This window comes from Carya illinoinensis, chromosome 13, assembly GCF_018687715.1.
Source record: "Carya illinoinensis cultivar Pawnee chromosome 13, C.illinoinensisPawnee_v1, whole genome shotgun sequence".
Lineage (NCBI taxonomy): Eukaryota > Viridiplantae > Streptophyta > Magnoliopsida > Fagales > Juglandaceae > Carya > Carya illinoinensis.
The window spans coordinates 22895141-22967229 of record NC_056764.1 but is presented as its reverse complement, the minus strand read 5'-3'; the positions used below and the strand labels follow the sequence as shown (position 1 = coordinate 22967229).

At 35.3% G+C, this 72089-nt stretch overlaps 2 protein-coding genes across 4 annotated transcripts; both read right to left on the bottom strand.

The window, feature by feature from the left end:
• Positions 1 to 37399: 37399 nt before the first annotated feature.
• Positions 37400 to 39985, bottom strand: LOC122291489 (2-oxoglutarate-dependent dioxygenase DAO-like). Of its 3 annotated transcripts, none has more exons than XM_043099220.1 (4): positions 39836 to 39985; positions 38541 to 38921; positions 38043 to 38358; positions 37400 to 37925 (listed from the first exon to the last, which is right to left on the bottom strand). In XM_043099220.1, exons 1-4 carry the CDS (start codon positions 39922 to 39924, stop codon positions 37677 to 37679), a joined length of 1035 nt encoding a protein of 344 aa, XP_042955154.1. In that variant the 5' UTR covers positions 39925 to 39985; the 3' UTR covers positions 37400 to 37676. The 3 variants fall into 3 exon arrangements, with proteins under 3 accessions (XP_042955154.1, XP_042955153.1, XP_042955155.1); XM_043099219.1 differs by having other exon boundaries at positions 38541 to 38924; positions 39836 to 39979; XM_043099221.1 differs by having other exon boundaries at positions 39829 to 39847.
• Positions 39986 to 70461: 30476 nt separating this feature from the next.
• Positions 70462 to 71947, bottom strand: LOC122293029 (2-oxoglutarate-dependent dioxygenase DAO-like). Its single transcript, XM_043101640.1, has 3 exons — positions 71458 to 71947; positions 71035 to 71350; positions 70462 to 70931 (listed from the first exon to the last, which is right to left on the bottom strand). The coding sequence occupies exons 1-3, from the start codon at positions 71805 to 71807 to the stop codon at positions 70683 to 70685; spliced, it is 915 nt and encodes a 304-aa protein (XP_042957574.1). The 5' UTR covers positions 71808 to 71947; the 3' UTR covers positions 70462 to 70682.
• Between the last annotated feature and the right edge of the window lie 142 nt (positions 71948 to 72089).

Here is a 72089-nt window from a genome sequence, read left to right as displayed (position 1 = left end):
CTGTAACGATATGTACCCCCACTCACCCTCTAGCCTGGCAAGAGGAACCGTCAATGAAAACTTGTCACGGCTTCACAGGCAATACATATCCTCCTTTGTCGAGGAAGTCGAAGAATTCCAGGATGAAGTCGGCCAAGACTTGCCCCTTTAAGGAGGTGCGGGAGGCATACTCGATGTTGAATTTGCTTAGTTCCAGTGCCAAGTTCATGAGGTGACTTGAACCATCCTGCTGTTGTAAGGCCTTTTGTAAGGGGGCTTCTGTGATAACCTTGATCAAGTGCACCTAGGAATATGGTCGAAGCTTGCGAGTGGTTGTTATCAGCGTGAAGGCGAGTTGTGCAAGCCTGGTGTACCTGACTTCCACTCCTTTGTATGCCTGGCTCACATAGTAGATTGGTCTCAGGACCTCATTGTCCTCCTGCACCAAGGCCAAGGAGACTGACAAGTACAGAGCCAGTGTTTCTCCACACTGGGGCTGGCTAAGCAATAGAGGGTTGTTTAGGTATTGCTTAAGTGTGGTGAATGTCGCATCACATTGCTCATTCCAATCGTGGTCTTTCTGCAATACTCTAAGGCAAGCATTTATCATTGACCATGATATGAACTGATCGAGGGCTATTAACCTACCGGCAAGCTTTTGCATGTCATTAATACTTCGGGGAGGAGGCATATCTAAGACGGCATTCACCTTTTTAGGATTGGTCCTGATTCCTCTCTCTGACACTACGAATGCTAGGAACTTTTCCGACCCCATCCCAAATGCACATATGGCGGGGTTCAACTTCATCTTGTACCGCTGTAGTACGGCAAAGGCTTCCTGAAGGTCCTTTAGGTGCTATGCTGGGGTCTTGATTTTGACTAACAAGTCGTCCACATACACCTCTATATTCCTCCTGATCTAGGCTTTGAACATTTGATTGACTAACCATTGGTAGGTAGTCCCCGCATTTTTCAGGCCGAACGACAATGCAATATAACAGTACAACCCTCTATCGGTGATGAAAGACGTCTTTTCCTCATCACTTGGGTATGCGGATCTAATTATACCCCGAGTAAGCATCCATAAAACTTAGCATGCGGTGGCCAGCCGTCGAGTCTACAATGAGGTCAGTGTGAGGGGGTAGGAAGCTGTCATTAGGGCATGCTTTGTTCTAATCCTTGAAGTCCACACACATTCTCCACTTACCATTATACTTTTTGACAAGCACCATGTTGGATAGCCAATCCAGATGGTGCACCTCTTGTATAAATCCTGCCGCTAGTAGGCGTTCCACCTCAAGTGCAATGGCAGCATTCTTCTCCAAGCTGAAGCTCCTGCGCTTCTGCCTCACTCCTCTGGCCCTAGGGTCCACACTTAGATGACGTTGTATGATGGCTGGATCAATCCCCAGCATGTCTTCGTGAGTCCACGCAAAGATGTCCGGATGCTTGATAAGCAATCATTGTAGCGCTTCCTTTACTTCGACAGTGATCCCTATTTTGACCCTGACGGTTGCATCCGTTTGGTTCTGATCAAGTAGAATTAATTCTAAGGGCTCATTCACCTCAACCTTTTTCAATTTAGATTCATCTCTCACATCACCCTTAGCGGGAGCATACTTTGCAGTCGGTGGTGGGGTCGAGGGTGCCTCTTTGCTTGGCAAAGCTGCTCAGACTCCACCTCCAGCACCTCCTAGCTGGCCGCCCATCTCACTCTGCAAGGTCGCCATCGCTACCCCTAATTGACTTTTTCCCAAGAACATTCTTGGTTGTCACCTCTCTTCAATATCCAGTCACACCTCCGGGGCTCCTGTAGGTGTGTGAAGCAGACGTTCGACTTCGGGATTTTTTGAATACCATAGATGGCGCCAACTGTTAACATCATGTTTCATACCCTTTGGGCCAAGCTCCTCAAGGGCATGGGCCTTCCTTGTTACCTTCACATGCAAAGTCAATTCAAGGTCCAGTGGCAGGATGGCAACTAGATGGAGCCTCTAATGCCTAAGTCAATATGAGAAAAAAGAGGTGAGACTCTAAAACTAATTCCTGTATTTTCAATTACCTTTGTTCGGCGTTCAGGGGGCGGCCTTTATCCCCTCTCCTTGGATTGGAGACTAATGCCCTACCCCTCTGGTGCAGGCATGCCTCCTGCCAGAACCCATTTAATGTGGCATGGCCTCTAGGAGGGGGCGCCAAGTCATGTGGTCTCATCAAGTTGGCATGTTGCTCCTTCCAAGTTAAAAGGGGACTGGGTGCTCTTTGAGCCATGGCCCACCTGGCCCGTCGGCTTGAACCGCATTCTCTCGGGGCTAGGAATCCCTCAAATATGCTATCTTAAGTCTCAACTTGGCTTTGGGCCAGACGCCGCATCCACTTAGGTTGGGCTGATACTTTTGGAAAAATCCCCCCAACATGTAGAATAGTAGAATATAATAAAATTAAATAATTTTAAAACTTTTAAAAATAAATAAATATTATTTTATTACTATATTAAGAGTATATGAATAATCCAATGTGGAAATTGGAAGTGAATGGAATAGGCAAAGGTAAATTCATGTCATATTAGCTAAAACTTGAGTTTGAATTTGACTATTCCAATTTGAGTGATCTTCTAATTCAACTTTGTCTCTTTCATGCATAACTTTTTCCAATTTCAAGTCATTCAAAGCCCATCTACTTACCCATACGATAACCAACAACCTGCTACTCTTATTCTCAGTAGAAGTCTAGCTATTGGCATTTGGCAGCACATCAATCACACAATTAGCCTCAACAATTCCCCCACATCTCCAATTTCTTCACTGAGATTAAATCAAATTTAAATTTAAGTAAGAAAAATAAATATTTTAAAATTACTAAAAATATTAAAATTAACATTACATAATTATGATAATGCTTTATTTAAATTAGTAAAATTATGCACAAGTAGGCCATTATCACACCTACGCTTCCAAATCCTAGACAATAACTCTAGCCCCATTTTGTTTCTTGTACTAGTCTCTGGAGGATCCCAATTAACCTTGATAGTTTTGCTGATTTTTTTAGAAACTTGTATGCCATGAGATTGAGCACTAGTGGAATTGATAAGTTGTGGTTGACACCTACTAGAAAATGTGCTTTCTCTGCCCACTTCTTTTATAGAACCCTCACCAATCCACAGCATAATAGCTTTCCATGGAGAAGTATTTGGAGAAACAAGATGCCTCTTAAGGTGAACTTTTTCATTTGGACAGTTTCACTGGGCAAGATTTTGACTATGGATAATCTATGAAAACGTCGGGTGATATTGTGGACTGGTGTTGTATGTGTAAAAAGAATGGTGAGATAGTGGATTATCTTCTATTGCATTGTGAGGTTACTAGATCACTATGGGATGATGTCTTTAGAAGATTGGAGTTAGCCTAGATTATGCCTGCTATGGTGGTTGAGCTTGTGGTCAGTTGGAAGAATTTGGACAGAATACCATAAATCTTAGCCATGTGGAAGATGATTCCTTTATGTACTCTTTGGTGTCTATGGATGGAAAGAAATCGTCGGACTTTTGAAGATAAGGAGCAAACATTGGAGAAGATTAGACAATTCTTTGTTAAAACTTTGATCCTATGGGAGAGTGTTGTAGATTGTAATGGCTTAAATTTTCATGATATTCTTGCTTCTATATCTTTCTCTTAGATAGGTGTAAACTCTTGTATAACCCCCTTGTATACTTGGGCTATGTCTATTCTTATTAATGCAAATATCAACAAAACAATGTCAAAGCCACTCCAGTAGGAACCTAGTAACCTGGGCCAGATTGTTGGAAATGAATCAGTCACATACTTCTCCTTGTTTGAATTTCTATTAATAGTTGTACTTTCCACGTTCTTTGTACTATGATGGTGGAAACCACAATTAAAGACTATCTATGATCTAGAGAGTGGGCACTATATTGTCACTCGTGTCCTTAGGTAATTATCCACCCAATTGTTTTCTATACTCTGTTCATTTGGAAGGAATCTCTGTAAATTCATTAGAAAAATTATGAGAGCACTATAGCACCAAAGAGTTTTATTGCTTGAAAAGACCACAATGTCCACAGTATACAAGGATAACTGCAAGGCACTCATTCCCCTATTATTTTGTAATGATAGTCATGCATTATTGCGGAAATTCAAGTGATTTGCTCTTTAGTTTGGTCAAGGATGTCACATATGATTATATACATTGCTTGATGATATTTACGAAGTTGTGATGCTGCAATTCTGTGTTTCTTTGTAACAATAGATAAAAAGGCACCCTGGTGTTAAACGAGAGTTTTGGGAAGGCAAGAGAATGTTAGCACTTTTGGCATTTTGAGTCGAGTTGGAAGGTTAGCTATTAAAATCATATGCTTTGTTGCTGTAGTCAAAGACTTTCGGTTTTAGTCCCTTGCCTAGGTTTTGCGTTCCAATTTTCAATGGAAAATGATATTTGGCGCGACACTTCCACAGCCATTTGACCAAGTTGATTTAAATTTCTTTTTTTTTTTTTCAATTTGCTTCAAGCTTTTGCGTTTGTTTAGTTAAAGATGATTTTATAAATGAATTTTCATTCAAACGAATTCCAAAACAATGCAAAAATAGAGAAATTTATAAAATTAAAAAAAAAAAACTACTAATTTGACCAAACGATTTTCAAAGTGTGGTTCTAAGCAACAGGACCCATTTTCAATTGCGAACCCTGTGTCATGGCATTCATGCTCCGCCTTTGTTTATATGCTTATGTGTTTTAGAATGGGGAAGTTAGAAAAATTCTATTTATCAATCTTATATCACACATAATATTTAATTTTTATTTTTATGTTATCTTTCACTTTTATTAAATGTATGGTATATGGATGATAAGTAGAAGAAGTCAGAAAGTTATTATAGTGCTTTGTGGGTTGAGCCACCCACCGAGGGTTGGCCCCTTTTTTCTTGCTCATTTTAACACTTCTTCTGTACGGTTAAGGATGGCACGGGCAAGGCACATGCACAGTGTCCTAAAATCTAATTAGTGATGAAACTATTTGGTATTACAAAACCTATTGCCACCTTTTTATAGACGTATTTCCTTTTCCTTTCCATGTTAGCCACCTACAGATTCTGTACAGAAGGCTACCTAGAAAAATGTTCCCCCATCAGCCATGCCTTCAACTATTGCTTCTAAAGGGTTAGTAGCCAGAGTCCCATACCCAGTATAGACATCTTGTCCATAAATTCAACCTACCGGCATTGCCTCATCCCTTTGATCAGCTTAAAATTTTATCTTCCAAGCGTAAAAGTTGTCAAAGTAATATAAGGATGAGTCCAGGATCATATTTCACAGAGACAAAGAGTTATTAAAGCATTTGTGAGATTTCCTTTGTGTAAAGAAAATGTATCGATTATGAAAGATGAAAATAAATGTGAATCTATGTTTCTAAAATTACCAAAATTAAGAAGTTTAGAGAAAATGTGTAGCAAATGAATTAAACTTGTAAGAAACAATAAAACAAACACTTGGGATATAATTTTCATCCACTGATTTGGAGATGGATTTACTTCTCTTTTCAAAGTCTCTCAACCATGATCATATTCCTAGAAATCATGGTCGGATAATATAGCAATGAACAACAATTCTTGGCCTAATAAAACTACTTGACAGATTATATAACAATTGTAAAAAAGTGAAAGAAAACCATCAAAGTCTTGTTACTTGTTCAAGTATTAATTGTGTCTTTACGTCTACAATTAATCTAAACCAAGAACAAAGAACTTCAATCATTTTTATATGTAAATTGAAATATCATCCATCAATTTAATCATTGAAATCACATAACATTAAAGAAAATCCACTCTAAAACAGTCATAGGTTACTCATTGAATCCCAAGTCTAAAAATCTAGCATATCATATCTAAATTAGTAAAATGCTCTAAAATGATAAATCTTAACATTTCAAGTTATTGTAAGAAAATAAATGTGGAAAAATAAAATCTAAACCAGCCGAGAACCACTTGGAAACGTAAACGTAAAAACTACAGAAAGAAAATAATACTAAAACCGAGAGAGTCCCCAAACTAACAACCGAAAACACTAAACTAAAAAAATATAAAACTCCAGACAATGCGAGAGAGAGAGCCTCCCTGTAAACGTAAAACGATCCTCTGAAAATAAACTACCGTCTGAACCAAAAAAAAAAAAAAAAAAAAAAAGGAAATAAACTAAACCTCTCCTCTGCTGCTTCTCCGTCTAAACAAAAGCAAGAAATAATGTCTGAAAAATAAAAACCAGCTTCTAGTGTCTAAAACGAAAAGAAAAGAAGAATAAAACCAAAAACTGTCACCTGCTACTAAATGAAAAAGAAAGAAAAATAAAAGCTATTCTGTTGTGCCGAATAAAATGAAAACAAAAAAGAATGAATAACTGCTCTGCTGCCTCCGTCTAAAACGAAAAAAGAAAGAATGAATAACTGCTCTGCCGCCTCTGTCTAAAATGAAAAAGGAAAGAATGAATATCCAAAACCAGCCGCCCTGCGTCTCAATGAAAAGAAAAGAAAATGTACTCAAAGCTACTCTACTGCTGCGCCGATTTAAAACCTAAAGAAAGCTATGAAAATCTACTGTTGTGTCTAGCTAAACGAAAAAGAAAGAAAATAAAGCTGTGTCCGGAACAAAAAAATGAAAATAAAACTCCAACTCTACTCTGCTGTAGCCGAACGAAAACCAAAAGAAAGGTATGAAAATCTGCTGCTGTGTCCAGCTAAACGAAAAAGAAAGAAAATAAAGCTGTGTCTGGAACAAGAAAATGAAAATAAAACTCCAACTCTACTCTGCTGTAGCCGAACGAAAACCAAAAGAAAACAGCGAAAAAAATAAATAAAAGCTTATGCTCAGCATCTTCAACGAAAGAAATAAATAAAAACTAAAAACCCTCTGTTGCTACCAGGTCTGGAATGAAAAACAAAGTAAAGCTGAATAATGTGTGAAAGACCAACCACCAGCTGCCTGCCTCTTAAACGAGCAGAAAAAGAAATAAAATTCCAGCTACTCTACCCTAGTGCTAGGTCTGGAACCAAAAAGTAATTCACATGCCAAAAGTTGAAATCGAATAATCCTCTGCCGCCTCCCATCTAAACGAAAAAGAAAGAATATAAATAACTAATCTGCTGCAACGTGCTGCGTCCAGCATGATATATTCGGCGTGCTCCTGCTTTCCAACGAATCCAGCATGATGCATGAGCTGCATTGCTCTGCTGTCCGAGTGCCCCTTGTGTTCCCTTCATTTATTTCTTTCACTTGCTTTTTGAATTAAATCATTCTCAGCTTGGACGTGGGCTTCAGTAGTTTGGAAATGCTTAGATTCACTAAGGATGCTTGCCTCTATCTTATATCTTCATAGATTTTTTTTTCAACTATGTAGGCAATGGCTTTACTCGTGGACACCGATCAAGATTCAAATATAAGTTTTACGTAAGCATTAGTTGGCCCCATATCAAAATGCATGCATCTATGTTTAATTAGGGGTAATATCTTATTTCGCATGTCAAATAAAGTTAAGTCACATTATCTAATTAATACTCTTATTTTAACTCATAAAGCACTTTTAACTCAAGATATTTAAGAGTATTAATACCACATAAGTGACCATTTATCACCCTTGCATTTGTCAACGAAAGTAGGGTCCAAGAGTGAGTCCAAGTCTAGGGCGCCTTACTTTTTACTATAACTTTTGCTAGCTAGTTGACCTCTAAAATGGCAGGTGGTTGATGGGTTTCCCTCCTACCTCCAAAGTTAATGTAAATGTTATTTATGTTTGGCTAAGATTAGATGAGTCTGTATTTAAATTTGAATCATGGATGAATGTGAGTTTTAATAGGACGCTAGGATTGCATTCGATAAGAATGAGTTTTGAATAAAAGGGTATCGGATAAGTACTCGGGTTGCAACTCTTATCAAACCTTGTTTAAATTATAAGATAAGAGTTTATAAGATTCCTATGTTGGTTCAAGTCTAAAAGTCAGTTGATGAGATAAAGATGCAAGCTTTATTGAAGAAACTAAAGCAGATTTGAATTCAATGCGATTCAGAAGAAGTGATCCAGTCCAAGATGTTCACAAATTGTTAGCAACGTATCTAACTGAGATTCTGGATAAACCTGTTAGCAGAGTCATTCTCCAAATCAATCACCGCATTGTTTATTTATAGAGGAGTCGGTTGAGGGTTTGGGCGAATAATACTTGAACAGCACATATTCACAAGCATTGAGATCTTGAAGATCTGGGTAGAACTTCAAGAGATTGTGTAAGAGAAAATTCTTGAGGGAAGGATTTTCCAAAAAGCTCAATCCGTGAGTTTGAGTGAGAGCATACTCCAAGGGAGAGTTGCAATGTTCGAGTTTAACCATTGAAGGTTCCAGTAGAAAATATGAAGATTGAAAAGTGTCAGAGGTTCTAACTACCTACTGCGGTAGAAGACAAGCGGGTTGCATGTCTTGGGTAAACGTGTCTGATTACAAAGGTTTTGTAAATGTTTTACTTATAATCTTTTCAATCAATAAAATTGACTTTCTTGGATTTGGTTGCCCCGTAGGGTTTTACCTTTGAGGGAGTTCTCCAAAGGGTTTCCTTCATAACCAAATAGTGTGTTAAAGTTATTAATATATATTGGTTACTAATAGTTTGTGTTGAGTGTTAGTGTGCATAATCAGGGGTACTTTGGAAATTTTAATTAGCATCAAAGCGTGGTTCACTCAATCTGAGTGTGATCCGTTCTCCTGGAAGATCATGGCAACATTATCATCACCACCACAATTCAATGGTGATAACTATGCCTACTGGAAGGTAAGGATGAGAGTATTTTTAAAATCACTTGATGAGAAAGTAAGGTTAACCGTGAAATCAGGATGGGCGAGGCCCACATCACTTGTAGAAAAATAGAGCAAAGAACAATCTAGCAATTGCAATTGGAACAACAAAGATCTAAATGCCATTTTCATAACAGTTTCTCCTAATGAATTCAAGAGAATCTCCATGTGTGAGAATGCCAAGGATGCTTGGGATATTTTGGAAACCACACATGAAGGGACTAGAATGGTGAAAAATTCCAAATTGCAGATGTTGACCTCAAAGTTTGAGGAGATAAAAATGCTGGATGATGAGAGTTTTAATGAGTTTTATGCTAAACTAAATTACATTGTAAACTCCAGGTACAATCTCGGTGGGAAGGTAGAGGAGGCATGAGTTGTGAGGAAAATTCTGAAATCCTTGCTGGAAAGGTTATGACCAAAAGTGACAGTCATTGAAGAAAGCAATGATTTAGACACAATTCAGGTAGAAGAATTGGTAGGATATTTGCAAACCTATGAATTTACTCTTCCACAACAAAAGAAAGGTAAGTCCATAGCACTTAAAACTACTAAGGAAGAAAATCAATCTGATGATGAAGATCTGTGCAATGAAGACTTAGCCCTTGTAGCTAGAAAACTGAAAAAATTCCTATTTAATAAAAAGAATTCTGGTAAAATGAACAAATGTAAGAATTTTATTAAAAAGAATGAATTTAAAAAATGGAATAAAGACAAAATCAAGACTAAAGATAAAGTCCAATGTCATGAATGCTCTGGTTTTTGTGATATAGGAATCAAATGCCCAGATTTTAAAAGAAAGGCAAAAACTTTGAACACTACTCTAAGTGATGATTCTGATTCTAAAAGTTCAAATACATCCTCTGATAATGAAACTGTGTTTATTGCTTGTACTGCATCCATTACTAATTATGCTAACAAGAGCAAACAATGTACTGACGACAGTATGGGTTTGTGTGATACTTATTTTGATGTTGCCACAGAAGTTTCTGATCATGAATTAAGTGTGCAGGAAGCATAAAAGGATTTATGTGAAGAGTTCGTGAAAATCCAAAAAGTAAATAAAAAGTTGTACAAGAATCTAACCACCATGGAGAATAAGAAGAACAATTTGGTGGAGGCACTGAAGCTTACAGAACTGGAATTGACAAAGTTATGTGACTAGAAAAAGGTGCTAAAAAGGAACTGGCAGCATGTCAGGAATTCAAAGAAAAAACCCCCACTCAAAAACTAAATGAACTAATAAAGGTTCAAAGAAATAGTTCCGATCACATAGGGTTGGGATACAATACTTCCAAAGATTTATATCATAAAGCATCTGTTGCCTCTACATCAAAAGGTATCGCCTTTGTAAAAGGAAGTAATGCAGAAGATATCTCAAAGAAATCTATTAACAAAGGCAAGTCAACAATGATTTCTCCAGGTAAGTTCAAATGTATGTTTGTTCCTACTTGTCATTTTTGTGGAATAATTGGACATATCAGAACAATTGCTTTAGACTTAGAAAAGAAAAGAAAAAAGAAAGGAAAGAGAAATAAGTTTTTGAGTAAGGATAAGAATCTAGGATTTGAAGTGGACAAATTGAGCAATCAAATAAACACCCTAGGTAAGAAACTTTGTGAATTATCCAAATTATGTTTTCCAAAATTTAAAGAATATGGATATCAAGACCAAGTGGATAGTAAAAGGAAAAGCCATATGCCTGGTAGCCCACACAACACTCAAAGCAATGGACACTAGCATGTGGTATTTGGATAGTGCTTGGTCTAAACATATGACAGGAGACAAATAATTGTTTAAGAAGATTGAGTCCACCAGTGGAGGATTTGTAACTTTCGGTGATGTTCTTGGTTTACCTACTCTTCATAATGTTCACTTTGTTAATGGCCTCAAGGCCAATCTGTTAAGTACTAGTCAGTTCTGTGATGATCATCTTTCTATGAGGACGAATGCAAAGTCTAAAATTGGATAGTGCTTGGTCTAAACATATGACAGGAGACAAATAATTGTTTAAGAAGATTGAGTCCACCAGTGGAGGATTTGTAACTTTCGGTGATGTTCTTGGTTTACCTACTCTTCATAATGTTCACTTTGTTAATGGCCTCAAGGCCAATCTGTTAAGTACTAGTCAGTTCTGTGATGATCATCTTTCTATGAGGACGAATGCAAAGTCTAAAATTGTGCTGGAAATGGATATTGAAGGGCACCAAAACTGTTGTCAACTGCTATAGAGTCACTCCTATGGACACAGTACAGTGTCACAGAGTAAAGTTGGATGAAACTGAGTTGTGGCACTTCCGTCTAGGACATATAAACTACAGGAACATGCAAAAGATCTCTAAGAAGGAAGCTATATGTGGACTACCCAAATTGTTAAAAAACCAAGAAGATGGTGTGCGGAGCTTGTCAAAAAGGAAAGTAGACCAAAGCACAGCACAAAAAAATAGTTGATATTCTGACCTCAAGACCACTTGAGCTGTTATACATGGATTTGATGGGTCCTACTCAAAATGAGAGCCTCGACAAAAAAAAGTATATACTGGTGATCGTGGATGACTACTTAAGATATACATGGATCATTATGTTAAGAGATAAGTCAGAAACCTTCAATCTTGCAAAGAAATTGTTTAGAGGACTACAAAAAGAGAAGAATTCTTTTATCTCTCGTATTCGTAGTGATCATGGTAAAGAATTTGAAAATACTAACTTCTTCTCTTTTTGTGATGAACATGGGATACATCAAGAGTTCTCAGCTCTAATCACTCCACAACAAAATGGAGTTGTGGAGAGGAAAAATAGAGCATTACAAGAGACGGCTCGCACCATGCTGAGCAACAAAAGCTTTATACTTCTGGGGAGAAGCTGTCAACACTGCTGGACACATTTTGAACCGTGTTGTCTTTGGTCCAAGTACCAAACTCACCCCTTATAAGTTATGGAATGGGAAGAATCCCAAGGTAAAGTACTTTAAAGTGTTTGGGAGTACTTGCTTCATTTTGAGAGACAGAGAATACCCAGAGTATCCATAAATTCGACAGCAAGAGTGATAAAGGAATATTTCTGGGATACTCATCAAATAGCAAGGCTTACAGAGTTTAAAATCTATGGACTAAGATAGTAATGGAGTCAGTAAATGTAGTTGTGGATGACAATTCCAACGAGATGACCCCTAAGGAATTTGACCACCTTATTGAAAAAGTCGAAGAAAACTCAACTGATCAAGAGAACATGGATTCAGTGAAAACTGCTTCACCAAGCTCAACTCCATCCTATGAAAAGGAGCTGTTTATAAGAATTAGCCACAATCATCCAAAGGAAAACATCCTTGGATACTTGGGTGAAGGTATGAGATTAAGAAAACGAGTTTTAAATCAAGTCTCATACGTTTGCTATTTGTCGCAGGTTGAACCAAAAAACATGGAAGAAGCCTTTCAAGATGAAAGCTGGTTGAATGCCATGCACGAGGAATTGCATCAGTTCACTCAAAATCAAGTATGGGAGCTAGTGTCAAGACCTAAGGATCATAACATCATTGGAACAAAGTGGATCTTCAAAAACAAGTCAGACGTAAATTGCACCATTGTTCACAACAAGGCCAGACTGATTGCACAAGGATACACCCAAGTTGAAGGAATTGATTTTGAAGAGACGTTTGCACCAGTAGCTCGTTTGGAACCAGTTCACATATTACTAGCAATAGTAAGCCATTTAATTTTAAGTTTTACCAAATCGACATTAAAAGTGCATTTTCAAATAGCATACTTAATGAAGAAGTATACGTAGAACAACCAAAGGGATTTACTAATCACTTGTTTCCTGACCATGTTTTCAAGTTGAAGAAAACTCTTTATAGATTGAAGCATGCACCACGAGCTTGGTACAAAAGACTCACAAAATATTTGCTTGACAATGACTTTGTAAGAGGTCAAGCTGACCGAACATTGTTTTTAAGAAAATCTGGTAAGCATCTGCTTATAGCTCAGATATATGTAGATGATATTGTGTTCGGATCCACTCTAGATAAACTTTCACATTAGTTTTCCAAAGAAATGAAAAATGAGTTCGGAATGAATATGATTGGGAAATTAAATTTCTTTCTTGGAATTCAAATTAAATAAATTGAAGAATGAATTTTTATTTCACAATCTAAATATGGTAAAGATCTTGTTAAGAAATTTGGCATGGAAGGGAAGACACATGCTCGCACTCCGATGAGCACTTCAGTTAAAATATGCTTAGATTTTGTAACAGCCCGCTAGAAATTCAATTAAGGAATTTCTATTGACTTTAGGAACCTCGTGAAAACTCTGTAAGTTTACACGAATCGACTAATCGCATAAATTTTAGCCTGTCAACATAGTTAGTGTTATCACTCACTATGGTGCTAGAAATGCGATTTTAATTATTTGAGATAGTTAAAAGTGTCAGAATACATTATAGTCTACACCACTAGGCTTAATTAAATATTTAGAATTTTTCAGTACTAAGTTTATTACGTTTATTTTTGGAGTGAATAGTAACCTCGGTAAATGTACTGAGCGCAGTGTTTTCAAAATCATAGTGTGAAATGTCCAAATTAGGATAGCGATATTTTATTTGGAAACTTGGCAAGATCTTAACCACACATAATGAATAGTATTAGATACTTGGCACAAAGAGAAACCATTAGATGGAATTGTAAAAGAAATCAAGGTGTGAGATCATGACACCTAAGCAAAATACACATTTGGAAAATATCTTAAGAATAGAGATTTAAAATACACATAGAAAGATTTTAGCCACCTTACTCTTCCAAGTCTACTCCACATTTGGAAAATATATTGAGCTGATTTTTATAGATATTATTGGATAGAATATTTTGAGATAATATTTTATAGATATTTTGGGTAGGAGAAAACCACACTCAACTCTCAACTCCAGCCTTATCATCTTCCTTATCTCTTCCATAAGCATCTCCAGCCATCACCCACGAACTTATCTTCATTTACACGTTTCTTTAAAAGAATATCAAACATTCTCTCTCGGACAGCTTTTAGGAGTTCTTTTGCATGCCCATTTCGAAGCTGTTGTAAGTGTTTTATCATAAAGTCTCCTTCATATAAGTTGTTCCTTTTTTAGTCTAGTTTACATGGATATCTTATTTTCCCCATTTGAAGATCATTTGGTCAGTCAAATATTGTGTAAACTATAGAAAGGTCATTCTGGGAGATAAACTGGAGAATATGTTATAGTTTGGAGTTTTTGACCAAGCTAATGGATAGATATTGGTCCGAAATTTTTATGGAGTATTGTTAACATGTATATATGACTATTGGTTGAGGATTTTTGCATGATTGAAGGTTTTGATGAAATATTTGCTTAGATTTAGAAACTTAGAAACTGGAAGAAGAAAAACAGTTTCTATTTTGAGAAAGTTTAACTCTTTGGTGGTCTAAACCTATTCTAATGACTTTGATAATTTTATTGGAGGATCCTAAGCATCTTATATACATGTTATATTATTATTTTGAAGATATTTGATGTTAGTTTCAAAGATATGAAATTTTATACAAAGAGATATTCAGATAAGCCAAAGTGTGGATGTTTTTGGCTAAATTTATGTTTTGGTTAATTTTTAACCATGTGATCTTGAATTAGAAGCTTATATATGTTTTAGGACATCTTTTTAAACCATGTGATGGTTTGGTTTGAAGATCACATATTTATAAGTCATAGATCAAAAGGTTGATCAAAACAAGGTTGAAACAAAAATCAATAGAAATAGCATATGAGAATTTCGGCCCTATGGAGTTTTAATAGTTGTGATTAGTTTTAAATTTTTCTAAATTGATATTTGAGTTGAGGATAAAATTTACATGAGGTATGTAAATTTTGGTGACTTTTGGAGTTAGTATGCAAAATCCTTAAGTTATGGGTAAAACGGTCATTTTCCTACATGTAGGAAGTAAAATGGAAATTTTACTCTTTAAGTTAGTATTTTTCCATATTTTAAATTATTAGTGATTTAGTACTAACTTTAAGAATCACTAATTACAGTTCCTCGTGATCGCGCTTGATGTTTTATAAGAAACGCGGAGATCGAGGTAAGTTAGCTTTTAACTTACTAGCAGTCTACTGTGTATGTGTGCTAAGTAAAAGAACTATAGTGTATGTATGTGTGTTATCATATATGTCATGCCACGCCAAGTTATCACGTAATTGTTTATTATACAGAATTTATTCTGTCATCAATTTTTATCTGTTACATAATATATTCTGTTATGTATTACTGTACATTACAAGTACGTCATGCTAAGTATGCCATCTATTACATGTATGTCAAGTCATGTAATATTCACTGTTGCAAGTATGTCATGTTAAATATGTTGTCTATTATATGTTATGCCATGTTACGAAATGTTTCTATTTCAAGTTGGTCATGTATTTCAAGTTATGTTCAAGTCACGTTTCATCTTGAGTACATTATGTTTGTGTAGAATACATGGGGCCACAACAACTGTGGAGTATGTATTTTACTACAATTGTGATGCGTAGAATACATGGGGCCACAACAACTGTGGAGTATGTATTTACACGTAGAATACATGGGGCCACAACAACTGTGGAGTATGTATTTTTCATGTTAAGTCAAGTTTGTGTAGAATACATGGGGCCACAACAACTGTGGAGTATGTATTTACACGTAGAATACATGGGGCCACAACAACTGTGGAGTATGTATTTTTCATGTTAAGTCAAGTTTGTGTAAAATACATGGGGCCACAACAACTGTGGAGTATGTATTTACACGTAGAATACATGGGGCCACAACAACTGTGGAGTATGTATTTTTCATGTTAAGTCAAGTTTATGTCGAATACATGGGGCCACAACAACTGTGGAGTATGTATTTTTAATGTTAAGGCAAGTTTGTGTAGAATACATGGGGTCACAACAACTGTGGAGTATGTATTTTTCATGTTAATTCAAGTTTCAGAGCAAGTTCATGCTAAGTCAAGTTTCAGATTATGTTCATGTCAAGTCAAGTTCAGTTCATGATTCAATTTAAGCTATGTCAATTATGCTATGTTGTACGCTAAGTTATGCTTTAATTACTTATGAATTTGATTATACATTTATGCTTTTACTGTCATACATGTATCATTAGTCTGTATGGAAGTTTTTTGTTAACTTGCTGAGATTTGTAATCAAATCTCACTTTGGTAGTCCCAACTACCATTCCCCCCGAATGGTAGATCTTGTTACAGGACCTGAAGGAGAATCAGGAGCTGATCAACTAGACACAGTTGACTAAGTGACGGTGCGACATAAATGTTGATATAGTAATTAACGTAAATTACTACTTGTACGATTGAGTTGCATCTCTACTACTTTTTGGATCATAACCATTTTAGACTAGTGTTGTGATCTTAGTTGTTCAATGGATTTTTATGTATGAAGTATGTTTTAAGCATTTGGGATATTTTCAATTTGGTGCATAGTATTGCTAAAGAAAAAATTTATCCGCTGCGAATATTGCATATTGTTAGATACATGTTAGGAATATTGCATCTTATATGTCATGAACGGGGGCAGGTAACCTTGTGTTGCATGTCTCGACGCTTCGAATGTCCGTCCGATCCCAAACGGAATTTGGGGGCGTCACAGGGTGGTATCAGAGCAATACGTCTCTGGGCAGTAAATCCACATGTCCTTAGGAAATGCACTAAACATTAGGCTTGAAATTTTAGTCGTCAGTAGGCTTGAATTTCTTAAGGTATAAAGGGTAGTATGTGGTTGTAATATATATACTCGTGTGTTTCAAGAAGGGACACATGACTCGTGATAGAATACCTCGGAATCCTAAGGGAGATAACAATCAAGAGGATCAGAATTTCCCGATGGATGAAGAATTAGTTGAGGTAAACATAGTTAACGTTGATCTGATTGCAATTGATGGTAGTATTGCATTATTGTTATTTTGGAGTAGGTCAAGTCATTGGAGTTGGTAAATTGTACATTGTTTGATTCAAACGAGTCATTGTTTCTATTAATTGTGGTGCTTGAGAATTCAGCTTGGAAGCTAAATTGTTACCCTAGTAGTAAGAGTAACAATTTTCATTAGAAGTATTATTGTTCATACCAATGTAGATATAGAATACCTTTTAGTAATATGAGAAAGGATATGTAGGATTGATAAATGGTATTCCACATATTTAGAGAATTGTTTTGATTCTGAGAATACGATAGAAATTGTGTTTGGAAGAGTAATTTGATTAGGAGAAACTTTAGCCTTTGTAGGATTTATTTATGATAATAGTATTACCACGCCGCCAGTAAATGATTTCTGGCAAAGCACTATCTTTATGGATACATAGATTGATCTTCTTTTGAAGACTATTATATGGAGAGTAAAATCTTGGTCTTGAGGATTTATGTGAACATTAGGAACAAATCATTTAGAGTTAGAATAATTGATAACTTATGATGGATAGAAGAGTTATGACAATCATAAGAGAGAAAGTTTCAAGTTTAAGTTATTAACTGGTCAGTTATCAAAGTACCACCTAGGAAGATGACTGATTGTTGCAATTATAAAGAAGTAAGTTAGTCCTAGACCAGTAGAACTCCTTAAGGTTTTTATTAACTTGAAGATTACTGAGAGTTTGGATATGCATGATTAAATGCATATTTATATGAGTCATTGGATCATGTCATATATATGAAAATCCCTGAAAGAAATAAAATGGAGTACATAAAACATATACCAGAAGATAGAAACACAAATATGAAGATTTGTGAAGTATTATTTTATTATCATAAAGTAAAATTACAGAAATTTGAGGCTCTTTGCCTCAATCTTTAAACGTTCTTGCTCTTCAAAAATCTGCTTGCCTCTCCTATCTAAAGGAGTAGCCACTCGAAAAGAAGAGTTCAGCAAAGATTTTAAATCTCTGTTCTCTCGCTTTACTGCTTCTATCTTCATGTTGGATTTCATAAGAAGCCTCTGAAGGATAGAAATACTCTCGTGGAGTTTGTCAACCCCACCAGTCCTGGATTGCAGTCTCTGAGAATATGCGACAATGGCTGATGAGTATCGAGTACCGAGACTCACAAGCTCGTAGATAAGTTCATTTTCTGACTTATTAGTCAGATCATTATTTGATTGCATAATAGCACCTATGGAAGAAGCAGAAACAACTGGGGAACGAGGTGCAGAATACCTCATGTTTTGGCAATTAGAAGATTGCTGAGCCATTGCAAAGTGAGTAAGCAGAAAGAGATTGCAGAGTAAGAATGCAGATTAATTTCAGAAAAGTGAAGAAGATGAGATGAGAAAGAAGATGAACTGAATAATTCTTTTATAGAGAAAATTATGACGAATCACCTCTCGTGAATCATTTCTCTACAAGAGACAAGAGCAATGTAGTATCATAGCTGCGGTGCCTGACAATTACAGAAGAACAAAGTAGTGTTGTAGCTATGCGGCGCCTGACAACTACAGAAGACCTATAAAAATCACGCGGATCAGAGTTGTCTGGTCTAAAACAGAGTGCCACCGATTTTGTTAAAAAGAGAGATGTTAACGGTTTAATTTTGATGAATTCTTTACTAACTATGGTATTTACAAGAACATTTAAAGTATATCACCTATGCTTTTCTAAAGAAGAGTTTCGGAAGATTAATTACTTAAAGTTTTAGGTTTGGAGAGTATGTCGTTACAACTTGGCCAACCTTGTGCAAAGAAGTATAATCTAATTGTTGATTAAAGTAAGAGAGTTAAGGAATGACATAATCTCAAAGGCATATATATATATATATACGGGATAGACAATAGGTTGGTAAGCAACACCTCCTCATTAAATTGCTACTTCTTATTTAATTCGATTTCGAGGACGAAATCTTTTTTTTTAGGAGGGGAGATTGTAACAGCCCGCTAGAAATTCAATTAAGGAATTTCTATTGACTTTAGGAACCTCGTGAAAACTCTGTAAGTTTACACGAATCGACTAATCGCATAAATTTTAGCCTGTCAACATAGTTAGTGTTATCACTCACTATGGTGCTAGAAATGCGATTTTAATTATTTGAGATAGTTAAAAGTGTCAGAATACATTATAGTCTACACCACTAGGCTTAATTAAATATTTAGAATTTTTCAGTACTAAGTTTATTACGTTTATTTTTGGAGTGAATAGTAACCTCGGTAAATGTACTGAGCGCAGTGTTTTCAAAATCATAGTGTGAAATGTCCAAATTAGGATAGCGATATTTTATTTGGAAACTTGGCAAGATCTTAACCACACATAATGAATAGTATTAGATACTTGGCACAAAGAGAAACCATTAGATGGAATTGTAAAAGAAATCAAGGTGTGAGATCATGACACCTAAGCAAAATACACATTTGGAAAATATCTTAAGAATAGAGATTTAAAATACACATAGAAATATTTTAGCCACCTTACTCTTCCAAGTCTACTCCACATTTGGAAAATATATTGAGCTGATTTTTATAGATATTATTGGATAGAATATTTTGAGATAATATTTTATAGATATTTTGGGTAGGAGAAAACCACACTCAACTCTCAACTCCAGCCTTATCATCTTCCTTATCTCTTCCATAAGCATCTCCAGCCATCACCCACGAACTTATCTTCATTTACACGTTTCTTTAAAAGAATATCAAACATTCTCTCTCGGACAGCTTTTAGGAGTTCTTTTGCATGCCCATTTCGAAGCTGTTGTAAGTGTTTTATCATAAAGTCTCCTTCATATAAGTTGTTCCTTTTTTAGTCTAGTTTACATGGATATCTTATTTTCCCCATTTGAAGATCATTTGGTCAGTCAAATATTGTGTAAACTATAGAAAGGTCATTCTGGGAGATAAACTGGAGAATATGTTATAGTTTGGAGTTTTTGACCAAGCTAATGGATAGATATTGGTCCGAAATTTTTATGGAGTATTGTTAACATGTATATATGACTATTGGTTGAGGATTTTTGCATGATTGAAGGTTTTGATGAAATATTTGCTTAGATTTAGAAACTTAGAAACTGGAAGAAGAAAAACAGTTTCTATTTTGAGAAAGTTTAACTCTTTGGTGGTCTAAACCTATTCTAATGACTTTGATAATTTTATTGGAGGATCCTAAGCATCTTATATACATGTTATATTATTATTTTGAAGATATTTGATGTTAGTTTCAAAGATATGAAATTTTATACAAAGAGATATTCAGATAAGCCAAAGTGTGGATGTTCTTGGCTAAATTTATGTTTTGGTTAATTTTTAACCATGTGATCTTGAATTAGAAGCTTATATATGTTTTAGGACATCTTTTTAAACCATGTGATGGTTTGGTTTGAAGATCACATATTTATAAGTCATAGATCAAAAGGTTGATCAAAACAAGGTTGAAACAAAAATCAATAGAAATAGCATATGAGAATTTCGGCCCTATGGAGTTTTAATAGTTGTGATTAGTTTTAAATTTTTCTAAATTGATATTTGAGTTGAGGATAAAATTTACATGAGGTATGTAAATTTTGGTGACTTTTGGAGTTAGTATGCAAAATCCTTAAGTTATGGGTAAAACGGTCATTTTCCTACATGTAGGAAGTAAAATGGAAATTTTACTCTTTAAGTTAGTATTTTTCCATATTTTAAATTATTAGTGATTTAGTACTAACTTTAAGAATCACTAATTACAGTTCCTCGTGATCGCGCTTGATGTTTTATAAGAAATGCGGAGATCGAGGTAAGTTAGCTTTTAACTTACTAGCAGTCTACTGTGTATGTGTGCTAAGTAAAAGAACTATAGTGTATGTATGTGTGTTATCATATATGTCATGCCACGCCAAGTTATCACGTAATTGTTTATTATACAGAATTTATTTTGTCATCAATTTTTATCTGTTACATAATATATTCTGTTATGTATTACTGTACATTACAAGTACGTCATGCTAAGTATGCCATCTATTACATGTATGTCAAGTCATGTAATATTCACTGTTGCAAGTATGTCATGTTAAATATGTTGTCTATTATATGTTATGCCATGTTACGAAATGTTTCTATTTCAAGTTGGTCATGTATTTCAAGTTATGTTCAAGTCACGTTTCATCTTGAGTACATTATGTTTGTGTAGAATACATGGGGCCACAACAACTGTGGAGTATGTATTTTACTACAATTGTGATGCGTAGAATACATGGGGCCACAACAACTGTGGAGTATGTATTTACACGTAGAATACATGGGGCCACAACAACTGTGGAGTATGTATTTTTCATGTTAAGTCAAGTTTGTGTAGAATACATGGGGCCACAACAACTGTGGAGTATGTATTTACACGTAGAATACATGGGGCAACAACAACTGTGGAGTATGTATTTTTCATGTTAAGTCAAGTTTGTGTAAAATACATGGGGCCACAACAACTGTGGAGTATGTATTTACACGTAGAATACATGGGGCCACAACAACTGTGGAGTATGTATTTTTCATGTTAAGTCAAGTTTATGTCGAATACATGGGGCCACAACAACTGTGGAGTATGTATTTTTAATGTTAAGGCAAGTTTGTGTAGAATACATGGGGTCACAACAACTGTGGAGTATGTATTTTTCATGTTAATTCAAGTTTCAGAGCAAGTTCATGCTAAGTCAAGTTTCAGATTATGTTCATGTCAAGTCAAGTTCAGTTCATGATTCAATTTAAGCTATGTCAATTATGCTATGTTGTACGCTAAGTTATGCTTTAATTACTTATGAATTTGATTATGCATTTATGCTTTTACTGTCATACATGTATCATTAGTCTGTATGGAAGTTTTTTGTTAACTTGCTGAGATTTGTAATCAAATCTCACTTTGGTAGTCCCAACTACCATTCCCCCCGAATGGTAGATCTTGTTACAGGACCTGAAGGAGAATCAGGAGCTGATCAACTAGACACAGTTGACTAAGTGACGGTGCGACATAAATGTTGATATAGTAATTAACGTAAATTACTACTTGTACGATTGAGTTGCATCTCTACTACTTTTTGGATCATAACCATTTTAGACTAGTGTTGTGATCTTAGTTGTTCAATGGATTTTTATGTATGAAGTATGTTTTAAGCATTTGGGATATTTTCAATTTGGTGCATAGTATTGCTAAAGAAAAAATTTATCCGCTGCGAATATTGCATATTGTTAGATACATGTTAGGAATATTGCATCTTATATGTCATGAACGGGGGCAGGTAACCTTGTGTTGCATGTCTCGACGCTTCGAATGTCCGTCCGATCCCAAACGGAATTTGGGGGCGTCACAGGGTGGTATCAGAGCAATACGTCTCTGGGCAGTAAATCCACATGTCCTTAGGAAATGCACTAAACATTAGGCTTGAAATTTTAGTCGTCAGTAGGCTTGAATTTCTTAAGGTATAAAGGGTAGTATGTGGTTGTAATATATATACTCGTGTGTTTCAAGAAGGGACACATGACTCGTGATAGAATACCTCGGAATCCTAAGGGAGATAACAATCAAGAGGATCAGAATTTCCCGATGGATGAAGAATTAGTTGAGGTAAACATAGTTAACGTTGATCTGATTGCAATTGATGGTAGTATTGCATTATTGTTATTTTGGAGTAGGTCAAGTCATTGGAGTTGGTAAATTGTACATTGTTTGATTCAAACGAGTCATTGTTTCTATTAATTGTGGTGCTTGAGAATTCAGCTTGGAAGCTAAATTGTTACCCTAGTAGTAAGAGTAACAATTTTCATTAGAAGTATTATTGTTCATACCAATGTAGATATAGAATACCTTTTAGTAATATGAGAAAGGATATGTAGGATTGATAAATGGTATTCCACATATTTAGAGAATTGTTTTGATTCTGAGAATACGATAGAAATTGTGTTTGGAAGAGTAATTTGATTAGGAGAAACTTTAGCCTTTGTAGGATTTATTTATGATAATAGTATTACCACGCCGCCAGTAAATGATTTCTGGCAAAGCACTATCTTTATGGATACATAGATTGATCTTCTTTTGAAGACTATTATATGGAGAGTAAAATCTTGGTCTTGAGGATTTATGTGAACATTAGGAACAAATCATTTAGAGTTAGAATAATTGATAACTTATGATGGATAGAAGAGTTATGACAATCATAAGAGAGAAAGTTTCAAGTTTAAGTTATTAACTGGTCAGTTATCAAAGTACCACCTAGGAAGATGACTGATTGTTGCAATTATAAAGAAGTAAGTTAGTCCTAGACCAGTAGAACTCCTTAAGGTTTTTATTAACTTGAAGATTACTGAGAGTTTGGATATGCATGATTAAATGCATATTTATATGAGTCATTGGATCATGTCATATATATGAAAATCCCTGAAAGAAATAAAATGGAGTACATAAAACATATACCAGAAGATAGAAACACAAATATGAAGATTTGTGAAGTATTATTTTATTATCATAAAGTAAAATTACAGAAATTTGAGGCTCTTTGCCTCAATCTTTAAACGTTCTTGCTCTTCAAAAATCTGCTTGCCTCTCCTATCTAAAGGAGTAGCCACTCGAAAAGAAGAGTTCAGCAAAGATTTTAAATCTCTGTTCTCTCGCTTTACTGCTTCTATCTTCATGTTGGATTTCATAAGAAGCCTCTGAAGGATAGAAATACTCTCGTGGAGTTTGTCAACCCCACCAGTCCTGGATTGCAGTCTCTGAGAATATGCGACAATGGCTGATGAGTATCGAGTACCGAGACTCACAAGCTCGTAGATAAGTTCATTTTCTGACTTATTAGTCAGATCATTATTTGATTGCATAATAGCACCTATGGAAGAAGCAGAAACAACTGGGGAACGAGGTGCAGAATACCTCATGTTTTGGCAATTAGAAGATTGCTGAGCCATTGCAAAGTGAGTAAGCAGAAAGAGATTGCAGAGTAAGAATGCAGATTAATTTCAGAAAAGTGAAGAAGATGAGATGAGAAAGAAGATGAACTGAATAATTCTTTTATAGAGAAAATTATGACGAATCACCTCTCGTGAATCATTTCTCTACAAGAGACAAGAGCAATGTAGTATCATAGCTGCGGTGCCTGACAATTACAGAAGAACAAAGTAGTGTTGTAGCTATGCGGCGCCTGACAACTACAGAAGACCTATAAAAATCACGCGGATCAGAGTTGTCTGGTCTAAAACAGAGTGCCACCGATTTTGTTAAAAAGAGAGATGTTAACGGTTTAATTTTGATGAATTCTTTACTAACTATGGTATTTACAAGAACATTTAAAGTATATCACCTATGCTTTTCTAAAGAAGAGTTTCGGAAGATTAATTACTTAAAGTTTTAGGTTTGGAGAGTATGTCGTTACAACTTGGCCAACCTTGTGCAAAGAAGTATAATCTAATTGTTGATTAAAGTAAGAGAGTTAAGGAATGACATAATCTCAAAGGCATATATATATATACGGGATAGACAATAGGTTGGTAAGCAACACCTCCTCATTAAATTGCTACTTCTTATTTAATTCGATTTCGAGGACGAAATCTTTTTTTTTAGGAGGGGAGATTGTAACAGCCCGCTAGAAATTCAATTAAGGAATTTCTATTGACTTTAGGAACCTCGTGAAAACTCTGTAAGTTTACACGAATCGACTAATCGCATAAATTTTAGCCTGTCAACATAGTTAGTGTTATCACTCACTATGGTGCTAGAAATGCGATTTTAATTATTTGAGATAGTTAAAAGTGTCAGAATACATTATAGTCTACACCACTAGGCTTAATTAAATATTTAGAATTTTTCAGTACTAAGTTTATTACGTTTATTTTTGGAGTGAATAGTAACCTCGGTAAATGTACTGAGCGCAGTGTTTTCAAAATCATAGTGTGAAATGTCCAAATTAGGATAGCGATATTTTATTTGGAAACTTGGCAAGATCTTAACCACACATAATGAATAGTATTAGATACTTGGCACAAAGAGAAACCATTAGATGGAATTGTAAAAGAAATCAAGGTGTGAGATCATGACACCTAAGCAAAATACACATTTGGAAAATATCTTAAGAATAGAGATTTAAAATACACATAGAAAGATTTTAGCCACCTTACTCTTCCAAGTCTACTCCACATTTGGAAAATATATTGAGCTGATTTTTATAGATATTATTGGATAGAATATTTTGAGATAATATTTTATAGATATTTTGGGTAGGAGAAAACCACACTCAACTCTCAACTCCAGCCTTATCATCTTCCTTATCTCTTCCATAAGCATCTCCAGCCATCACCCACGAACTTATCTTCATTTACACGTTTCTTTAAAAGAATATCAAACATTCTCTCTCGGACAGCTTTTAGGAGTTCTTTTGCATGCCCATTTCGAAGCTGTTGTAAGTGTTTTATCATAAAGTCTCCTTCATATAAGTTGTTCCTTTTTTAGTCTAGTTTACATGGATATCTTATTTTCCCCATTTGAAGATCATTTGGTCAGTCAAATATTGTGTAAACTATAGAAAGGTCATTCTGGGAGATAAACTGGAGAATATGTTATAGTTTGGAGTTTTTGACCAAGCTAATGGATAGATATTGGTCCGAAATTTTTATGGAGTATTGTTAACATGTATATATGACTATTGGTTGAGGATTTTTGCATGATTGAAGGTTTTGATGAAATATTTGCTTAGATTTAGAAACTTAGAAACTGGAAGAAGAAAAACAGTTTCTATTTTGAGAAAGTTTAACTCTTTGGTGGTCTAAACCTATTCTAATGACTTTGATAATTTTATTGGAGGATCCTAAGCATCTTATATACATGTTATATTATTATTTTGAAGATATTTGATGTTAGTTTCAAAGATATGAAATTTTATACAAAGAGATATTCAGATAAGCCAAAGTGTGGATGTTTTTGGCTAAATTTATGTTTTGGTTAATTTTTAACCATGTGATCTTGAATTAGAAGCTTATATATGTTTTAGGACATCTTTTTAAACCATGTGATGGTTTGGTTTGAAGATCACATATTTATAAGTCATAGATCAAAAGGTTGATCAAAACAAGGTTGAAACAAAAATCAATAGAAATAGCATATGAGAATTTCGGCCCTATGGAGTTTTAATAGTTGTGATTAGTTTTAAATTTTTCTAAATTGATATTTGAGTTGAGGATAAAATTTACATGAGGTATGTAAATTTTGGTGACTTTTGGAGTTAGTATGCAAAATCCTTAAGTTATGGGTAAAACGGTCATTTTCCTACATGTAGGAAGTAAAATGGAAATTTTACTCTTTAAGTTAGTATTTTTCCATATTTTAAATTATTAGTGATTTAGTACTAACTTTAAGAATCACTAATTACAGTTCCTCGTGATCGCGCTTGATGTTTTATAAGAAATGCGGAGATCGAGGTAAGTTAGCTTTTAACTTACTAGCAGTCTACTGTGTATGTGTGCTAAGTAAAAGAACTATAGTGTATGTATGTGTGTTATCATATATGTCATGCCACGCCAAGTTATCACGTAATTGTTTATTATACAGAATTTATTCTGTCATCAATTTTTATCTGTTACATAATATATTCTGTTATGTATTACTGTACATTACAAGTACGTCATGCTAAGTATGCCATCTATTACATGTATGTCAAGTCATGTAATATTCACTGTTGCAAGTATGTCATGTTAAATATGTTGTCTATTATATGTTATGCCATGTTACGAAATGTTTCTATTTCAAGTTGGTCATGTATTTCAAGTTATGTTCAAGTCACGTTTCATCTTGAGTACATTATGTTTGTGTAGAATACATGGGGCCACAACAACTGTGGAGTATGTATTTTACTACAATTGTGATGCGTAGAATACATGGGGCCACAACAACTGTGGAGTATGTATTTACACGTAGAATACATGGGGCCACAACAACTGTGGAGTATGTATTTTTCATGTTAAGTCAAGTTTGTGTAGAATACATGGGGCCACAACAACTGTGGAGTATGTATTTACACGTAGAATACATGGGGCCACAACAACTGTGGAGTATGTATTTTTCATGTTAAGTCAAGTTTGTGTAAAATACATGGGGCCACAACAACTGTGGAGTATGTATTTACACGTAGAATACATGGGGCCACAACAACTGTGGAGTATGTATTTTTCATGTTAAGTCAAGTTTATGTCGAATACATGGGGCCACAACAACTGTGGAGTATGTATTTTTAATGTTAAGGCAAGTTTGTGTAGAATACATGGGGTCACAACAACTGTGGAGTATGTATTTTTCATGTTAATTCAAGTTTCAGAGCAAGTTCATGCTAAGTCAAGTTTCAGATTATGTTCATGTCAAGTCAAGTTCAGTTCATGATTCAATTTAAGCTATGTCAATTATGCTATGTTGTACGCTAAGTTATGCTTTAATTACTTATGAATTTGATTATGCATTTATGCTTTTACTGTCATACATGTATCATTAGTCTGTATGGAAGTTTTTTGTTAACTTGCTGAGATTTGTAATCAAATCTCACTTTGGTAGTCCCAACTACCATTCCCCCCGAATGGTAGATCTTGTTACAGGACCTGAAGGAGAATCAGGAGCTGATCAACTAGACACAGTTGACTAAGTGACGGTGCGACATAAATGTTGATATAGTAATTAACGTAAATTACTACTTGTACGATTGAGTTGCATCTCTACTACTTTTTGGATCATAACCATTTTAGACTAGTGTTGTGATCTTAGTTGTTCAATGGATTTTTATGTATGAAGTATGTTTTAAGCATTTGGGATATTTTCAATTTGGTGCATAGTATTGCTAAAGAAAAAATTTATCCGCTGCGAATATTGCATATTGTTAGATACATGTTAGGAATATTGCATCTTATATGTCATGAACGGGGGCAGGTAACCTTGTGTTGCATGTCTCGACGCTTCGAATGTCCGTCCGATCCCAAACGGAATTTGGGGGCGTCACAGGGTGGTATCAGAGCAATACGTCTCTGGGCAGTAAATCCACATGTCCTTAGGAAATGCACTAAACATTAGGCTTGAAATTTTAGTCGTCAGTAGGCTTGAATTTCTTAAGGTATAAAGGGTAGTATGTGGTTGTAATATATATACTCGTGTGTTTCAAGAAGGGACACATGACTCGTGATAGAATACCTCGGAATCCTAAGGGAGATAACAATCAAGAGGATCAGAATTTCCCGATGGATGAAGAATTAGTTGAGGTAAACATAGTTAACGTTGATCTGATTGCAATTGATGGTAGTATTGCATTATTGTTATTTTGGAGTAGGTCAAGTCATTGGAGTTGGTAAATTGTACATTGTTTGATTCAAACGAGTCATTGTTTCTATTAATTGTGGTGCTTGAGAATTCAGCTTGGAAGCTAAATTGTTACCCTAGTAGTAAGAGTAACAATTTTCATTAGAAGTATTATTGTTCATACCAATGTAGATATAGAATACCTTTTAGTAATATGAGAAAGGATATGTAGGATTGATAAATGGTATTCCACATATTTAGAGAATTGTTTTGATTCTGAGAATACGATAGAAATTGTGTTTGGAAGAGTAATTTGATTAGGAGAAACTTTAGCCTTTGTAGGATTTATTTATGATAATAGTATTACCACGCCGCCAGTAAATGATTTCTGGCAAAGCACTATCTTTATGGATACATAGATTGATCTTCTTTTGAAGACTATTATATGGAGAGTAAAATCTTGGTCTTGAGGATTTATGTGAACATTAGGAACAAATCATTTAGAGTTAGAATAATTGATAACTTATGATGGATAGAAGAGTTATGACAATCATAAGAGAGAAAGTTTCAAGTTTAAGTTATTAACTGGTCAGTTATCAAAGTACCACCTAGGAAGATGACTGATTGTTGCAATTATAAAGAAGTAAGTTAGTCCTAGACCAGTAGAACTCCTTAAGGTTTTTATTAACTTGAAGATTACTGAGAGTTTGGATATGCATGATTAAATGCATATTTATATGAGTCATTGGATCATGTCATATATATGAAAATCCCTGAAAGAAATAAAATGGAGTACATAAAACATATACCAGAAGATAGAAACACAAATATGAAGATTTGTGAAGTATTATTTTATTATCATAAAGTAAAATTACAGAAATTTGAGGCTCTTTGCCTCAATCTTTAAACGTTCTTGCTCTTCAAAAATCTGCTTGCCTCTCCTATCTAAAGGAGTAGCCACTCGAAAAGAAGAGTTCAGCAAAGATTTTAAATCTCTGTTCTCTCGCTTTACTGCTTCTATCTTCATGTTGGATTTCATAAGAAGCCTCTGAAGGATAGAAATACTCTCGTGGAGTTTGTCAACCCCACCAGTCCTGGATTGCAGTCTCTGAGAATATGCGACAATGGCTGATGAGTATCGAGTACCGAGACTCACAAGCTCGTAGATAAGTTCATTTTCTGACTTATTAGTCAGATCATTATTTGATTGCATAATAGCACCTATGGAAGAAGCAGAAACAACTGGGGAACGAGGTGCAGAATACCTCATGTTTTGGCAATTAGAAGATTGCTGAGCCATTGCAAAGTGAGTAAGCAGAAAGAGATTGCAGAGTAAGAATGCAGATTAATTTCAGAAAAGTGAAGAAGATGAGATGAGAAAGAAGATGAACTGAATAATTCTTTTATAGAGAAAATTATGACGAATCACCTCTCGTGAATCATTTCTCTACAAGAGACAAGAGCAATGTAGTATCATAGCTGCGGTGCCTGACAATTACAGAAGAACAAAGTAGTGTTGTAGCTATGCGGCGCCTGACAACTACAGAAGACCTATAAAAATCACGCGGATCAGAGTTGTCTGGTCTAAAACAGAGTGCCACCGATTTTGTTAAAAAGAGAGATGTTAACGGTTTAATTTTGATGAATTCTTTACTAACTATGGTATTTACAAGAACATTTAAAGTATATCACCTATGCTTTTCTAAAGAAGAGTTTCGGAAGATTAATTACTTAAAGTTTTAGGTTTGGAGAGTATGTCGTTACAACTTGGCCAACCTTGTGCAAAGAAGTATAATCTAATTGTTGATTAAAGTAAGAGAGTTAAGGAATGACATAATCTCAAAGGCATATATATATATACGGGATAGACAATAGGTTGGTAAGCAACACCTCCTCATTAAATTGCTACTTCTTATTTAATTCGATTTCGAGGACGAAATCTTTTTTTTTAGGAGGGGAGATTGTAACAGCCCGCTAGAAATTCAATTAAGGAATTTCTATTGACTTTAGGAACCTCGTGAAAACTCTGTAAGTTTACACGAATCGACTAATCGCATAAATTTTAGCCTGTCAACATAGTTAGTGTTATCACTCACTATGGTGCTAGAAATGCGATTTTAATTATTTGAGATAGTTAAAAGTGTCAGAATACATTATAGTCTACACCACTAGGCTTAATTAAATATTTAGAATTTTTCAGTACTAAGTTTATTACGTTTATTTTTGGAGTGAATAGTAACCTCGGTAAATGTACTGAGCGCAGTGTTTTCAAAATCATAGTGTGAAATGTCCAAATTAGGATAGCGATATTTTATTTGGAAACTTGGCAAGATCTTAACCACACATAATGAATAGTATTAGATACTTGGCACAAAGAGAAACCATTAGATGGAATTGTAAAAGAAATCAAGGTGTGAGATCATGACACCTAAGCAAAATACACATTTGGAAAATATCTTAAGAATAGAGATTTAAAATACACATAGAAATATTTTAGCCACCTTACTCTTCCAAGTCTACTCCACATTTGGAAAATATATTGAGCTGATTTTTATAGATATTATTGGATAGAATATTTTGAGATAATATTTTATAGATATTTTGGGTAGGAGAAAACCACACTCAACTCTCAACTCCAGCCTTATCATCTTCCTTATCTCTTCCATAAGCATCTCCAGCCATCACCCACGAACTTATCTTCATTTACACGTTTCTTTAAAAGAATATCAAACATTCTCTCTCGGACAGCTTTTAGGAGTTCTTTTGCATGCCCATTTCGAAGCTGTTGTAAGTGTTTTATCATAAAGTCTCCTTCATATAAGTTGTTCCTTTTTTAGTCTAGTTTACATGGATATCTTATTTTCCCCATTTGAAGATCATTTGGTCAGTCAAATATTGTGTAAACTATAGAAAGGTCATTCTGGGAGATAAACTGGAGAATATGTTATAGTTTGGAGTTTTTGACCAAGCTAATGGATAGATATTGGTCCGAAATTTTTATGGAGTATTGTTAACATGTATATATGACTATTGGTTGAGGATTTTTGCATGATTGAAGGTTTTGATGAAATATTTGCTTAGATTTAGAAACTTAGAAACTGGAAGAAGAAAAACAGTTTCTATTTTGAGAAAGTTTAACTCTTTGGTGGTCTAAACCTATTGTAATGACTTTGATAATTTTATTGGAGGATCCTAAGCATCTTATATACATGTTATATTATTATTTTGAAGATATTTGATGTTAGTTTCAAAGATATGAAATTTTATACAAAGAGATATTCAGATAAGCCAAAGTGTGGATGTTCTTGGCTAAATTTATGTTTTGGTTAATTTTTAACCATGTGATCTTGAATTAGAAGCTTATATATGTTTTAGGACATCTTTTTAAACCATGTGATGGTTTGGTTTGAAGATCACATATTTATAAGTCATAGATCAAAAGGTTGATCAAAACAAGTTAGAAACAAAAATCAATAGAAATAGCATATGAGAATTTCGGCCCTATGGAGTTTTAATAGTTGTGATTAGTTTTAAATTTTTCTAAATTGATATTTGAGTTGAGGATAAAATTTACATGAGGTATGTAAATTTTGGTGACTTTTGGAGTTAGTATGCAAAATCCTTAAGTTATGGGTAAAACGGTCATTTTCCTACATGTAGGAAGTAAAATGGAAATTTTACTCCTTAAGTTAGTATTTTTCCATATTTTAAATTATTAGTGATTTAGTACTAACTTTAAGAATCACTAATTACAGTTCCTCGTGATCGCGCTTGATGTTTTATAAGAAACGCGGAGATCGAGGTAAGTTAGCTTTTAACTTACTAGCAGTCTACTGTGTATGTGTGCTAAGTAAAAGAACTATAGTGTATGTATGTGTGTTATCATATATGTCATGCCACGCCAAGTTATCACGTAATTGTTTATTATACAGAATTTATTCTGTCATCAATTTTTATCTGTTACATAATATATTCTGTTATGTATTACTGTACATTACAAGTACGTCATGCTAAGTATGCCATCTATTACATGTATGTCAAGTCATGTAATATTCACTGTTGCAAGTATGTCATGTTAAATATGTTGTCTATTATATGTTATGCCATGTTACGAAATGTTTCTATTTCAAGTTGGTCATGTATTTCAAGTTATGTTCAAGTCACGTTTCATCTTGAGTACATTATGTTTGTGTAGAATACATGGGGCCACAACAACTGTGGAGTATGTATTTTACTACAATTGTGATGCGTAGAATACATGGGGCCACAACAACTGTGGAGTATGTATTTACACGTAGAATACATGGGGCCACAACAACTATGGAGTATGTATTTTTCATGTTAAGTCAAGTTTGTCTAGAATACATGGGGCCACAACAACTGTGGAGTATGTATTTACACGTAGAATACATGGGGCCACAACAACTGTGGAGTATGTATTTTTCATGTTAAGTCAAGTTTGTGTAGAATACATGGGGCCACAACAACTGTGGAGTATGTATTTACACGTAGAATACATGGGGCCACAACAACTGTGGAGTATGTATTTTTCATGTTAAGTCAAGTTTATGTCGAATACATGGGGCCACAACAACTGTGAAGTATGTATTTTTAATGTTAAGGCAAGTTTGTGTAGAATACATGGGGTCACAACAACTGTGGAGTATGTATTTTTCATGTTAATTCAAGTTTCAGAGCAAGTTCATGCTAAGTCAAGTTTCAGATTATGTTCATGTCAAGTCAAGTTCAGTTCATGATTCAATTTAAGCTATGTCAATTATGCTATGTTGTACGCTAAGTTATGCTTTAATTACTTATGAATTTGATTATACATTTATGCTTTTACTGTCATACATGTATCATTAGTCTGTATGGAAGTTTTTTGTTAACTTGCTGAGATTTGTAATCAAATCTCACTTTGGTAGTCCCAACTACCATTCCCCCCGAATGGTAGATCTTGTTACAGGACCTGAAGGAGAATCAGGAGCTGATCAACTAGACACAGTTGACTAAGTGACGGTGCGACATAAATGTTGATATAGTAATTAACGTAAATTACTACTTGTACGATTGAGTTGCATCTCTACTACTTTTTGGATCATAACCATTTTAGACTAGTGTTGTGATCTTAGTTGTTCAATGGATTTTTATGTATGAAGTATGTTTTAAGCATTTGGGATATTTTCAATTTGGTGCATAGTATTGCTAAAGAAAAAATTTATCCGCTGCGAATATTGCATATTGTTAGATACATGTTAGGAATATTGCATCTTATATGTCATGAACGGGGGCAGGTAACCTTGTGTTGCATGTCTCGACGCTTCAAATGTCCGTCCGATCCCAAACGGAATTTGGGGGCGTCACAGATTTTACTGGTAAGAGCATTGATCCTACTCTTTATAGAAGCATGATGGGAAGTCTTCTTTACATTACTACTAGTAGAACTGATATTGCTTTTAGTGTAGGTGTCTGTGCATGAGTTCAGGCAAATCCTAAAGAATCACACCTCACTGTAGTAAAAAGAATCCTGAAATACCTGAGTGCTACGGTTGATTACGGCATCTGGTATTCCAGAGATTCAAATCTAAATCTGGTTGGCTATTTTGATGATGACTGGGCTGGTAATGCTGACGGTAGAAAAAGCACCATAGGTGGTTGTTTTTATGTCGGTAGCAATCTGGTCGCATGGATAAGCAAGAAGCAAAATTCCCTCTCCCTATCCACTACTGAAGCTGAATACATTGTGGTTGGCAGTTGTTGCACTCAGCTTCTTTGGATGAAAAAGATGCTTGAAGACTACTGGTTCTCTCAAGATATTATGACTATTTATTGTGACAATATAAGTGTCATTAGTATCTCGAAGAATCCTGTGCAACATTCACGAACCAAACACATAGATACAAGACATCACTTTATATGAGACTTGGTTGAAACAAAGGTAGTGTCACTAGAACATGTTGATGCCAAACACCATCTGGCAAATCTGTTCACCAAACTTTTAGACGGTCTAAGGTTTGAGTTTCTAAGGAAGGTCATTGGTGTGTGTAACATGCCTTAAAGACAAAAACTTTGTGTTACTATTTTTTTGCAACGTACAAGCATTATGAGTATACTGAGTCTTTGAGCTTTGTGACTCTAAAATTTTATTTGGCTGGGATTGAGATTGATCTTATCTGGTATGTGTTTTTACTTTTGATGCATTGCTCTCAAAGAAGGCCACACAAGGATTATACTCTCAGCACTGTGAGGAATTTCAGTCTGACCTCCTAACAACTTGGTCACAAAATGCTTATAAAAAAAAAGGGAGAAGAGTCTATGCCTTGAATTGACTAAAATTAGTTGAACCTATTGCCAAATTGAAAAAGGTCTCCTCTTGCCATGCATTAAGGCCAATCTTTATAGAAAAAGTCGAGTGTTCAAAAGTCATTGCAGAAAAAGACAAATACTTGTGCATGGATATAAGCTCTACAAGTCCTTATAGAAAAAATCATTGCATCAATCATTATGGAAAAAGATGTGCAATACAAACTGAACATATAGAGTGAAGATGACTTTGTGCTAGGAGGGAGTTGCTTTTTCAGGTATTTAGGTCCTTGTATAAAGTTTGACTTTTAAGGAAAGCTCACCCCTATTGATATAAAAATAAATAAATAATAAAAAATAAAAGAAAGGGGGAGTACAGAAAAGAAAATGAAAGAAGCAATACAAATATTCTGGAAATATTTTTATTCCTCACTCACACACACAAATCCTTAGCAGGTTATCTATTAAGAAAAACGCTCAAATGTGAAGACTAACCAATAAAGAAATATTTCTCCTAATTAAGTGGATAAGTGTTGAGTACAACAAAGCTTGGACAAGAAAACTACTCAAAAAGGCCCACGCTTTGTGAAAAATATGTGATATTTTGTTCTGCTTTTTCTGGTTTTTTTAAATTTTTCTTCCTTGTTATTTTTTAAAATAAAAACAATAATGAAAATCAGAAAATGTGAATGGCAGACTGCAGCAAGTTATTTTGGATATGGATCAGTTTCTAAAGATAGTAAATTCACCTGGCAAAGAAGAAAAATTAGACTCTAACTGATATTGACAACACATAGGGTAAGATCAAGGGATGAATCTATTGATATAGGGAGCACAGAGAAGCAGGGTAGTAAAAACACCACCACCATCATCTTTTGAAAATTTGGTTTCATTTTTAAAAGTGTTTCAATTTTATTTCAGCTTGGTTTGTATTTTAAACTATGATTTGCTATTTGTATCTTTGCTTTTCACTTGTCACATTTAAACTGATATGTGTGTGGTTACACTAAAACTTCTTGTGATACTTCAGACTTTTTTTTTATGATATTTCTTGATGAATTATAACTTTCTATATGAGATCTTTGATGCTGGTTTGGTTAGGTGTTTTTGCAGGTTTACATCACATTCATCCAATATATGTGTTTGTCAGCAATCAGCCAAGGGGGGAGATTGTAAATGTTATTTATGTTTGACTAAGATTAGATGAGTCTGTATTTAAATTTGAATTATGGATGAATATCAGTTTTAATAGGACGCTAGGATTGCATCCGATAAGGATGAGTTTTCAATAAGAGGGTATCCAATAAGGATAAGTACTCAAGTTGTAACCCTTATCAAATATTGTTTAAATTATAAGACAAGAGTTAACAATAGTCCTATGTTGGTTCAAGTTTAAAAGTCAGTTGATGAGATAAAGACGCAAGCTTTATTGAAGAAATTGAAGCAGATCTAAATTCAATGCGATCCAGAAGAAGTGATCTAGTCTAAGATGTTCGCAAATCGTTAGCAACATATCTGACTGAAATTCTGGATAAACCTGTCAGCAGAGTCATTCTCTAAATCAATCATTGCATTGTTTATTTATAGAGGAGTCGGCTAAGGGTTTGGGTGAACACTTGAACAACACATATTCACAAGCATTGAGATCTTGAAGATCTGGGTAGAATTTCAAGAGATCGTGTAAGAGAAAATGCTTGAGGGAAGGATTTTCCAAAAAGCTCAATCCGTGAGATTGAGTGAGAGCATACTTCAAGGTGGAGTTGCAGTGTTCGAGTTCAACCATTGGAGGTTCTAGTAGAAAAGACAAAGATTGAAAAGTATCAGAGGTTCTGACTATCTACTGCAGTAGAAGACAAGTAGGTCGCATGTTTTGGGTAAACGTGTCTGATTACAAAGGTTTTGTAAACGTTTTACTTGTAATCTTTTCAATCAATAAAATTAGTTTTTCTGGGTTTGGTTGTCCCGTAGGGTTTTACCTTTGAAGAAGTTCTTCAAAGGGTTTCCCTTCATAACCAAATAGTGTGTTAAAGTCATTAATATATATTGGTTACTAATCGGTGCTAATAGTTTATGTTGAGTGTTAGCATGCATAATCATGGGTATTTTAGAAATTACAGTTAGTATGGGCAAAAGGAGATGGGGAGTACTGTACCACCGAAGCGCTTCCCATTCTTGTCGGTCCCAGCCATCACCATATATAAAGAAGAACTTGCAGTCCCAATTCTTGACATGAGATAACCAAGGCTCCGAGTGAACCACCCGATAAATAGTGTGGGATTGAAAATGAGTAATGCTAGACACCACACTCTTATCTTACTTTTATCCTACTAAGTAAAATGTGACACATTCATTACAATTAGATGATAAAGAAGCATGAAATAAATGATTATTCAATGGTAATAAATATGTCACATCTTACTTAATGGGATAACAGTGAAATGAGAATATAGTGTATAGAATTTTTCATTGAAAATTGAGAATATGGCGTATAGAATTTTTCATTGAAAATTGCACTACTTCCCACAATGTTTCTTCACAACGTATAAGCAAATTGGAGTCTGCCACCTTGGCGGGTTCAAGTGCCTTATTCCACACAATGCATCAAGCCAACATATCCAGCTCCATGCGTTGGGCAATAACTATGCCAGAGCCGAACACAATGTAGTCCATAACTTTTTAGACTGGAAGGCAGAAAGAAAGTCCCAGCCCCATCGAGAGCATTCCGATTTAAAGACCAACATGAGTAGCAATTCCCTCAAAGCTAACTATACTGCTGAGGCCGGCCAACAGGGTCCGAGATGCTGTACCATTATCTCGTGGAGTCCGCTTGAGTAATCATTGTTGCACGTCGATTTCCCAATTTGGGCCATATGACGTAGTTTTCTTGGAACTAAAAATAATACCAGCCTATAAAAGCAATGGGGGTGGTGGTCAAGATGAATTATTATGATTTTTCAGCCTTAAGCCAAAGATTAGGGCTCGGGTTCTACATAATTATTACGAAAATAAATCATTATATATAATTAACATGTAGTAATCTCATCAAATAAAATGCCAAATGGCCCAAACAGAAGATTATTATAAAATGTCTTTCCAACTGCATGGATTCTTATTGATCACAACAATTTTGTTGGTTTTTCTCGATCGGTTTTATTGTACTGATCAATATTTAAACTAGGCGCGCACACACACATATATATATATATATATATATAATATGCCGGCTGACATGATCATAACATAGCTTGACATACAAAGATCAATGGTGGTGGAGATAAAGTCCATGTATGCAATGAATCAAGAGTGGGTGCGCAGCAGCTCGAGGGCTTCACCAGTTGCCATTCTTTTCGTCTGTCTGAGTTTCCTATAATCTTCATAAGTAATCGGGGCGTAAAGACGCGGGTGTTCAGTGTCCACAAGTTCAGGTGGGGCTTCCATTTCTCCCTCATTCGGTCCTAAGATAGATGAGGCAATTGAAAATCGGACACTTGATTCTTTGCATTCTACTCGATGCTTCACGTTACGAAACCTTCCATTACTCCATAGCTTCAACGTACGTACATGTCAATCATGAACAATCATGCATGATGATATTTTCAGATTAAAATTATATTTTGAATAAGCTTGGTGCAATAAATGAATGAAATGGGGGTTCTTAATTACCTTAGCAACGTCCCCAAGATTGACAAGGAAGGTGCCTGGCCATGGACGGATTGGTACAAATGCACCAAAGTTGTCCATGGCTTCAAGACCACCAACATTTTCATCATCTTGAACTATGGTTAGAAACCCACAATCTGAGTGTACCAGTACACCTGAAGAGCCTACGGTTTCAGGAGTGAAGTGGTATTTGTTCATCCTAAGCTGGCAAGGCCAATCCTTGAACAAGTCGGTGACCAACCCCATGCATTTGGCCAACTTTTTCCCCAAATCAAGGGCCAGCTCGTGTATTGCTTTAGCATACGTCTCTAGTATCTCCCTGCCAATACAAGAAAGATAAGGCTATTGGTAAGTGTGCGTGCACTGTATCATATGCTCTATGTTTGTTTGTTTTTTTTATGCAGGGGTGGGGGTTCTTTGTTTTCCATACGCCTTATATCATCTGGTCCAGAGGACCTAATTAGCTCATGCATGTGCATGTATGATATAGCAGAAACAAACCTTTGGTGAGGAGAGGCATCCAGCTGAGAAAAAAAGGCACCCAAGTCTTGAGGGGATCCCAAATCATGGAGGCCCAACGACTCATAATTAGGATTGGCAAAATTTGGTGCCAAGTAGCCACTGCCCGTAATCAAATCGATGTTGTGCCTTTTGGTTTCTGTGGGAAGGTCAAACAATTCGCTCACCACCTTCTTCATTTGTGTCATGAGACCCACGGGGATATTGTGGTTGACGACCCTAAAACAACCCCATTCCTCGGCTGCTTCTCTGAGTTTCCGATAATGATCTACATCATCTTGATCAAATTCTTGCATGTCAATAATCGGTACTACATGCTTCCAGTTGTCGCCCACCGTCATGTTTGCTCCCTTTTCCCCTTCCCTTCTTCAAATAAACACCCACGAATACAAATGAACGACAATCATGAGTACGTACTCAAATGGGGTACTGAAGATTAAGGGTGGGTTTGGGTGTTGAGAAGTGTTGAGGAGAGTTATGAATAGTAAAAAAAGTAGGTGAAAAGTAATAATAAAGTAATGAATAGTAATAAAAAGTAGGTAAAAAGTAATGAATAGTAAAAAAAGTAGGTGAAAAGTAATAATAAAGTAATGAATAGTAGTGAGAAGTGTTGAGAAGTGTTGAAGAGACTTCAACACCCAAACACAGCCTAATTCTATCCAATTCAACTAAATTAATGGAGTATTATGGTCATTACTTCATTTATCAGTCTAATCACTTTTACAAAATGAAATGGCATGCAAAATATAGTAATCTTTTAGATCAAATGGATACTTTTCAATATTTTGAAATAGACATCATGACGAAGATCCTTCGGCCTTAAAAGATGCCCATATAGATTTGGATTTTGGAACACAAAATTGGCATTTTCTCATTCAATTTAGCTGATTTCGTATGTAGTAGGGTTGAATGATTAATTAGTTGCCTTAATTAGATTTAAAAAGTAATTAATTAGGAATAAAAAGCCATAATAATTGCCCCAAGCACAATTAAAGCAAGTGGACATCATGTCCAACCAAAGAGAAGAACATGATCCAACCAATAGACATAAACTTCAGATATCAACTAATTAAGGCTGAATTTTACCCAAACAAAAATAGCGCACATGACATGATCAAACCCCCGAAACATTATCCAAAAATCAAATAAAAACTAAACCCAGAGGGGAGTTGCTTCAACGCATTTATGTATGTATGTACGTTCTGCTAAACCATGCATGCAGGATGTGAGATAGTAATTAAACAGACTCAGAGAAAAATAAAGACAAAACCTGCAACCTGAAACAGCCTAGGCAACGGAAATTAACTTCTTGGCCGAGAAGTAGCGTAGCCTCAAACTGGCAACAATGTGTTATTGTGCAAAGCATATTTGTAGACTTGTTGTTCTTTGTTTTTTCCGCGTAATCCTTTGCAAGATGTAGATTGAGCCAGTTGTTGTTGTCCCCACCGTCCAAAGACAAAATAGCATTCATCGATCCCCACGTGATCTGACAATTAAATGTCTGACGAATAGGGAGGAGTACTAGTCATACGACCATTATTCAAACTTGATAATTAATGAACACCACCAAACTTGCAAGTTGCATGTTGCATGTTGCTATCAGTTACAGAGGCTGATGAGAAAATTTTGTCAAATTTTGCCATTCGAGTTAAACTTAATAATATTTATGTTGATTGTGCATTTTTTAATCTTGACCGTGAGTCAATATGACACATGTCCTATTCTTTTTTTTTATATTATTAAAAAGAAAATTACATACTTTTGATAGAGGGTTCACATCGAAATATGACCCTAATCCCAACGCCACCTTGCAACTTTTAAATTCCCAAATTCCAGTTTATAAAACGTGCAAACCCAAGCCGAGTGACCTGAACCAGAACAACCTTCATCATATGAGTAGATAGCAATAATATACATGACGAGGGAAACGAATCCCCCCAACAGACAAGCTCTTACAGCTAATACAATGCTAAGAAATGTAAATAAAAAACTGGCTTTTGGATAAATAAACTAGTCCTCACCCATCTCACTCTTGGAAGATTCATCCCGATGCTTATATTTTATCTCAATATTTAAATATAAAAAAAAATAATGTTTCTTAATTCTAAATTTTCAATATTTTATCTAATTATTAATTAATTATTACAATCTTTTCAAACTTCTAAATAAAACACAAAAAATAATTCAACATTTTCAAATCTTAAAATAAAAATAATATTTAAACTTTATAATATTTTGATTCAACTTTTTCTCAATCATTTTTCAAAATCCCATCAAACATTTTGACTCAAATCATTTTACTACTATTAAGAAACCATCTTACTACTATTTACAAATCATTTTAACTCATTTTATCTCATCTTAACTTACTATCTAAATGAGATCACCTCAAGATACAGACAAAGCCAAGGTGATCCTTTTGGTCATTAAATTCTAATAAAAAGCTATTTATATATGTATATAGTTAATTGTATATGATTGGTAAAAAAATTCAGTTTCAGCTATTAAAATTAATATTTATATGCATATAGTTGATTAATTGCTAAAAAGATCCTACACGTTTAGGCCTCATTTGGATAGCCAGATGAGATGGGAAATATATGAATAATTTGAGTTAAGATTTTTATTGGGTTTTGGAAAAGTAAAGAGAAAAAGACGTTGAACAAAAATATTATATTATTAAAATATTATTTTTATTTTGAGATTTGAAAAAGTTGAATTATTTTTAATATTTTATATGAAAGTTTTGAAAAGTTGTAACAATTAGATAAAAAAGTATGAAATAGAAGTTAAAAAATGTTTTCATTTGAATAATATTTAGATGTTGAGATGATATGAGATGCGATGTGACCAACTGTATATCCAAATGGGGTCTAACCTATAATCTATTTGAAAATGAAAAATCAAGTTGCAAGTACAACTGCGTACTAATATGTGCATCAATCTAATGTGATTGGTTAAAAAATATATTTTATTGAAAACATTGCTAATTTAAATTTTAAATATAAAGGAATTAGTATTAGTACGCAACAATACCTGTACGTAGCAAAACTGATTTAAAAAAGCTAACATAGAACATAACTAATCACAAGAGAACAAGTGTCATATGTATATATAGTCAACCATAAAAAAAAAATAAAAACATCATAGTTAGTGTGCCATGTTACCATAAATACAGAAAAACATTAAAAATAGAAGCTTTTTTAAAAAATAAAACAATGATAAATCTTACAAAATCAACTAAATAAAAATTAAAATCCAGGTCGATACCCGCTTGGATTATGTATGATAGGTTAATGTGTTTCGAGCTTTTGAAGATGATTTTGATTAGAGATACGATTTTAGGATTTACTGAAATCAGGATGTATCATTTGAATAGTAAAATTATAACAATTTAGTTATTTTTGTATAATGTTGATGACGCTTTTGATGTTTTGTGGATTTTAATTTTAAGGATGTAGATATTATTATGAGGTCTTGATGGCTACTTGGAATATGTGGGCTCAAATGATGGTTAGGGATCGAATATTTAAGGATTTACGGGTATTACGACCTTAGGGTTGACAACAAAAGAAAATGACACTAAAAGAGAATATTTGGCGTGGAGTCATTGGATTCACTACAAGAAAAACGACCTTTTGCAACTAATTTATTGCAACAAAAAGACTATTAGCAACCAAAATTGGTTGCTAATAGTCTTTTCGTTGCAATAAATTAGTCGCAAAAGGCCATTTTTCTTGTAGTGATTTGTGAATGGGGCTTGAGGTAAGTGACTATTTTCATGTCCTTCTTACTGTTTTAAACTTTTATGTAAGCAGAAGTGTCATTTTTGCAAGTCATGATATAGATGTTTTAATAATATACTGTTATAGACTAATATTCTTTAACCCCTTTTAAATTTACCCTTATTACTACATATATGCGATGGATGATTGGAATGAACTGCATATTTTTTAGTATACATATTGTATTGCTATATATTAGATGAATGAAATATAAGGAAAGAAAAGAAAATTGACTGAAATGCATGTTTGACTGTTTAAAACAAAATGTCAAAAAGACCAATGACAGTGAAGATGTTATGGGATGAATTGCAACGTTGGAATTCATTACTACCAATGCACTTGGTAATACTCATAGTAATACTCATTTCAAATGAGTATTGGGTTCTCTCCCAATGTTCTTGGGAAGAGCTAAGATAAAAGCATTGCGAACCTTCACACATAGATTAAGTGAGTGTACCAGCCATGAAATTAAAAGAGAAAAGTCTAAAAAGGCATAACGGATACTGAATGAGACCGCATAATTGAACTGTTTGCCTGAAATCTTGAGAGATCAAGGAGAAAGTATTTATATGTATTAACGTGATTGCGAATGTTATTGCATGACTCAAAACCAATGTTCTTATATGTTTATAATATGAAGTAGTTCGTATTAAGTATTAAACTCTATTTTTTTTTTTAATGTGTGACTATTCCATGTAATGCTTAAAGTGGGATTTGAGGCCATAAGATAGGATTTGGCTCAAGGAAAACCGAGAGAGGCGTAAATCATGTATTTAGATTTTATTTTAAGCTTTTGATAGGAAGAGATTCGAAATTTTTTAATAAATGGTAGCTTTTAATTAATTTTTTTTAATGAAAGGAAATCTCTTATACCTTTTACTTTATTAAGGAGAAACATTTTTAAAGGCAAGTAGCATTACGATGGGTTTGGCTTACCTCCAATTGTCTAGTAACAGGACATCTCCTGTTATATTGCCAATTCACACAGAGAGAGAGAGAGAGATGCGATATCGATGTTTGTGACATTTTCTTGGCCTTGGATAAAAAATTCAAGCTCAGCGTTTGGCTTACCTCCAATTGTCTAGTAACAGGACATCTCCTGTTATATTGCCAATTCACACACAAAGAGAGAGAGAGAGAGAGAGATGTGATATCGATGTTTGTGACATTTTTTTGGCCTTAGGTAAAAAATTCAAGCTCAGCATTTGGATTACCTCCAATTGTCTAGTAATAAGACATTTCCTGTTATATTGCCAATTCACACACACAGAGAGAGAGAGAGAGAGAGAGAGAGAGAGAGAGAGAGAGAGAGAGAGATGTGATATCGATGTTTGTGACATTTTCTTGGCCTTGGGTAAAAAATTCAAGCTCGGCGTTTGGATTACCTCCAATTGTCTAGTAATAAGACATCTCCTGTTATATTGCCAATTCACAGATAGAGAGAGAGAGAGAGATGTGATATCGATGTTTGTGACATTTTCTTGGCCTTGGGTAAAAAATTCAAGCTCAGCTTTTGGCTTACCTCCAATTGTCTAGTAACAGGACATCTCCTGTTATATTGCCAATTTAGAGAGAGAGAGAGAGAGAGAGAGAGAGATGTGATATCGATGTTTGTGACATTTTCTTGGCCTTGGGTAAAAAATGCAAGCTCAAAGTTTGGCTTACCTCCAATTGTCTAGTAACATGACATCTCTTGTTATATTGCCAATTCAGAGAGAGAGAGAGAGAGAGAGAGATGTGATATTGATGTTTGTGACATTTTCTTGGCCTTTGGTAAAAAATCAAGCTCAACGTTGGCTTACCTCCAATTGTCTAGTAACAGGACATCTCCTATTATATTGCCAATTCACACAGAGAGAGATGTGATATCAATGTTTGTGACATTTTCTTGGCCTTGGGTAAAAAATTCAAGCTCAGCGTCATCGATTTGTCCTTTAATTCAAAATGTGTTCACAACTGATGTTATTGATCAGAATGTCAAGATCATCTAGAATGAATACGACATTCTAATTTATTATGTTTGGTGCAGTACTTGCAACTACTATTAAAATTCACAATAAAGTTTTGGCACCCGCGTGGCATGCATGGATAATTCTGAACTATAGTTTAACAAAAACGAGGTCGAATCCATATAAATTGTGAAGACATAGAAAATTAATTAAATATAAACTAAATAAATTCTAATCTAGTTTAGAAAAATAAATTTTCTAGAGTGAAATAAAACTAAACAATTAATTAATATAAGCAATAAGTAATTAAGTTAATAAGTTAATCACACAATAAAGAACTAAAATCAATTTTAAAGATGCAAATTAATCTAAAAAAAATCAATAAAATATTAATGGAGTGTTAGCTAAGGTTTTGGAATCCACCTCATTAATTCATAACAACATATATTTATAATAATTGATTTTTCTGAACGTCTACATGATAATCTAAAAATGAATCTTCTCATCATGCAGGAAAATATCATTGTTGAAACATTTCTTTTTAGAAGATATCTAAAGTATGCTATGCTTTACTTAAAGATATAAAACCAAATTATCATATGTATTTGTTAAAATAAATAACAAAAGATATTAGATTTTATTTTTAACAACTTATTAACCAAGCTCTCAATTGATTAAGAGTATTCTAGATTATGAGTAAAACATGATTAAACTCATATCAAGAATTTTATCTCTCTCAATTGATGTGAAGGAAGAACAATTGATCTTTGAATATAGATAATTGGGGGAAAATCACATCTCATAAATAATATTATTAATCTTTAATGAGATTCCATCCTCAACCTTACTTGAAAATTTAATTAGACAAGTTTATCAAAATAAACTTCTTAATCTTAATGTAAATAAGCATTAAAAAAATATTTAAAAGAAAGTAAAAATAAAAATAACAATGCTGTCAGAATGTAAACATCATTGCAGAACTAGATATGACACTCCAATTTCCTCTGCAATTCTTTCCGTATGTAGAAGTCCGGACACTACCTTCTTCTTCTTTTCCTTCCATCTGTGTATGCAGTTTCAATATTGTAAAAAATGTTGTGAAGAGTATTGCATGGATATCATTACTCATTCTATTTAAATCACTATTTTTCATCCCACAACGCAAGTCATGTTGTTGAGGTTACCTAGGAGTCTTCAGCCACGAGTCCCCTTCGAGCACTTTTATTGGATTATGCAAATGCAAATGCAAATGCAAATCCAATTAGGTGTTTGGCTAATAGAGTCTTAAAATGTGTTGTATTAGATTATGCAAATGCGAATGAAAATGGCTTTTTGCTACAATACGTTAGTATTGTGGGTCAAATGACTCAAATTTGATAGTTACTGTAGCATGACTAAAAGGAATAAAAAAATATTATTTTCCTTACTCACTACAACAAAAGCAGCTTTTTACCATGGTTGATCATTGTGGGAAAAGGCCACCTTTAAGTCACAATAATTTTTATCCCACGAAATTACATTCGTGGGATGTTGGTGGCATATAATAAGTGGGGAATACTATTTTGTCATGATGTGTTTTTTTCGTGGAAAAAGATTGATATTTCCCACGAAAACATCTAGTGGGACAATTGATATGTTGTGGTGGCAAACGCTACTTGGATTTATTTACATGTGGTAAGTTTAATTATTTTTCCCACACGGACTGTTGGTCGGGATATATATGCTTCCCACGAGACTATCCATTGAAAATATGGTGGCAAAAACATATTTGTTATTACATATTTTGGTTACAGTTGCAAATTTGCCACCAACTCCGTGGTGCCTATTATATCACGGATTACGTTGTAGTTGTGAAATTGCACCTTTTCCCATCACATTGAATGATGGGTAATGGATATTTAGTGTCCAAACGAGTAGTCCGAAAAACATTTTTTCCATGTTAGCATTCGTCTCAAACAATATGGCAAAAAATTTATCTCCATCGGGTTCTATAATGACAAAAAGGAATTTCCGACTTTTAGTTTTGGTGGCAATAGATTATATAACAAATTCTTATTAGTTGTGAGAAAATATTATTTCCCGCCATTTAGAGTTAATGGAAATTGCAAAATATGATATAACCAATTAGTCTGGAAAAGGCTACATCCATACACATTGGTCATGGGAAAAGGTTTCAGTGGTGGAAACTAGCTATATCGACCCCAGTCAAAACTCGTGACTATTGCTTATTATCCACTGGTCTATTGTCCAATTATATATTTTCACATCAATTTTCTTTGTGGGAAAAATATACAGTGTGGTGTTTTTTGCCATACCAATGAGTGGTGGCAAATAGTATTATGTGCATAACTGTCTTTGCACCATTCATGACAATATGTGCATAACCTGTTTCCTCTATATTATACTAATTTCACAGATCAGTCATAAACATCACTTATTATGACAACCCCATTCACAAAATCCTGTTATCCAAGTACATACAAAATCCAAGTTTATAAAAAATATGCTAAACAGTTCATCATATCCCAGTAATTTATCATTCCCATCAAAGAAAAAACTACAAATGATACACTTATCATTTGTAGTTTCCATAATAACCTGTCATGACATTATATATTGCCACTTTCACAAGATATACAAGATTATCTTATCTTGTATAGACACAAGTCAGACATGCAATCTCCCAACATGAATTGTCATTACCAAATGGGTTCATACCTAAAACCTTAATGTTAATTCAGCACATATGAAATCAAGGCCATGGACAGTACAATTTTCTTTACAATTGATATTCCAAGTACATGAGGGAATTATATCTACGATCAATTTATAGACTCTTTGAAGGATGGGATGAAGGACATATACACGGATTACAAAGCATTAATACAGCTTGCGTTTCAATTTGTCGTGGAACCAACATGAGTGTTACTGCCTGTTGCTCCATTCAGCTCAAAAGGTAGTGGCCTGAAAATGATCAAGAAGTACTTTCTACTGTCAAACACTATTGGTCATTTATGCATTCATATATCATGACATATTTTACTGATTCTACATAAACAAAAGATTGCTCCTTCCCATATACATGTTATTTATATGCATCATTTACTTCGTCTCCCCATTCATACACAGATTGTTTTTGTGGATCATCTACCTATAATTAATCATGAATGGTTTGCCAATATTATTAAGTTGATATTCCCATACAACTGCCCACTATATTATTATTAGCATTACAATTAGTCTAATACTTAGCAGTTGAATATTCTGCATTCTGTTATGCAACTGCCTTAGCTGAAACCGTACCAATCTGAAATAGTGGTTGTATATCAGTCATCAGTTTAAAACAACCATTACAAAGCCCAGTTTATGAATTAGAGTTATGTACTATGTGCATAAACTCGTCTATGATACCATCTTCCCTATAGGTATATAAACCAACCATCTCTCAGATTAGGATATGCAAGTATCCTAATATTTGTTTAGCTGATCAAACACAATATTATTTGGTCATCCCTAGGTTGCATGAATTTCTCTATCCTCTTCATGGAATTATTGTGTACAATATTTCCCCACAACCCAACTCTGAAATGAATATCCTCTCCCCACCCACATGTTTGGATTTCCAATAATTAGAAAGTCTCATTTAGTTGACAAAACTAATGGGAGTTTCAGAAACTATAAACCACCTACTAGACATTATTGCCTCACATGTTTACCCAATTTCCTTATAACCCACCAGTTTCACAAATTGTATATATATGAGGCATATTTCACTGACTTTTACATACAAATATAGATGTTGCCCTGTTTATGGTGTTCTTTCAAGGGATCTTGGTTTTTGTTAAATAATCTCCAAGTATTACTTAAACCATCAAGTAATATTACATAGAAGCCCAAGAAATTACCTTTCATATGAAAATTGGTTGGCACTCAACCATTCTCTCTGCTCTACCATCAACAACCCATGAGGCTGAAATAAACGCTGCCTATCATCACTGCTATTGAACCTGTAATTTTTAATGGAAGGGACAGCCAATCAGCATATATATTTTCATGCATTTATTCTATTTTCCAACATTTATACAAAGCAAAGAAAATAGTAATACCTTTTGTACCATACTTGTTTCATAACTGAACCCTTGAATATAGACAAAATACCAAGCAAGTCAAAAAGTTTACCCCCCCTCTTACCTTTCCAGTAACTATGTTATAAGATAGCCAGCCTACCTATTATGTTACTTGACCAAAATGCACATACCTTACGGATGTCTAAGCTTGGAATTTTAAGGTGTTACATTAATGTGTTCTATCATCTCCACAAAAATATGTCCCCCCACAAAATATTCCCTCCACAAAAAACTTATGTCTTAAAAGTCAGCTAATCATCCAGCTGAGTCTCTCTATGAGACTCAGTTCCAGAGGGTAAATCAGTATTCCGATAGCTCATCAATAGCTTCTCATGCTCTGAAAAATTCCTCCTCAATTCTACAATATCAGCCATCATTCCATCCAGCTTGGTTTTGTACATTTCAGCATCGCTCTTGTTCCTTTGATTCTCCTCCATCAGACGAATGAAAGCTCTACTCTTCTGCATTGGTTTGGATTCAAACCAATTACCAGACCCATATATTGTACAATCATTCCCTACATTTGTCGTGGAAGTGGCCCTCCATTTTCCTTAAAACAAGTTAAGGATGAAGCTTGACAATGGGGCATATATACAAGCATTTAGAAGGGCTTTTTGGTTAATCAAAGTAGCTAATTTGATTAAGAAAATCTGCCACACTCTAGCTCAAAGGAAGTGTTAATTTTTTTAAGGAGAATCAGTTTACGGACCAGTATTCCCAAAATAGCAATATATGCATATATTCACAATATATATATCTCTGCCCTACGTAATATATTTGCAATAAATGCCAGAAACGGTAAGCATGCATATATATATCTCTGTTTTATTTCACACAATCATACCACATCAAATAGAAAGAAAACGAAGGGAGATTCAGCTCAAACCGTACCGTGGCTTGACTTTTCCTCCGTGAGAGGCACACACTTCGGCCTGATGAACTCGGTTATGGAGGCTAGGGCATACCGGGCATGAATTTCGTGGAAATGGCTGAGTGGGTGAGTGAAAGAATTTACATGGGGTTCTGGGGATGATATAACCGGCGAAGAGGGTGAGCTATGGCTTTAGTAGAAAGGGAGGCCAAATCATTGAAATTTGCTCCTTGCAAGTTTGGGGGACGGAGGTGGGAAAGGGGGTAAACGGCTGGGTATAGAAAAGGAAAAACCCTGGTCTTAAAACAGAGACAATCAGAATCGCGCGTAATTAAGAATCGGGCGGTTTCATTAATTACGTTTTGCGGCGACACGAAGTCGTGGGAAATGCCTAGCTCAACTCGTGGCAAATAATTCTGTACTCACGGATTCGTATGCTCTTCATCACGTGCAAAATAGCGATGCTGCGATATGGTCGAAAAAAATTAAATTCGGACGTTAAAAGTTTTATGCCACGAAGAATATACATTAATGGATTCTTTTTCCCGTTAGAAGAAAAGGGTGGCATTAAAAGATGAAATTCGTGGGAAAAAACATAATTGCCAGTAAAGTATTTGTCACCACTGTGATCTCATGGTAAATGACTTGTTTCACTCCCACAGATTACTCTGGTCACAAAATCACCACTTATTGCCACGATATTGTGTTGTGGAACAAGAACTCATGGCAATAAGCTGCTTTTCTTGTAGTGACTTCATACTGAGATTTGGTTGCAGCAGTTTTTTTAAAACTATAATATTATTACTAATTAACATATAATCGGTAGAATGGTAAAATATAATAAAATTAAATAATTTATAAAAATTTTAAAAATAAATTAATATTATTTTATTTTTATGTTAAGAATATATGAATAATCCAATGTAGAGATTGGAAGTGAATAGAATAGGTAAATTCACGTCATATTAGCTAAAAACTTGAGTTTGAATTTGCATCGCCGGGATGCTCCGGTGATGCTCCAGCGAATATAAAATCGCTGGGATATGAATATGGCGGAGATTTTGGTGGATTTCCCAGCGATTTTACATCACCAGGAAAAGTCCCTTCTGTTGCAGTGTTGACTATTTCAATTTGAGTGATCTTCTAATTCAACTTTGTCTCTTTCATGCTTAACTTTTTCAAATTTCAAGTCATTTGGAGCCCATCTGCTTACCCATACGATAAACAACAACCTGCTACTCTTATTCTCAGTAGAAGTCTATCTATTGGCATTTGGCAGCACATCGATCACACAATTAGCCTCAACAATTCCTCCACGTCTCCAATTTCTTCACTGAGATTAAATCAAATTTCAATTTAAGTAAATAAAATATTTTAAAATAAATAAAATATTAAAATTAACATTACATAATTATGATAATGTTTTATTTAAATTAGTAAAGTTATGCACAAATAGGCTATTATCACACCTACCCTTCCAAATCTTGGACAATAACTCCAGCCCCCATGCTGTTTGTCGTACTAGTCACTGGAGGATACCAGTTAACCTTGACAAAGCTATGGTCAGGTGAGTTTCCCCATAGACCAGAAGCCTTTCTATTCATAGTGCTCAAGCTTGTTGAAACTCAATCAGACTTTCCTTTGCTTCCCATACCATCTGACTTGGGCTAGAAAACTTTCCATTGAATAGTACCCAATCATTCCTCCTAAATCATATATTCGTCAGAATTATTGATACCAACTCCATTTTATTTGTTTTCTTGTCCAGCAGTCTCTCCAAAATCTCCATAAAATCCTCTATAACACTTGGCCATTTCTAAAGTACCCCATTCTTTTCTGCCTAGATATCCGCAGTGGAGGGAAAATTCTATAGAATGTGACAGATTGTGATCACAAATGGGACAGAGCATGTCCTCAGTCACTCCTCTTTTATGTAGATTAAACTTGGCAGGTAGAATGTCATTCCTTGCTTTCCAAATGAGGTGTTTTACATTACCCAGGATGCTCATGTTCCACGTATACTTGCACCTATAATCAAACCTGCCACTCACAGATGACTCCTTTTTTTTGGTAACCTTCTTTGTTTGCTCCTAGAATATGCCAAATGCTTTTCCATGGTAGAGACGGCCTATATCCCAACTTCCCTTCCATTAAAGATCCTTCCTTAATATTTGAGCAATCAAGCTTTGAGGACATTGTAGAAAGTGCCATCCCACTCTGAACTTTGATTCTCCTACTTTGGCCTAGCGCATCCATGCAATTTCAACCTCATTTTGCTCGTGGCCCTACCAGAATCTCAGCATGCATCCTAGAAGAAATCTCTTTACGCAGGGACTTTGGTAACATGAAATATGAATACACTCATTGTGAATGTTGGTATTGCCTGGATAATTGCCTTTAACAAAACTTCTTAACCTATTTGCGATAAGAATTTGTTTTTCTAATTGCTCATCCTCTACCAAACTTGGTCCTTTAAGATTTTGAAAGTATTATACTCTGACTTCCCTACCAGAGCAGGAAGCCCCAAGTATATCTCATAGCTGCCACTAGAGGGGACTCCAGCCACAAACAGGATATGTTCTCTAACTTCCCTTCTTGTGTTTGAATTGAAAAAGATTGTTTTATGATTGTTTAGGCACTGACCAAAGCCTCTTCATACAGCTTCAATATATCCTACAACCTGTACCATTCTTTCATGGTAACAATAAGAGGTGTATGATCCGAGCTCCTGGCTGCTAAGACTTCAACCCTTACCAGATTAAAAACAATTTCCAATCAACATTTGATAATGCTCTATCCAATCACTCTTTCATGATGGTGTTGTCTTTATGCTTGTTACCACAAAAAATACAATTAAATCGAAAACAATGAAAAAGCCCACAAAGTTACAAAATACCACAAAACAACAATGAGCAAAGCCATAAAATACAAATCAAATCCACATAACACACATCGAATCAAAATGACGGAAACAACAAGAAAAAAAACTAAAGTAGCAAAAGCAAAATCTAAACACAATACACATTTACTGCGAGAGGGAGAGAGGGTCTAAGTGACTAAGGAGAAAAGGAGAGGAGGAGCCAAGGAGGAGGATGAGGGCCATGGCAACTGCGAGAGGGAGAGAGGGTAGTGGCGTAGAGAGCCAAACGAGAGAGAGAGAGAGAGAGAGAGAGAGAGAGAGAGAGAGAGAGAGAGAGAGTGTGTGTGTGTGTGTGTGTGTGTGTGTGTGTGAAAAGAGCAAGGATTGCGGGGGTAGGGGGAATTAGGGTTTACTTAACCCCCCCCCCCCCCCCCCCCCAACAAAAAAAAATGACATTGTTTCAACATTTTTTTTTTAATATTCGTTACCAAAACGATGTCATTTTTGGTAACGAGTATTTTATACACACTCACATTGGCCTAGTGTAACACCCCACTTGAAAAGCCCGTTAGGATATGACCTTGGCACCCATGATCATATTAGCATAGGATTGTGATTTTTATTTGACTTATTATTTTAGTATGAGAATCACACTTTGGGTTTAGTTAGAATTATTGGAAGAGTTCTAGCATTTTATTTTTAGAATAACTACCAAGATGCCAATAGTTGTATAACACTTGGTATTTATTTTAATGGGCTAAGCAAAAAGGGTTAGAAGCTCACATACACCATACCATTGGCTTCTCTCAAGCCCAAGATGTACCACACACCCCTAGGGTTCCCATACAACCATGATTAAGCTTCTAACTTGAGTTAGAAGCACCAATCATTTCACACATGATTAGTAACCTCAAACCATGATTTTTGCATAATTTTTCTTTAAGATATTTTCTTCACATTTATGAACTGCAATTTTTGGTTTTTATTATTAAATTGCTTTTATCTTAGACTTGCTTAGAAGTTTAGGTTTGATCAATAGGAGCCAAGCCATGTCCCCCCATCTTCCTAGTTCCGATCATTTTTTATTGGGGGTTATCCCTTCCAACCCCACTAGTATTAAAGACTTTACATCTCTCATTATCGTACTACAAGAATGAAGTACCTTGTCTTTTAGGATGGCATAATAAACCCTTACCACAATAATCGCATCTGGCTTTGAGCTCATCAGGATCCTCAGCTTCCTCAACCCTCATAAAGTGTTGCCATACTTCATATCTACGTCGTCTTCTTAAGATAGGAAGGTGAACTTGAGGACTAGTTGTAGGGAGAGAGCTATCCAAAGTTGGAGGTAGAATGCTATCCAAATGAATCACATTGAGTATTGATTCAGTCTCAAATGAATGCATAGCAACACTAGATTCCATAGGGTTTAACTGCAATTTGAGATAACACCACAAATTTGTTAACAAAACAGGAAGACAACCAAAAGAACTAAATGAATTATATAATAGATAAAAGATCACGATGAACCACCCCAAAACAAAAATTCCAATATATATCATATAATTATTGATAAAAATAAGAATTGCGCACATATAAAAAGAAAAGCAAGATGAAGAATCGAATCTTTTATTACTGTTGTCAGTGCATATTGTGGAGTTACATCCTAATAGTATCAGCATGTTGGATTTCAGGTGCCACTCCACACTATAATTGAGATTCAAAATGGGAGTTACAAGTGTCCAAGAGAAACGATACAAACTCATGGACTAAATAAAGCTTAGTAGGACAACCATGTTTCTTTCTCATCCTCATCAACCCATGAATTATTCAAGTAAATTTCTTTAGCCTACTGTTTGACATTCAAGTAAATTTCTCAGTATGTTATAGTCATCTTTTGCAATTTTCTCTTTATCATTTAAATTTATTCAACGTCTTCCTACAATAAAGCACAAAAAAATAATAATAAATAACATACCTAACAAACAAAAGCACAGTAGAAAGTCATATAGCACAATTGAAGAATAGGTTACCCTGATAAAGGGAAAATAATTGCTTTCACGACCATTTATTTGATAGGGTGTGTACTATTTTGCAAGAGGGAAAAGAGAAAAAAAAAAGTAGGCAATGAATGTGATCCACCCAACGATGCACCCGATAGAGGCACCACCACAAGCAACTTCCCTTCCGTCACTGCTTTCTAATACCTCACAACCGTCATTATTTTCTTTCTATGGTTTTTTTTTTTTTTCGTTTTCTAGATATTTTTTTTTTCCTTATAGAACAAGTTCTCAAAATTTATTGGGTATTTGTTTGGAATTGGGAACTAGATCTCCTTATGGATTGGAGTTTTTTCATGTTTATAGTTGTAGGAAAGTATGAGTTTTGCTTCACCATTTTTAGAACGCTCTTTTCGACGATTTAGAACCCAAATTCAAGTCAACAACAAATGGAGGCAAGAGATCACTAGAAGATGACTACCTGAACATCCCAACAAGCAGAACTCAATATCATACTGAAACACAATAATGGCTAGGAAGAATTATATGCACAACGTATTGGCACCAAGAATGAACAAAAGACACCCAAACTTCAATTGAAAAGGCTCATGCCAATGAAATCCCCAATTTTAATACTCAGTACCACGAATAACACAATATCCTCTCCACCAAGTGTAATAAATGACGAGGACGAATCGAAAACCATGAACCCATTTCTCCCAGATTCCTCTCTGTGCTTTGCCCTCTAAAACTTAATCTCTACACCTCCCATCAGTCGAACAACGCGTCATACCACCCATGACACTGAAATCCAATCTGACAATGTCACCCCACCACACTGTAGCAGCGAACAAAAAAGACGTAATGAGGCAAATCAGGTTTCCAAATGACTAAATAAGAGCATCCTCATTCGCTTCTCTATCCTCATCCCTATAATTTAACTCAAATACTCATTTTCTCAAATTATTCCCTAAAATTTGTTTATCTTCTAAAAACCTCCTACATCTCATTCCTCATCCTTATCTCTAAAAAAATTTTTATTACTTTTTTCTCTCTCTTCAATTTACAATCTTAACTACTAACTCTTTTGTCTTATTATTTTTTTTTTTCAAATATCAAATTCTACTAAATATTTCTTGGAGATTTTCACTATCCAATACATGTGAGCTATCATGGATGATTTTCGGGGTTCCCAAACAGTAGAGGAAGGAACCAAACAAACAGGGGCAACCAATCAAATAATCAACCTTTTCTCAGCAACCAAACAATAGAGGAAGGAAAAATTGACAGCTTATATCATGGATGATTTTCGGGGTTCCCAAACAGTAGAGGAAGGAACCAAACAAACAGGGGATGTACCTCTCTCTCTCTCTCAAGCTCTACTGTGAAGTAATGGAAGTGTGATTTTGGTTGGAGTTTTTAGTCGAAGTGGGTTGTATTCGCAGAGCTTCATACCTATGGATCGAGTTCAGCCCGTCTTAGACTCAAGGTCCTCCCCAATCGTCCTCTCCATCGAGTGCCTCAAAGGCAGCTCCAAAGATTACGAGTGGACCGGCGATTTCCTCCAGACAGGCGACATAGTCGAGGAGCTCCGCATCGGCAACTCCTCCTCCCGCCGAATGGGAACCTCCGGTATGCTCCTCCTCTTCATAGCCCCGTTCAAGAACGGCAAGAGCGGCGTCCAAAGGGTTCTTCACGACGCCTACAAGAAGAAGGAGACGTCGATTCTCGTCCGAATTCGGAGGGGAGCGGACGAGTTTGCCGAGTTGCAGGCTTGTATCGTACCCAACGACTCGGCCGGTAAGAAATAGTACATCCTCAGGTCGATCGCCAATCCGAATTACACCGTCGGCTTCTTGGATCGGACGGAGTTCGAGTGCCTCGAGCTCCAAGGTGAGCCACGTTTGACTTTTCAATTTCCCATGTTTGCTGTTTTCACTTTTCACACCCATTCATTGCCTCGAGTCCGAGGAATGAACCAACCGTTGAGGCTTCGCACAACGCAGGACAGGATGCAGAAATGGAATTTGGGGATGTACAGTAGGTCTCCAAAGATGGGGATTTCCTGTACACCCCGAAAATTAGGACCCCATTTTAGGGAACCGGATGGAGGGCTGGTTTTAGGGAAAATCTTAAAAATTTTAACAAATAATAGGGAAACGGGGGGGATGGGGAACCGAATGGGGATACTCTAAGGCAACACTCACTCACAGATAGAGAAGAAGAGAAAATACTGCACATTTCTAAACACTGCACATGATTGGAACACTTTACCAGTGACCACCTTCCCATGAAACCCAAATCCCAACTCAACCTAAGAGCACTAGCATTGGCTTCATCAAAAGCCAATGCATCTTCAAAATTTGATGAATATAGATGAAATTCACCTACATTGGATTCGGTAAAAGCTTCTATCTCAAGTTTTGAGCTACAGTATTTCTTCCTTTTCCTTCAAATTTGAAGGACTACTGTTACAGCTTCATCTATATATTTTATTGTAATTTTAATACGAACGGGTTTATTTTATTTCATCTCTCGCTCTCTCTCCTTTCCTCCCCGCGTCTCTCTCTCTCTCTCTCTCTCTCTCTCTCTCTCTCTCTCTCTCTCTCTCTCTCTCTCTCTCTCTCTCTCTCTCTCTCTCTCTCTCTCTCTCTCTCTCTCTCTCTCTCTCTCTCGTTTTCGATCGAGCACAGATTCTTCATCTCTTCTTCTCATTCACTCAAAATCAGATCAAACACATGGTTTCTCTCCTCAAAATCGATAAGGGTTCTTCTCCTTTTCCTCCCCTGTTTTTTGCTCTCCCCCTTTCTCTATTTCTCTCTATAACGGAAACCTTACGGATTCTTCCACTTCTCTTTTCTTCACGTAGAAGCATAGTGATTTACTGGGTTCCTGTAATTTCTTCTCTGTAACGGTACTATCTCTCCCTCTCTCTCAGTGTGCCAAAGTATTTAGGTTTCTGTAATTTCTGATCCCAATGAGGAAGAGTTTAGTAATTTGAAATGGATGCATAGAAATGGATTTCACAGTTCAGGAAAAGCATGGGGGCTCCCATTTGCAAGCTTACTGCAGAGGTTGAGGAACCCATGGTTTCATGCCCCCCCAGGTTGATACTAGACATCCTGAGGGATTTTTTTTTTTTTTTTTTTTTACCAAGTTTAGTGATCTGATTTAACCTAAGGGATTCATTTATACGTCCTTCTGTGATCTAACATAACACAGTTTTGTTTTTAGTGTTTGCATTAAAAGATAGCATTCTCTTGCTCAAAACATATATTGTGTACCATAACGGTGCATCTCAAACATATATAGCTAAAAAATTACTTCCTTCCGTTGCTAGGATTTGAAACAAAGAGCCAATTTTTTTTTATAACTCCACACGCATTCACTACTGGTTGTTTGGCAAACCAAAAAATTGGGTGTCTCTGAAAATACTGAATGGTATAATTAGCACAGTTTGATAATTAGCAGTGCATTGTGCATTTTGAACAGATGAGCTTTTTTATCGGGAAGAGCTTACATAGATTTCACTTTCATATCCAAAAAACAAAGACACGTAAGTGACAAAACCCAAGAATCTTTTATTGTTAGAGATGAAATCAAATCAAGAATCTTTTATTTGATTATTACAAATTATTTTCGTACGTATATCTAAAAGATTTGATTTTTACCTTATCTCAACTCCAAGCAACAATCTCCATATGTAGAGTTGTGCAATTACAATTTAGCTTGGCATTTTAAACATATATTGTTAGCTTGACACTTGTGAACTATGCATGGTATATATATTTCACGCTTCCAACATCCTTTTTGGTTGTCTATCCATATGTAGGGAGGCTCCAAATATGCCAAAAGCATCATGTTTCAAAGGTTGAAATGAATAATGTCAGCAATCCTATAACTGCATAATTGGTTTAGAAAATTTTACAATAACCTGTCAAGTAGCTTGTATTTTGATGCAGTTTGTGGTTAGAAAACTTGTCAAGTAGCTTGTATTTTGGTGCAGTTTGTGGTTAGAAAACTTGTGAAGTATCTTGTATAACTGGAAGTGTTTGTGGGCTATTTATTAAACTTGTATTTTAGAGCTGTTTGTGGAAAGGAAAATCTGAATGGAAGTTATATTTTGGAGCTTTTATTAAGGATGAATAATAGTCTTTGTTATTCACTGGATTTATGACTTGAATCTGAATTTATTAACTTAAGATTCTGGATTTGTTATTCATTTATTAACTCCAGTTGTTCGATGAGCACTAGCTGAATTTATGGATTTATTTTGGTTTCTCCATTCTAGCTTCCAGGAACTTGCACTGTCATACAGGAGAATTGATTTATTATGCTGTATATGTCCTTATTTTGTCATATAGAAGCTTGCATTTGTGTAGTTTATTCATAGATCAAGTATTTGAGATCAAGGAAGTAGAGCAATGATAATTAGTTGGAAATCACTCTACTTCTAAGTTGGAAATCATTGCAAAAATTACGCATTCCTTAAACTAATACATCACAAATAGTTAGTTGCAAAAATTAGTTGGAAATCAATAATTTAAATATCAAATTAAATTATTAATGTACATATAGTTAGTTTAATTGCAAAAAATGAAAAAAGTATATATATTATTATTAAAAAAATAATATTATATTATTATTTTGATGAATCCAATGGCTAATCTAATGTGGGATTATGGATAGGAAGGTTTTAGATTTATGGAAAACTTGTACTTTTCATCAAATTTTGAAGATGACTTTGATGAAGCCAATGTGGATGCTCTAAGAGAGTCTAGTGCAAGTTTTGAGTACAAACGGGTATGCTGTAAACATAACTCAAAGAAAAGAACACACATACCGCGTACTAGTGGAACCGGTCCAGTTCGGTCCTGTTTTGGACAAAATTTTAAATCGTATGCATCGATTTTACATTTTTCAAAACCAATTACGCACATGTCATCCTTCTAAATCGGTATTCCGATTTTATCCATTTCCGGTCCAGTTCGGTCCGATTTTTCAGTTTTAATGTAGTATATAATACTATAGTGATAATATATTATAATTATATTATATATATTATAGTAATATATTATAATATATAATTTAGTGATATATTATAATATATAGTGATATAGTATTAGTATGACTATTAATATGCACTATATAATATTAGTATAACTATTAATACAATAAACAAAATGATATAAGATTTTAAAATTTAATATTATATTAATTAGTAATTTATCATATAATATAAAAATATTTTATATATAATTATATATTATATATATAAATTATATTCAATATAAAAAATTATAAAATATATATATGAACCGGTTCAGTCCGATTCGGTTTGGTTTTAGAAAAAGAAAAATCAAAACCAGACCAATTTTAACCGATTTTAAGAAAAATAAAACCGATACCGGACCGAACCAACCTCGGGACTGGACCGATCCCACTAGTTTGATTCAGTCTGGTCCGGTTTATCAGTTCACCGGTTTTTTCTTACACCCCTACCACATATGCATACGAAAATCAAAATAACAAATCAATAGAGAGAGAGAGAGAGAGAGAGAGAGAGAGAGAGAGAGAGAGAGAGAGTAATACCAATAGATTATCACAAAAATAAGGTGGAGACTTGAGAATGATGAGGGAGAGCTTCTGAGCAATAGAGCAAGGGCGAGGGAGAGAATTAGAGAGCTGCGAGCTGCACATTTTTGTGCAAAAATAGGTGTCAGATATTAATGGATAAGAAATGAAAACGGTTACGATATAATCCGTTTCCAATTCTATATGCAAACAGGTCAAAATTCCATACCGAATCGATCAAAAAAAAGGGACAGATTTGGTGCACGGTTTATTTGTACAGCCCCACCTATAATAATAAGGGTACATGTAAAATTGGTTGACAAAGAACGATCTGTACACATAATTAAAACATGTACAAATATCATAGTTTTAAAAAATAACAATTTTTTTATGTAAAACGGTAGAAGGTTATGAATATGGTTAATTACCACGATCCTTGTGCAAAATTACCTTTATGCAAACAAAAATTCTATGTGCAGTCATTTTTGTGGACTCCTTTGTGCACTCCAGTGATATGATTGGTTGTGTATTAAAAAAAATTAATCCAGCCAATCATATCAGTGGAGTGTGCAGGGAGTACACAAAAGTGACTGTATATAGCATTACTCTAAATTCTTTCTTGAGGCACCGTAAATCTTGAAGGCTTCGAATTTTATTTTATTTTATTTTTTAAACTACTTTGAATTTTATTTTTATTTTATTTTATTTTTTTAACTACTTCAAATTTTATTTAATAAGGCTACCCATTACGTTAGATCCGCAATGCATCCTTAAATCATTTCCATATGACATCATTATATATACTCAAATATTAACTTATGGCTCTACATCAAATCCTACACCCAAGTCCTTTTCAGTTTTAGTAATATTGTTAGATACAGTTGTAGAGTGTATATATGTCGTGCAGTTGTTTTAAAAAAAGTTAGGTCTATTATTAAAAAATTAATTTTTTTCATATAAATATCGTATTTGTTCATTTTTTTTAAATAATTGTACGACGCTTGCATACTCACAATCACTACAACTATCATTTCTCTATTATTTTTTATCAACCTTAAGACCGTTAATCCCAAAAATCATTCAGTATCAACTGGTGATCACCTTTCTTTCAACCGTAAGCCAGTAAAATTGACGTATAACACATATTAACCATATAGCTGGAACACGTAAATGAATAATTTACATATCGTCATAATTTCATGCAAGTCCATAATACTAAAAATTCATCATCTTTTTTTTTTTTTGAAAGAAATACCAATCATTTCATTAGAACAAAGGAGGGGAAGATACACGATTACATGGAGGTCTAAAGTCCACAACGACCGAGTTCTCTCCTAGCTTAAGAGAATCCTTAGCCAGGTTGTGAGCCATTTGATTACCACATCTCCTAACAAAAGCCATAGACCATTGGCATAGACTAGAAAGCAACAAACTAGTGTCATACATAACCATGCCCACCCTATCCCATCTCTCCACTTGTTGATTAATGCCATTAACTATCTGTAACGCGTCCCCTTCTAAGATGATAGGGCTAAACTCCAAGTCCTTAGCCAAGGAGGCTGCATGAAAAGCTCCCAAAGCTTCAGCCAAGAGAGGGTCAGGGATGCTCGGGATAAGAAGCTGTTTTGTGACTAAAACCATGCCCTCATTGTCTCGTGCCACCAAACCAGTGCCAACCTTAGCTTGGGACACATCCACAGCAGCATCCCAATTAATTTTAATGGAACCTGAGGAAGGCGGGGACCACCCAGAAGAAGGAGAACTAGATGCTTGGGGTGTAGCTTTCCTATTGCCTTGGGCCTCCTTATAAGATGCAAGAGATTGAGAGGCCTGCTTCACCACCAGATTGGGATGCATGAAGGATCCCTCAAAAATCAGTTTATTCCTTCTAAGCCATATGTATCTGGTAATGACTGAAAACAAATCCATCAACGGTTGAGTACACTGCCTGCTGAGGCACTCAAATAGTTCCTTAAAATTGTCTACCCTTAAAGAACTTCTTTGGAAGAAAATATGGCCTTGACTCCAAACATCCATGGCAGAGATGTAGTTCCACAGGGCATGAGTGGTGGTTTCCTCTTCCGAGCAGCAAATACGACAGATAGGTGAGTCCACAATCTTTTTTCTGAAGAGATTGAGTTTTGTAGGGAGAGCTTCTAAACATGCTCGCCACAAGAAAGATTTGGTAGCATTTGGGATCTACAAGTTCCACAAACCAGTCCAGTCGCTCTGCCTCAGCTGCCCTCTAGAAGATTGTCCCTTTAGCTGTTCAAAAAGTTCCTTCTGAAAGTGATAGGCACTCTTAACAGTGAAAGAGCCATCTTTGGATCCCAACCAGATTAGTTTATCCATAGCACCAGATGAGCTTATGGGAATTCTCTGGATCACTGCTGCTAGCTCAGTGCCAAAAACTTTTGTAATCAAGCCTCTATCTCATTGCCTAGTTACTTGGTTTATGAGTCTTGCCACTTTATCATCCTCCTGCAAAATATGTACAGGTGATTGGATTCTATAGCTTGTAGGTTGTGGCAGCCACCTATCCTTCCATATTTTGGTGTTTTGACCATCACCAATGCGCCATATGGAGCCTTTTCCTATCAGTCCCTTTGCAGCACAAAATCTTCTCCATATAAAAGAAGGCCTATAACCCACTTTGGCTTGAAGGAACTTAACACTTGGGAAATATTTCAGTTTTAGGACCTGTGCAACAAGGGAATTGGGCTGTTGAATAATTCTCCATCCTTGCTTTGCCAAAAGAGCTAAATTAAAACTCTCAAGGTCTCTAAAGCCCAAGCCACCTGCAGCTTTCGATCTACCCATCTGACCCCAAGATACCCAGTGCACTCTTTTTTCATTTTGTAGCTGGCCCCACCAGAATTGATGCATAATTTTGTTGATTTCATTCAAAAGGGATTTAGGCAATTTGAAGACTCCCATGCAATAAGTGGGAAGGGCTTGAATCACAGCCTTAAGAAGAATTTCCTTTCCTACCTGAGAGAGAAACTTATTTTTCCAGTTACTGATTTTTCCTCTAATTCTGTCAATGATATCCTTGAATCCAGCATGCTTAGATCTACCAATGAGAGCTGGTAAACCAAGATACTTTTCATAGCTTGAAGAGGCTCTAGTTCCAGCAAGATTCAAAATGTAGTCTTTGGCGGCTGGCTTTGTATTGGGGCTGAAGAAGATAGAGGTTTTAGTCTTGTTAGGTTTCTGACCCGAGGCTTCTTCATAGAGGTTTAGCAAAACATGAATAGATGACCATTCTCTTGCGTTGGCTCTGCAGAAAATCAAGCTATCATCAGCAAAAAAATAGGTGATTGATGCTAAGCTTCCCCCTGCAAATAGGGAAACCATGAATCATCTTGATACTTTCAGCATGGTTCATTAAACTACTGAGCACCTCGGCCGCCAGAATGAAAAGATAGGGGGAGAGGGGATCTCCCTGTCTGATTCCTCTGGTTGGTAAAAATTTGCAATGAGAACTACCATTAATAAGGAGAGAATAGGATAACGTAGTTACACACTGCATGACCAAGTTAATCCACCTGTTGCTGAATCCCATCTTACCCATGACCTTTCTCAAGAAAACCCACTCCACTCTATCATAGGCCTTGCTCATGTCAAGCTTTATACCCATATGTCCTTGCTTCCCTTTGCCTTTGGTTGACATTGAATGAAGAGTTTCGAAAGCCACTATAACATTGTCCATAATCATCTTGCCGGGAATAAAAGCACTTTGGGTAGGGGCAATAATAGAAGGAAGAATCAATTTAAGCCTATTCGATAGTACTTTAGACACCACCTTATAAATGACATTGCAGAGAGAGATGGGCCTAAAGTCCAGAACAGTTTGGGGATTTCTAAGTTTTGGGATTAGAACAATGAAAGTCTCATTGAAAATTCAATGAAACCCAGAACAATGAGTTTTGGGATTAGAACAATGAAAATTCATCATCTTGACCTAAATATTTTATCTTCCTGAAATTTATCATTTCCTCAAACATACATTCATTTAAAAAAATAAAAAAACTCTAACTTGACTCCACTAATCTAATAGCCTGATAGCATATGACTCGATTTTTCAAATTAAAAAATTGGATTCGAAATCTCCCACCTATTGTATCAAGAAATTAAAAAAATAAAAATAAAATAAAAAAAAAAAAAATCGCCGTTACCTTTGATTTGTAACCAGCATTTTGGTCCATTTATTCAAACTAGCCATTAAGAACAATTTACATCATTAATATAAATAACCACATGAGACCAAAAAAAAAGTCATTTCAACTAAATAACTAAATTCTCATAAATTAACCGTCCAAACAATTCATCCTAATTTTATTAAAATCTAAAATCACCTTAAATCCTAATTTTTTATTCAATTTTTTCTTTCTACTATTCCAAAATGTAATAAGAAAAATATTTACTCAAGTTATTTTATAATTAATCACAAAATATGAGGTACTCTAAAAATCTAAACAGATCCCTTGATTATCTTCTCAATGTAAGCAATAAAATTAAAAGAGAATTAAGTTACAAAGAGACAATAGTATAAAAGTAAACTTATTAATCGGCATGCCTCATGATATATTAAATCGATTTTACAATAAAAATAAGAGAATAATTTATAACTGGTGTCTCTTACAAGAGTTTATTATCGGATGCCAATAGAAACATGAAAGGGTTGATGAAGACACATGCTCTCTACACTGCAGGGGATCCTTTCCCCTTATTGGAGGATCATCATGATGGAAAAGCAAAGAATTCATACAAAGGAGTCGTGTGTGTTGCATAATGGAACATGCCATGCCTTTTATAGAAACCTTTTGTATTTCTGTTATTCCTTTATCTTTTTACCTTAGCTAAGTTGTACATAAGGGACATTAATGTATTTTCATCTTTCACAGGTAGTTAGAATAATCCTTTGATAACTTCAAGTTATTTTCATTCTCTGTAAAGCATTACCAATTCAATTCAGTATACACGAAGTGCTAGAGCTCTATTTTCAGCATCTTCCTAGAGTAGAAACTCTTCTTTCACCTTGCTTTGTTACATGGTATTAGAGCTCCCTCGATCCACTGAAGAAGAAGTTTCTCGTTCAATCAACACCGACACACCTTCTGGGCGTTACCTAAATTTCTCATACCCATTCCGCATTGAGAATGGCAACAACCCTGCTGCTGCTTTGGTCTCTGACCTCCTTGATGCTGATAATTATGTCAGCTGGTCCCATGCCATTAGTCGAGCCCTTCGTGCCAAGAACAATCTCGGATTCATCAATGGTACTCTTCTCAAGCCTATGGATATTTCATATCCCCTTTCTAAAGCTTGGGAGCGTTGCAACAACTTAGTGGTATCTTGGTTCCAGAACTCCGTAAGTGCATCCGTTAAATCTAGCATTGCTTTAGTTGATTATTCTACAACCTTGTGGATGGAACTCAAGGATCGTTTTACTCACCAAAATGGTCCCCATATATTCCAACTTAAACGTGACTTGGGTGGTTTATCACAAACCAGGACTCCATTAGCTTGTATTTTGGCCGCTTAAAAGATCTATGGGATGAGCTTGCTATCAATGACCCACTTCCCAACTGTGATTGTGGGAAGTTGAAAGTCCTTCATGATCGTTATGATCGTGACTGTGTTATCCAATTTCTCATGGGCCTCTCTGATTCCTACTCTAATACCAGAGAGTAGATTATGCTCCTTGAACCATTGCCACCACTTAACCATGTCTTCTCCGTGGTCCAACAACAAGAACGACAACATCAAGTCATTTCCAATTCCGCACCCTCTGAACTAATGGCTATGATGGCCAAACCAGCTTATTCTACCACTAAACATAACCCCAAATTTTCCAATTCCACCAATCCTAAAGGTAACCGACCTTATTGCTCCCATTGTCATATGACTGGCCACAATGCTGACAAATGCTACAAGCTACACGGTTACCCTGCTGGTCATAAGCTACATGGCAAACCAAGAAACATTGCAGCAACTGTTACCTCTCCAAATGTTGATCATGAGAATGACTCCAATGAATCTGTAGCACTTACTAAGGCACTTACTCCAATGACTCCAACTGTGCCCTTTTACATCCGAAGGACACCATTGCCCCCATGGCATCCATTGCTGTTGCACAGCCCTCCTCTTCCTCGACTTCCCATCATGTTAACCCCTCTCAAGTTTCTGGTATGGCTCTTTGCTCATCAACACACACACACCAGCTTCCTTCATTATCTCATTCACCTTGGATTATTGACACAGGTGCAATCGATCATATGATCTATTGTACCTCTCTTTTCACATCCATCACGGCTACTATTTCTTATCAAGTTCAATTACCAAATGGAGAGGCAATGCCCGTCACTCATGTTGGTGTTGTGAGAATTTCTGAACATCTAACTCTTACTCATGTTTTATGTGTGCCTTCATTTCATTTTAATCTAATATCTGCCAAACGGCTTGCACAACACAATTTCTGTTGTCTCATTTTTCTCTCCAACTCTTGTTCAGGACTTAGTCTCTAGGACAAAGATTGGGATGGGTGAAGTAAGAGGTGGTTTGTATCATCTGCTTAGATCACGCGTGCCACCTTCTGCTCTTGTTGATGCCTTGCCAAAGTTCTTCAATAACAATCAGTCCACTTCTGCTTCTGCTACACATTTCATGTTTGATTTATGGCATTGTCGTCTCGGCCATATTTCTCCTTCTAGATTGCTTTTAATTTTTGATCCTGTTGTAACAAACAATCTGAATTTTCATACTCAAAAACCTTGTTCAGTTTGCCCTTTGGCAAAACAACATCGCCTCCCATTTTATCCATCTCAGCATACTTCTTTAGATTTATTTTATATTGTTCATATTGACCTTTGAGGCCCAAACTCCACCATTGCTCATGATGGATCTCATTTCTTTCTTACTATTGTTGAAGATCTTTCCAGAACAACATGGGTTTACATGCTTCAAAATAAATCAGCTGCTCAATCTTGCATTGTCACTTTTTGCAATTTGATTAAAACACAATTCCAAAGAAAAATAAAGACCATCAGAAGTGACAACAAATCTGAATTTCAAATGAAAGATTTCTACCAACTCAAAGGCATTATTCATCAACAGAGTTGTGTAGAAACACCACAACAAAATGGTATAGTAGAGCGCAAACATCAACACATAATGAATGTAGCTCGGGCTCTTAAGTTTCAATCAAACCTTCCTCTCAAATTTTGGTTTGACCTTGTCCTAACAGCTGTATACATTATCAATAGGACACCTACCCCTCTCCTTCAAAACAAAACACCCTATGAAATTTTGTTTCATTCTCCACCTCAATACAAACATTTGAGAGTTTTTGGCTGCCTTGCATATGCCTCCACTTTATTCCATGGGAGAAAGAAATTTGATCCTCGTGGAAGAGAGTGTGTATTCTTAGGATACCTTTTTGGGGTGAAAGGATATAAGTTACTTGATTTAAACACTCAACAGATTTTTATCTCCAGAGATGTTCACTTTCATGAAACTATTTTCCCCTTTCATTAATGCCTTCCCAACAGCACCTCTTCTTCCAATTCTCCCTTCCATTCCTTCCCACTCAATACTACACCATATTCTATTCCTGCCACTCACCCCCTTCAAATCTCTTTCCCAACCCAATCTACAATTAACCCTCCTAACTCAACTCTTCTTGGAATTCCCATTTCTTCCTCTCCTCCTCCTGTTCCTTCACCACAAATCCCTTCTTCTCTTCCAGTAGATTCCATTCCACTCCCCCCCCCCCCTTGCTATTTTCCCTCACAGGTCAACAAGAGCTCGACATGCACCTCGTTATCTGCAGGACTTCCACTGTCATCAAACTTCTCTTACTGCTCCCACTCCAATCTTGGACAAGCAACAAATGTCCTCAGGTAATACTTTTCCTTTACATAACACCTTATCTTATCATTCTTTTTCTCATTCATATAAAGCCTTATCTCTTAGCATTTCCACTCACATTGAACCCAAGAATTATAAAGAAGCCATCAAAGACCCGGGTTAGTGCAAAGCCATGGACCATGAGCTGGCTGCCTTGGAAGCAAACCACACTTGGGAAATCACAGATTTGCCACTTGGGAAGATTCCCATTGACTGCAAATATGTGTACAAAATAAAGTATCACTCGGATGGGAGTGTTGAAAGGTTGAAAACCCGTCTTAATTCGTAATAAAATTCAAGAAGGCATCATCTGCACTAGGTATGTTCTTAGCTCTGCTCAAGTTGCTGACATTATGACAAAGGCTCTACCTTCACATGTCCTCCTTCACCACTTATCCAAGATGGGTGTCGTAAACCTTTATGCTCCATCTTGCGAGAAGGTATTGCAAAGGAGTTGTGCGTGTTGCATAATGGAACCTGCCATGCCTTTTATAGAAACCTTTTGTATTTCTGTTATTCTTTTATCTTTTTACCTTAGCTGAGCTGTACACAAGGGATATTAATGTATTTTCATCTTTTACAAGTAGTTAGAATATTCATTTGATAACTTGTATATATTTTCATTCTTTGTAAAGCATTACCAATTCAATTCAGTATACACAGAGTGTACGAGCTCTGTTTTCAGCATCTTACTTGAGTAGAAACTCTTTTTTCACCTTGCTTTGTTACACCCCAGCCCTCTCTCTCTCTCTCTCTCTCTCTCTCTCTCTCTCTCTCTCTCTCTCTCTCTCTCTCTCTCTCTCTCTCTCTCTCTATGAGAATTTCCAGCCAAAGCATCTAAGTATGAACCCAAGTTCATATACATCATCATATTACTGGGAAGAACCAAGGAATTAGGCAAATGTTCCTTACATAGAGCATAATATCTCTTTAATTATTTGAACTAGAGTAAAAAGCTTCCATTTTTCTCAACTCTCTCTCTCTCTCTCTCTCTTCCTCCTTCTAGTGCTTGATAGGATGATGATGGTGACTATAAGAAAATGAAGTACATTCAATTTTTATTTTTCAACATGTACTAACTTATAAAATTGGTATTTCGTTTTGCTTGCTTCTTTCTTCCCTTTTTTTGATTCTTTTATTTTTTGTTGGATTATGTAGATTTTATCCCCCTTTTATCTTATTCTGAAATCTCGTTCATTTTCCTAGAAATCTTATGTTTTTATCCCATGGTTTATTTCTGATTTTTTTTCGGTCATAATTGTTCATTCACGTGACTGGGTAATGCTTAAATTTGATTTCTATTGATCTCCAATAATTTGTAAGAAATTACATTCCAAAGAGGTTATGTAAATATAATTTTATAATTTAATATATCACATTAAATTATATTAATTTATAAATTTATTTGTATAAAATTTTATTGCGATTAAAATATTTTTAAATTAAAAATAAATTCTCATTCATTTAACATGTCACGGGAACGTAAAAAATAAAAATAAAATGTCACGGGAACGTACAAACCTGTGCCATTAAATAAAAAAAAAAAAAAAACACTTTGTCTATTTGCTTTTGCATTCATCTAAGATTCTAGGAAAGGAAGACAATTACCCTTTCATACGCCGAATGATGTGGCTTTGCGAGGACAAGAGGTGTAAATGTGTAGCAAAAAACGAAGTGTTTTTTTCCGACAATGATATTTAAAGCTCTATTTAACCATCAATAAAAAAAAATAAAAATAAAAAATCATTTTAATTTTAAAAAATTAAATATTTGAAAAAGCTAACAGAGTTGACAGAAAAGGAATCCTTTATATAATTGGTTAGAAGTTAGAACACCCTTAAGTTAGTATTGGATCGTCCACCGTATTAGACCAATTTTATCTAATATACCAACTTTTTTTTCTTTTTTCTGTTCTATGTAAAATTAAACTGCACATTAAGCGGTTATTTGGATAATAAAATGAGATTAGATAATTTTTTATAAAAGTGAAAAATTAAATAAAATATTATTTTTAATATTATTATTGTTTTAGAATTAAAAAATGTTGAATTGAGATTTGAAAAAGTTGAATTGTTTATCATATTTTACTTAGAAATTTAGAAAAATTATAATAATGAGATGGTTTCTAAATCTAAAACAATTTGATCCTACTAATTTGTTCATCTATCTATTTATAATAAGAAAACAATGTTTCTTTTTTTATTGTTATTTTTTTTTTTTATCTAATTGCATGATTGCAAGAAGTGATCTATCACCTGCCTTTGAGCTTACAACAAACTTACTGTTTTCATCTAATTGCAAATTAAAGAAAATTTTAGTAAACTCTGAAGGAGATAGTGAGAATGGAGAAGATGATGGAAAGAGAGAAAAAAAAATTAAAAAAAAACATAAAAAAAGAGAGGAAGAGAGAGAGAGAGAGAGAGAGAGAGAGAGAGAGAGAGAGAGAGAGAGAGAGAGAGAGAGAAGGGTATGGAGGTGAGGTTCTATCATCTATGTATTGAAAGAGAGGGAAAAGATGATGAAGAGAGAGTAAAGGGTGTGTTCTTACAAATGAAAACTTGCCAGGTGTAGAGGGTGTGTTCTTACAAATGAAAACTTGCCAGGTGTAGAGGGTGTGTTCTCAGCACAATCTTCTTGTAAGTAGAATTACTCTAATCCAAAACAATCTCACCCCAAAATACATCAAAACAACTTACAAGTCGCATTTAATTCAACAGGATTATCAAAATTAAGAATCTAACATTATTAATAATAATCAATCGATTATTCAGTTAACAGTATTTTCAGAATAACAGATTGATATGATCTAGTTAGACTGCTTGATCATTAATCCAAACCTTTCTCATCCTTGTACCGATTTTATTACCATTAACACCAAGCATCTTTCACGGATATGCGTGCACATAACTTGGCTCCGGATTAATTAGGCTCTGTTTTTTTGCCTTCCTTTCCTAGCTAAGTTAACTCGCAAATCTAACAATTCTCATGCGAACATAAATATATATTATATAAATGGTAGTGAGGAGATGCATGCATGCCATGATCGATCAAGTGTGGGCGCGCATCAGTTCGAGGGCTTCACCCGCTTGCAATTTTGTTGCAAGTCTGAGTTTTCTATAATCTTCGTAAGTAACAGGGACGTAGAGACGCGGGTGTTCGGCATCCACGAGTTCCGGTGGGACTTCAACCGCTGCCTCCTTCGGTCCCAAGAGAAATGTGGCAATAGACACTCTGATGCTAGCTTCTTGGCACTGTACTCTATGCTTCACGTTACAAAACCTTCCATTGCTCCATACCTTGATCAACATATCAACCATTAACAGTACTATTAATGACAAGTTTTCTGAATTAAATTTTATGCAAGATCAATGAACGGATGAGATGGGATCGCCTGATTACCTTAGCAAGGTCCCCAAGATTGACAAGGAGAGTGCCTGGCCATGGACGGACCGATACAAATGCACCAGATTTGTCCATTACTTCAAGACCACCAACATTTTCATCATCCTGAAGTATAGTCAGAAACCCAGAATCTGTGTGAATTTGTACACCAGTTGATCCAACAGTTTCGGGACTGAAGTTGTATTTGTTTATCCTAAACTCGCAAGGCCAATCCTTGAACAAATCGGTAACCAACCCCATGCTTTTTGCCAACTTTCGCCCGAAATCAAGGGCCAAATCATGTATTGCTTGAGCGTACATCTCTAGTATCTCCCTGCCAATATAAGATTCGATAGAGTTGACTTGAAAAAAAACAGATATTTTTCGGATGAACAACTATCTATCTAGCAGAAACAGAGAAGATTTGAAAAAGAAAGAAACCTTTGGTGAGGAGAGGCATCCAATTGAGAAGAAAAGTCACGCAGAGCCTGAGGGGATCCCAAATCATAGAGACCCAAGGCCTCATAAAGAGGATTTTTATCACTTGGTGCCATGTAGCCGCTGCCGGCAATCACATCGGTGTTGCGCCTTTTGATTTCCATGGGAAGGTCAAGCAGATCTCTCACCACTTTCTTCATTTCTGTCATCAGTCCTACAGGTATATTGTGGTTGACGATCCTGAAACAACCCCATTCCTCGGACGCTTCTCTCAGTTTCCTATACTGCTCTACACCTTCAAATTCTTGCATATCAATTACTGGAATAGACTTGAAATCCCCGCCCTCCGCCATTTTTGGTGCCTCTTTACTCTTCACTTCTCGACTTTAAATAATGCTTCCACCGATACCGAATCCTAATCCGTCAACGCGATGATTGATCATCCAAGCTTGCGCACACGGATCAAACAACTCAATTAATTTTTATCCGTGTTTGTCGATTACGTCGACAAACTAAACAGAGCAAAGACAACGTCACAACGCTGTTTCCAAGCATAGAGTGACTTTTTAAAGGAGTCGAGTTGGCTTCTTTCGACGTATGCTAAATTATGACGGAATTTATTTATTTATTTTTAT

Excerpts from the sequence above, each read along its gene's own strand:
- LOC122291489 (XM_043099219.1), bottom strand. The coding sequence starts at position 39,924 with ATGCTTTGCACAATAACACATTGTTGCCAGTTTGAGGCTACGCTACTT. Across the intron at positions 38,925-39,835 it reads CGTTGCCTAGGCTGTTTCAG|AAGGGAAGGGGAAAAGGGAG; the intron begins GTTGCAGGTTTT and ends GTTTATTTGAAG. Across the intron at positions 37,926-38,042 it reads ATCTTGGGGACGTTGCTAAG|CTATGGAGTAATGGAAGGTT; the intron begins GTAATTAAGAAC and ends CGTACGTTGAAG.
- LOC122293029 (XM_043101640.1), bottom strand. The coding sequence starts at position 71,807 with ATGGCGGAGGGCGGGGATTTCAAGTCTATTCCAGTAATTGATATGCAA. Across the intron at positions 71,351-71,457 it reads GATGCCTCTCCTCACCAAAG|GGAGATACTAGAGATGTACG; the intron begins GTTTCTTTCTTT and ends TTATATTGGCAG. Across the intron at positions 70,932-71,034 it reads ATCTTGGGGACCTTGCTAAG|GTATGGAGCAATGGAAGGTT; the intron begins GTAATCAGGCGA and ends ATGTTGATCAAG.